Here is a 71,774-nt window from a genome sequence, read left to right as displayed (position 1 = left end):
CTTCCTGATTCAAATTTTCGTGTTAACATTTTTCTATTCTAAAATAAAATACCAGAATTAAAAGAGAAAATATATAACAAATAAAATTCACCAAATATAAAACAAATAAAATTCACTAAACATAAAACAAATTAAATTATTAAGAATAAAAATTAAACCATAAATATTAAATAAATAAAACCTGATATTAGTAATGTTCCTTTAACCTTGTATTTGTTGTTCTTCTTTTTGTGCTAATGTGCTTTCTTTTATAATATTTGATTTTATTTTCAAGATTTGGATGAGAAATAAGAGGTAGAGGTGTAAGCAAGGTTAGCAGAATGAAAATTACGGATGAGATGGAAGTAGACAAAGAGAAAGAACACTAGCACAAGTAGAGAGAGAGAGAGAGAGAGAGAAAGTAATGTTAAATTATTAATGATTAGAATTATTACATTGAAGAACTGCACGTGCAATGTACTAGGTGACTGTTTAGCTTCAAGTAAGAGTCCAGAAATTATGATTTTAATGGTACTGTGCAGAACCAATATAGAATAGTTAAAAAAAAAATTTTTTTTGAGGCACTAGGCATAGGCCTCACTTGCCTTACCTATGGGTCGGGCTTGGATCTAACTTGTTGTGTCCAATAACATTAAAGACAAGTGCAAAGTTATAATAAGCAAAATGTAATATGATTTTGAGATAGATATTGTAAAAATCATACCAAAGCTAAATAATGATCTTATGTAGCAATGAATATATATATATATATATATATATATATATATATATATATATATATATATATATATATATATATATATAGAATTTTCATTCATTTGTGTATTTATATAGAATTGTTAATAAAAATAAAATAGGTATCGTGTTGATAGTGTCCCATAATAAAAATAGAAAAATTGACGAAAATAAGAATTTTGTGTCTCAAATAAAGACAATTGTTAATTAAAATAAAATAGATATTTTGCTGATAATGCCCCGTGAGAAAAATAAAAATTTTGACATTTGAAAATAAGAATTTTGTGTCAAATAAATTGTTAGCTAAAATGAAAAATGTATTTTGTTGATAGTGACCCGTCAATAAAGTAGAAATTTGAAAATAATTTTTTTAATTAATCATTAAATAATTATGTTGTCTGTTGAGTGAATTTTTACGTGTTCCTTTTCGCTCCATTAAGAAAGATTCAAATTATTAATTTATTTATGTTTAGAAAAATAAAAAAGAAAAAAGAAAATTGAGGGGGAAATTAAAATAAAAGTGAAAATATTGGAGAGAGAACATGTGAAGCAAATGTGAGAAAAAGAAAATCCAATGGTCAATACACATGTCACTTGGACATTTGTTTCAATGTTGGAATATTAGCTTTTATGAAAAGATAAAATAACCCTTTTTGCTTTGTAAATTTTAAAAGAGTGAAGGACATTTTTGATAGAATGGTGGCATTTTTTATTAATGGCTAGATAGTAGACTAGATAGTAGATTATAGATGAACATTTTTTCTAGGATTATGTGCATATTTAATTTCCTTACTAACTTTAGTATTTTCCTAGATCTTTGTTATGGCATTAGTTGTCCTCCTTTTTGACCACCATGTCATCACTATTGGTACTCTAAGGAACTTGTCCATTAGATGTTGGTACATGGATCCAACAATTTTAAGGCAGAATGTCATGACTTTATAATGATAGTTGCAAGTGTTCGCCATGAAGGCATTGAACGTGGCTTATAACGAATCTATATTTATCTGGTTGTAACTGGAACACACGTCTATGAATCTTAAAGTCTTAGAATGTGGAGACCTGTTTATCAATTTGTTTATGTTAGTTTTTGTCTTATCTTCTTGTTGACCTCAACCTATCCAGTTTGTCTTGAACTTGAAATGGACATGCATTAAGTCAGGCTTCTTTTATGCAAATTTTTAGGTAGCCTTTTTATATCAATATTTTGATTTTTGAATTGAGCTAGAGACAAAGACTAGTGTTTATGGCATTTCTGGGGTATATAGTAAATGCAAAATGAATGATGAGAACGAGATGAGTGGGCTTGATGACAACCTATAATATATAAGTTTTGTTAGTAGTTTAAAATATTTTTAGTGATATTTTGTGTGGAATTACATGGTTTCAGGATGATTTTTGGCCATAGTTGAGACTTATAATAAGCTAGCAAGAAGAGCATCAAAGAAGCCCATTAAGTAAGTAAAGAAAAAAAACAATCGTGGCACCATTATTTAAATTGTTGATGTGTCCGCAAGTGTACAGATGTAACGAAGTAATATAAAAGATTGTCGAACCACAAAGACCAACAGTCAACCTACCTCTATCTATCGTTACTTTTAAAGTTAAGGCTAATGAATAATTGGTTAAGGGGAAATAAGACTAGAAATAAGACCAAAATAGGATTAAGGAAATATATAAGAAAAGAGAGGCCGAAATGTGTTTCCGCGCACCTCATGGACTCTGTACCTTATTGGCTCAAACTTATGGTAAATTCATATTCAGTAAAAAATATCTGTTTAAAGACTAAACATCACGCTTTCGCGGTCTTGGACAAAGCCACACTCCCTAACCATGAGATTTTTCTCTCGCTCGCCCATTCTAATTAAGGATCGCGTTTTGAAAGCTAATTAAGTCATAATCAATACCTAAAGCGCTTTCACCCTCTTTAGGATCGATGTCTAGTTTTTACTCTGGTTCGACCCACACGCTCTTGCAATGCCGGTTCGAACCTTAATTAATTTCTCATTCTCGTGACGAAATTGTGGTAAGTAACCTCTCACTCTCGTGACAAGGTTACCTAAATTAATTCAAAAAAACAAAAACCAAAACAGAATTTAATAATAATAATTTAAGCCAATACAATTACCGAGTCCCGTCGAAAACGACAGTCCTCACATACTGGACTCTAAACTATTTAGCCGGACATACTTTTAACTGAAAACAGATTAAACATGCATATTATGATAAGAAATAACATGGTGATCAAAGTAAACAAACAAGTAATAATAATAGTAGTGCAAGTAAAATAGAACCTGAGAACAAGAATAGACGAAACAGAAAGCTTTATATTAATTATGGCAAGATTTGATGATCCAAGAGTATACAAATTGAAGGCCTAATACTAATAGTGTGGTAGTTTTTCGATGTAAGAAACTACCACTTTTACATCGGTAATTTCTGCCTAAAATTACGCACAGCGCTTCCGCACACAAACTTGGATGCCTTGAAAGTGTGATTCTAAGCTCTATTTATATGAGGGATTTCGTTTTCTAACTTCCACGGATCATGTGTAAGTAGTGAAGTAAATGGGAGAAACCTTCAAAGTAGTGTTGTTAGTGGGAGATTGTGCACAAAACGGCAACCGCCGTCTACTAATGGCGACCGCCATGTTACTGCTCAAATCGTTGTACAATTTAATAAAATTGAGGCATCATTTGAAACATCATGGCGTGATTGGTATCATTGTGGCACAATTTTGTGTTCAATCACATGATGCTTGGTGGAATAATGAAGAAATCTTGGCGCGGCTGTAAAAATCGTCGCGTGATCTGATTACGTCAGTAACCTAATATAAAGGCAAAAGGTCAAATTTGAGGGTGTGTTCAAAATTTTATAATATTTTTTACTTGAAGAACATATTTCGTCTTTAAGTCATGTATAATTCCTTAATTCTACTGGCTATAATTAATTGTAAATTTGTAATATGAGTAGCTAAATTTCCTTTGATTATAACTTTAGATAAATTTGTTTTAATCTATTTGAATGACGTAATTGTTGAGTACTATTTCATGAATGTGTTTTATATTTGTGTATAAAAAAAATTAACCCCTAAAATATACTTTTCGAAAATAAATCTAAATTATACTTCAAACATATATATATATAATTATAAAATATATAAATCATTGTGAAAAAAAATAGATAAACTTAATTTGTAATGGACATTTCTCTAAGCAAACCAAGAGCCATTTTATAAAAGTACTATAAATACAAACCAAAAACCTAAAACCTTATAAAAAATTAAAAAAAAAATTTGGTTGTTATACAAGATTTTGGCTTTCAGGTTTCATTCATTCATCGTTTCACCTCTTCGGCCGCCGCAACACTTCACCCAGATGAAATGATTTTATACAGAAAATAAAAATTCTCAGACCATTATGAAGATTCATAAAAAAAAATGATGATATCTTCAAAAAGTTGATTATCATATCTTTAAAAAGTTGATTTTTTAACATGAAAAGGGGTGTCGGTTGAGGCGATGAAAGGTTGGTCAGAAGGTTATTGGCAATGGGGTGATTTTGGGCTATTGGAGGCTTTGGTGGCTTTGGTCTTCTGTCCTATTTGTGTAGAATTTTTTGTTTCTACTCATTTCAATTTTGTATTTCATATATTTGATAACTAAAATTTTTTAATCTGGTGTTATTTTACCAGGTGTAATGCAAATATTCAAAATGGTTTGAACTTTTAAACAAAAGGTTTAACGTGGAAAAATAACAATAACATAGAATAAAGTATGTTTATAATAACTTTTTATCAAAGAATATGTTTACATAACAATAACATAGAATGAAGTATGTTTATAATAACTTTTTATCAAAGAATATATTTACATGTTAGTTCAAATTTATCAATATAGTGTAAAAATATCATAGTATAAAATATGTTTACGGTAACTTTTTATCACTTAATATTTTATATGTAATGTTGGTTCAGATTTGACAGTATAATTATTTACGATTTATATTCATACAGTTATAATAATCAATGAAAATTAGTATATATAAGTTTTTTTTTAGTTTTTAATACTGACTACTTATACACCGCCTTTAAACAACAAAATAAAAAAGAATATTTTTAATAAAAGGAATACTATAATTTTGCAACTTACATTTTACTCATTTAATAAAAATTCTTTTCATTTCCTTTAAAAAATAATTTTTATTTTTGTAAAAATCATTTCTAAAATTTGAATTTATATTAAATTTATATTATTTTTATTCAGTATTTTGTTTCTTAGTTTTGTGGATATAAAATCATGGATCTTAAATTATAGGAGTAATTATGTCTTTTTAAATAAAGAATACAAAAAAATTCCAATCCACTGAAATAGAGATTTTGAGAGTATTTTAAATGATTTGATGTTATAATAAATATGACACACCTTAATTACTTATTATAAATATTACTTCAATAAATTTAGTTTAGGCATATTTTATATTTATATTTATGTGCATATTGTAATTTTAAATTCTTTATATGTATTTTATTTTTAAATTAATTGAAAATAAAGATTATATTTAATAGTTTTTAATATACTTGATTCATTCAATTATTATTAGTAAATTAATTTTAATCAATTATATTAATTAGTTACTACTAATTAAAATATATAATTTGCTTGAATATTTCGTGTAAAAATGATCAAATTTATAATAATTTATTTATGTTTTAATTATTATCATAAAGTATCACAACAATAATCTACGGTTTTCATGTTAAAAAATTATCTCATAAAAATGCCAATACCATTATTTTCAATGATTCACCGCATTTAAAATATTAATAGACTTATTATGCAAATTAAATATATTTAATATTTAATTTAAAATATATTAATAAGTATATCATATATATTTGATATAATTGTAAAAAAAAAATCACAAGAAAACATCACAAATATTTGAAGTTAAAGATATAAAGAGACACACTATACAAATATTTATGTTATTATACCTTTTTACAAATATTTTGTTTTCAATTTTAGAATATAATATATTATCTAAAATTACCAATACTATAACATATTAAAACAAAATCAACAATATTAAATTCGATTAGTAATAAATGAAAACATAACTAAAATATTTTAATTATTTAAACATGCTTATATTATATATATATATATATATATATATATATATATATATATATATATATATATATATATATATATATATATATATATATATATATATATATATATTATGTTATTAATTGAAATTTATATAATATCAAGATTGTATGATACTATGAAACACTATTAATTATTTTACACAATTAAATAATGATCACATAAATGTATTTCATTTATGTAAGTAAAATAAAAATATATATATATATCTACGGAAATAATGTAATATTAATTCAAATATAAAAATATGTCTTTTATTTATTAGTTTAAAATGTTTTCACATCAATAGGTGATCTTAGTTTGTTTTTATTAATTTGTAAACTTTGTGATGAAAAATAATGCAATTTTAATAGTGTTCGTCTCAGTTGAAATTAGATTATCATTTCCGTGTAGTTGATACAACTTACATGTATATAAAAATCACACGGAAAAAATGAGTTATTGGTTCAAACATTAAAAAAAAATGAGTTACTTAAAATGCATGTTACTAATATATAACTAAAACAAAAATTGCATTAATTTATTTATGAGAAAATATTTATCATTTATAAGCGAATCAAAAATATTTTTTATTAGAATGAAAATATAGTTTAATGTTTGTTAAAAGATGCGTAATAGAAGATACGTAATAAAGTTTTCTTCAAGCACGAAAATATGTATAGTTTTTTAATTATTTACGTTACTAAAATTTTTAAGAAAAGGTAGGTAAAACAAATTTGCTTTTATTTAAAAAATGTGATTTTTTTTCAAAAATAATTAAAAAAATTGGTTTAATATTTTTGTTTTTCTTATTTACATTTTTATTATATGTTGGAAATAAAATTGCGCGTACCACTCCTGTACCCGTGCGAATGCACGAATATCCAGATTAAAATCCGTGTGAACATATGGATTCAGTATTTTATGTACGTTTGTTTAGAAAAACTAAAAATAAATATATTGTGAATACAAATACGGAAAAAATGAATTGGGCTCTCAAGTCTAATGGATGTGCATTGGGCTCTCAAGCATTAAGCCAAAAATTGTTTGAAAAGGGGATTTATGTGGGGATAAGTCGCTGGCAGGCAAGGGTGTATGGTAGAAAATTCGTGTGGGCTCAAGGAAAATCTGGCCTAAGAAAATTGCAACAAAGTCTAGCACAAAGGGGGTATGACACCTGAGGATAGGGTGCAGGGAGGCAAAGTGGACTGGGCTTTGTTTAAGCCCGTTACCACATTAAAATAAAGTTTGGCAAAAAAAAGACGGTTTCTTTATGGACCCCCCCAACCTTCTTGGAAATTCGCGGCTAAATTCCAACAATGCCTCTATATTTTGGAAGTGCATCTCCAAATACCTAAAAAAGGGTTATTTCAGAGATACATTTCCGAAATACCCTTTTTTTTTAAAAAAAAAAAAGAAGGTGTTTTCGGAGATGCATCTCTAAAATATTGATTTCGGAGATGCATTTCCGAAATAATCTGTGTTTTTCACATAACAACACAGAGCCACCCCTTCTCCTCATTATACCCAAAAACAAATTTTTTGTCAAAGTTCCCCCGATTTCTTCCAACTTCCAACTTGCTCTACAACATCAAAAGGCAACAAAAGCAACTCAAAGGCTCATTCAAAGGAACCTTTAAGCTTGAAAAAATTGTAAGTGTTGAAACTCAAACTCTATAATTGATAGTTTATTTAATGTAGTTAGAAATTAGTAAAATGCAGTAAGTGGTAGTTATTGTAGGTCAATGGAAGAGTTTGATTGTTAAAAAAAGAAACTTGAATGAGTTTAGGGCAAGAAGATGAGTTATGAAAAAAATGGTGGAAACGCATGGGATTTCGGAAGTACATTTTCGAAAACACCTCCATGACCAGTTTCAGAAATGCACTTCCGAAATGAACTCAGATTTTTTTTAAAATTTTCTTGATTATTTCGCCTTCTTACGGATTTCAATTTTTTCAGGAAAATGACAGGAAACCCTGCACGACTTAGACAGGGTATGGAGACTCAGACCGCATTGGCTCGACGCGAGCGGGCCTCACACAGTTGGCATCGACACGGAGACAGCACCGAGTACCCGTCCAACCGGATTAGGCATACTCAGTAGCAGTTGCCTATTTATTTTCTATTCTTGACTTTTTTGTATTCGGGTTGTATTATTTTGATATTTACTTACACTATTTTTTCTATATATAATATAGGGGTGGCAAAACGGGCAGCCCGCCCCGCCCGCCGCCCGCCCCGCCTTATGCCCGTCAAAAAACGAGCGGGGCGGGCATGCCCGTCAAGTAAAATGGGCATCAAAATCATGTCCGCCCCGCCAAGATGGCGGGTTGGCGGGCGGCGGGCTTACCCGCCTATTTTTATTTATATTTTTTTAATAGATTAATATGCTTTTTTTACCTTTTAATTACACTTTTCACTTATTTTTTAAAACATTTTTTTATAAAAGTAATTTTTTAACAAATTTACTCCAAAAAATATTACATATATTTATAAATAAATGTATAAAATAAACCATCAAGAATTGCAATTATTAGAATTAACTAAAAAAAGAGTGAGTTTTGGAGGAGGAGCGGGTTTTGGCGAGCGGCAGGCTTTGGCGGGGCGGGTATGGCGGGCGGCGGGTTTTGGCGGGGCGGGCTTTGGCAAGCAGCGAGCCTAAAATCCCAACCCAACCCGTCAATTTTTGGCGGGTGCGCGGGCGGCCCGGCGGGCCCTTGCCCGTTTTGCCACCCCTAATATAATATTAGTATTTTATTCCATATTGCGTGTTATATTTAGTTTATATCAAGCACTGTTTACTTTAAGTATTGTCGTTTAATTTAAAATACGGGACTAACCATTGTTTAGAAGAAAAAAAGAACTTCCTGCATATTTCGGAGATGCATCTCCGAAAACACCCAAAAATGTGAAAATGGGTGTTTTCGGAGATGCATCTCCGGAAACACCCCTAAATTGTTGTTTTCGGAGATGCGTATCCAAATTTTGGAAAAAATTGAAGAAGAAGAAAAAAAAGACTTCGGAGATGCATCTCCAAAGTTAGGGGTATTTTGAGGTTTTCAGCAGGGGTTCTCCCCCCAGGGGGTCTATAAAGAAATTGTTAAAAAAAAACCTAACAACTCAAAAACGGCCGCCCATTTCTCTTTCATGTCTCTCACGCTCAAACCTTCAACTTTCCTCTATTTTTGACAACGTGTTCTTGCCCAAACAAAAACAATAGAATTGCATCTCTCCTCTATCTATTCTCTTCACTTCTCATCAAACAAGAACAAAGCATTTAATCAAGCATGATTTCATAGCAACCAACATCAATGTAAATCACAACAAAACATTAAATATGTAATGGACAAACATTTACAACAAGCGGTAAAAGGGAAACGAGTTCCAGATATAGTGATATTCTAAAAACAGAGTAATTCGTAAATGGTTACCGAAGGAGAAGATGGTACGATGATGATCATGAAGCGTCGTATGCGATGAATGCAGTTGTGATTTGTGTTACGACCGACTTAAATTTTAAGCTTTAAACTTAAATTACAGAGTCGCCACCTATGTTTTTAGTATATCCTAAGGATAAGGGTAAACATGGAAGAAAAACCTAATATTAACGAGATTGGGTAAGTTGAGAAATTAAGATTGAGGGAAGGTGTTAGGCACCTTAACCCTTCCTTAAGATTTTCTTAGTGTCTCTAAGGTTTGTGAGAGTATTATGGTAAGGGGATAAAACCTTAAACCTATTGAGGTTTGGGGGAAGGAGACTCATTCTGGTTATCCATATGCCTACGTACCTCCTTAATGGAGGATCAGAGTCAACGTAGTTCGTGGGTTTTGTTGGTGTTTTTTATGGGATTAAATGCGTTTACTTATATTCGAATTGTTGTGGTGCTTTAGAAATTTATTGCAATTCATGGTTACCATAGATCGTTGAATTTTTAATTATGTTTTGGATATTTGATCGGTGAATTCTGGGATGAAATAGATATTCACCCATTATTTATCCGTTAAAGGAAAAAATAGAATGAATGTGTACAAACCAATTGATTTAATTAATTTAAGAATAACTAATTTAATAAAATATTTTTTGTTTATTTTAATTATTGATTTTTTGTATGGGTGGTGAGAAAAGTTTTGTCGAGTAATTTACATATACAAGTTTATGTAATTATTTACAAAAAACAATAAATTATATTTTTTATATTTTTCTTTGATAAATTAAATTAAAGCACATATGACTAAGAGAGAAAGAGTTAATAATTCCAAATTAATAAACTGATTAAATCAAATTGATGAGAAAATAAGTCAAATGAGACTTCAAATGAATCGCCTAATTAACACAAGAATAAATTAGTTTTTTTTAACAAAACATTAATTTATTTGATCTAAATGTATATGATGACAATTTAATACCGTTAGCAATGCATACTTACGTGTAGAGCTGTCAAAATGGGCCGAAGTCCATGGGCCGGCCCATCAGGCCCGAAAATAATTAGGGTTTGGGCCTTATTTTTCGAGCCCATTTACATCCGGACCTTTTTAAGCCCGGTCCTAAAAGCCCTAAAAAAATGGATCGGCCCGTATGGGCCATGGGTAGCCCACGAGCCCGAAAAAGATATATTTTTTTAATATAACTAAAAATTATCCATAAAGGTATGTTATAAACAATTTGACTTGATTTCTTCTTGGTTTGCTATATATTTTAATTTTTTTCTTGGTATTATAAAGGTATAAATATCAAACAAAAGTTTATGATTTGACTTAATTTCAAACTAAAAAGTTTCATTCTAATATAATTATGTAGATAGTATAGAAAAGACACTATGATGTATTCTAATTAAAAATAAGGTTGAAATGAGATTTAAAAAGTTATGATGTAATTTTTTAGGGTAGGATATAGTGCAAATCATATATATAACAATTTGATATAAAATAATAACCCACCAATCTAATTATAGTTGTTATAAAATTTTATAATAGTTTGTTGTTATGATTGTTATAAAATTATAATTGTCATGAATATTAATATCTTAAAATTTGTTGGAACAAGTTATTTAATTATGTATGGAAAATTAAATATAATTTATGATGTATTTTGAATAGTTGAAATTAAATTAATATATTATTTAATATTTTAATTGTAACTTATATAGATTATTTAGAAATCGTAATTTTAGATATGAAAATTAATATATATATATATATATATATATATATATATATATATATATATATATATATATATATATATATATATATATATATATATATATATATTATTGCATGCAATTGTATGGCTATTAGAAAAATAAGGAGAAAATTTTATTTATTTTTAAAATAGGCCCGTTTAGGGCCGATATCCATTTAGGGTCGGATAGCCCGCAGCCCAGACAGAGCCGGATTTTGGTAGTAAAAATGGAGTCTATTTAAAAATGAGCTTTTTGGCCCGACCCTGAAAAGTCCGAGGCCCACATGGGGCGGCCCATTTAGGGCTGGGTAGCCCATTTTGAGAGCTCTACTTACGTGAACTAGTGGAGCATCATGTTTTAAAGCATAAATTAATAACAAAATAGAACCACTCAAAAGAAAAAGTCAAAATTAGTGAAGCATAATCAAAATCAAAAGTAATTATATATATATATATATATATATATATATATATATATATATATATATATATATATATGCGGAGGGTTATATTGACTCCAAAAGTAAGTGTTCAACACTTACTCCAAATCATAACCATTGATTATCATTAATCCAACGGTTTTAATTAAAGTTTTATATAAAAAAGGGATAAATATGTTTTTAGTCCCTATAAAATTAGGGAAAATGAGTTTTAGTCCCTATAAAAAAAATATTAACTTTTAGTCCGGATAAAATTACTTTTGCACTCAGTTTTAGTCCCTGTAGAGGGACCAAAAGTGAGTGCAAAAGTAATTTTATAGGGACTAAAAGTCAATATATTTTTTATAGGGACTAAAAGTCAAAATTGAGATATTTATAGGGACCAAAAACATATTTAACCCTATAAAAAAATATTTCCAAAAATAATTAAATTAAATGATCAATTAAAACCGTTGGATTAATGAAAATCAATGGTTATGATTTCTCTCTCCTACATCATTTATTTCAAAATATAGGAGAGAGAAAAAAAAGATTCATTCATAATCTCCACCATTTATTTTAAAATTCAATGGTTCAGATTCATTCTCACATTCTCATATAAATATTGCATTCTCATATGATATATATATATATATATATATATATATATATATATATATATATATATATATATATATATATATATATATATATATATATATATATATATATATATATATATATATATATATATATATATATATATATATATATATATATATAGGACATATCATATGAGAATGTCATATTTATATGAGAACGTGAGAATGAATCTGAACCATTGGATTTTAAAATTAATGCTGGAGATTATGGGTGAATATATTTTTTCTCTCCCCTACATCATTTATTTCAAAGTGTAGGAAAAAGAAAAAAAAAATTCACCCATGATCTCCACCATTTATTTCAATGTATCAAAGTGATGAATTTGAGGACTGGCTATGGTGGATAGTTTATACGTGAATGTGTGGTGAATATACAGTGGGTATTGTTTCTACTGGAAAAAAAAACAACGTGCGAGAAGGGCGATGAGTGTATGAATGAAAATTGGTTTATGTGATTATCTTGGGTTAGAATTAGCAGGTACTTATACACCAAGAATTAGGTCAACTAAAATGAAAGAGAAATAAATGGGATAAAAATAAATAATTTGAAAATTAACTAATTCTAAAAATGTTATTCTAAGTATAGAAAGGAATAATTTTTTTTGATATTTTTGTGATTTGATTAACTAGTGATAAAAAGTGCATAAAATTTTGATTTAGTGGAAAAAAAAGTATTTTTAAAAAATTCTAAAAAGAAAAACGAAAAATTAATTTTAAATAATATAAAAATATAATATTGTGATTTTTTAATATAAATGAAAATAAAGTTAGTAACAAATAAAAAATGAGGAAAAAAATGTCAAAATGTAAGATTCAAACCCGTGGCATTGGACACTAATAAGTCCTTAAATATCCTTTATTGCCATTTGTGCTATTCAATTTATTTGAAATAAGGTTGTACTATAAAACATGTAAAGTGTCAAGCAAAATTTATTTACCCAGGCTATACAAATAATTTAAAGTAACTGTTACATGTTTTAAATAAAAAGTTAGTGTTAAAATGTTAGTAAAATTGAGTAAAAACTTATAAAACCAAAATTAAAAATAATTTAAATGTTAGAATTAGGCGGACAAAGTTTGGGGTATGATAATCTGAATAAAATTTGTCGCTGTATCAGAATTGTTCTTGGAGCTGGGAAAATGCGTTTGATGTTGCATGTTGGTGAAAGTTACGGATCGCGATGATGATGTTGTTATCTTTCACTGCGTTTGAACTGTTGTTGCGAGCAACTTTGAGAGGTCTGAAGCAAAGTTGAATGGTACGCGTCAATTTGTTCAAAGTGCGTTTGTGGCTAGTTCGTATATGAACGTTGCGATGCGGTTCCGTTTGTTGAATGTATATTAATGTTGAGTTTGTGTGGTTTCAACGATGTATCATAGCTGATATGAGTTGTTGCTAATGGAAATTAAATTTGAGATTGGTAGGTAAAGTTGAAGATGTAGGTTCAGATATGTTTGAATGGTTTTGGTAACTTGGTGAAAGTGTTGTGGATTGTAGTATTGGATTTGTAAGGTGAATGGAATGAGGCTGTGATGATAAACACAATTCTGTAGGTTTGTTGGAAGGTTTTCGGTCAATTTTCTTGATGAGTTTTTTGAAGCTTTGGAGGAAGATATGAACAAATTTATGCAACATTTTCTTAAGTTTTTCTTCCTCTCCTTGTTGTGTGCTACAACAGTCCTTTTATAAGAGCATTGAGTTGAATTTTTTTTTGGGGGGGGGGGGGATTGGGAGAGTATTTGAACTCTTCTAGTTAACTGCCTTGTTGCCTTCTTGATGCAGGTTTTTGTTTTGACTATTTTGATGCAATTCTTGGACTGTTTGGTGTAGATTGGAGCAACAAGGTTGGTGGTGTAGCAATGTTTTGTTGTTTTGTCTTTAATAAATTCTAGTAGTACAAATGCATGAGGTGGTGATATTTGTGAATTGAAAACTTAGTAAAACGTGAATGCTCTTGTGTGAGTGGGTCCCCAACTGATTTTCTCATGGATTGGATTTGGCTTTTTGGCTTAAACTTTAAATAATAACAAATGGGCCTTCCATTGAATTGGACCAACTATACATCTATTTTTTTTTATGGGAATAAAGAGCTTCATTACTCAAATAGAAGAAAAGGGTGCAAAAAGAGTAGTCTCCACAAGGGGACATAGTCCTAACAAAGTTCTTGAACCTACAATTTTTGCTAGCTGAGCTAGATCATGAGCAATAAAATTTAACTTCCTAGGAATAAACATAATACTAGAACTCAGAAAGGATTTCGACAAGATACGGCAATCCGCAACTACCACCTCCACGCTAGCATCTTTGGTTATTTCATTCACTCAGTATACAATAGCCTTTGTGTCCGACTAGAAAATCACCTTACGGATTTGTAAACTAGTTGTTATTTCCATACTCCCTCTTAAAGCAAGACATTCAGCCAAACTTGGCCTGGACATGAAAGCTTCTCTCCTCATAGAGACACAATCGAATTGTTGTCGTTGCCAATAATCACACACTCGAAAGTAACCACACCATTGTCTCCAATACCTGCATCAACTTTAATAGTGTGGAATTCAACATTAGAGGCACTAGCATTTTCAGCATTTGCAAGGGAGTTCTCTTTCAGGCCTGCCTGATTATGCAAATTGAATTCCATGATTGCATCATTAGCATCCAACGCCACCCTGATGGGATCACTATTCTTCTGCTGGTAGAGTTTGAGGTTGCGTGCTTCCCAAACTTGATGGAGCAAATAACAAGACACCTGCACAAAAAATATATTGCTGTTGGACAACAATCCTAGCAGCCAGTCATTAAGATCAAAATTCTCATTAACATGTAGACCTGTGACAGATGCGAAAAACACTCGTCTAGTGTAATCACATTGAGAAAACAAGTGTGCAATCGATTCAGCACCAGTGTGACATAAGCTGCAGGTTTCATCAAGCATAATTCCTTTTTCCTTACATTTGATTTGGTTCGCAGAATGTTGTTTGCTAGCCTCCACAAGAAATGTTTGATCCTGGGGTGAATTGGCACGTTCCAGATCTCATTCAACAGCTCCTGAAGAGGTAAATGAGAGGGTCCAAGAACTCTCGCATACTTGTCTTGGACGCACAAGTGATATGCTGTCTTCACGAAATATTCTCTCATTTTTTCACAGTGCCACACTTATTTATCCTCAATGTTCCTCCTAGACAATGGGATCCCCAGGATATTTTTTGCATCCTCTGCCTCAAACGAACGATTCACCAGATCTCTCTTCCACTGCCCTATCTCATTATCAATGAAGTTACTAACTATGACATTTGGATCAGAATTTCGCAGCTGCCCTATCACCTTGAACCCTTCCACAGTAGGGATCCAATTATCCTTCCTTACCAACACCTTTTCTCCATTTCCAATGCACCACCTAGTTCCGCTCAGCACAAGGTCCTTAGCAGAACATATACTTCTCCAAGCATAGCTAGGACTAAATCCTATTTTGCTCTCCTTGATGGAACAATTGGGGTAGTACCTGGTCTTGAATACTCTTTCAAACAGAGACCCTTCCTCATTCATTAGCCTCCAAAAATGCTTTCCCAATCCAATCCAACAGAATTCTTGGATCTAGATATTTTCTCCTATCGCATCCAATGAATCTTCCTATCAGCATCCTTGCTTCCCCACCAGAATTTTGCTACTATACTCTCGATCTCTTGACAAATTGCTTCTGGCATTTTATAGCATCCCAAGATATAATTAGGTATTGCTTGGGCCATTGCTTTTATAAGGACTTTTTTCCCAGCTTTGGATAAGACTTTCTCCTTCCATCCTTTTACTTTCTTTCTTACTCTATCAACCACCAGCTTGAAGATGTCTTTTTTTGACCTGCCAAAGATCATTAGTATACCTAAGTACTTCGTGTGTCTTTGGACTGTATTGACTCCCATCAAACTCTGAATGTTTTCTTTATCTTCTGGCTTGATATTGGTGATGAAAGATGCCTCAGACTTTTCAAAGTTGACAATTTGGCTTGAGGCTAATTGGTACTGGTGTAGGATATCCAAGATTTTCCGAGCTTCAATGGTATTGGCTCTAGCGAAGAGGAGACTGTCATCTGCGAAGAATAGGTGCGAAATGACTGGAGCACTCTTGGCAATTTTGGCTCCATGGATTTGCTTTTCTGTAACTAATTTCTTTAGCAAACCTGAAAAGACATTAGCACACAATATGAACAAGTAAGGGGACAGTGGGTCTCCCTGGAGGAGTCCCCATCCCAGAGTGAAGCTCATGCTTGGTTAGCCGTTAAGAAGGATCTCGTAAGACACCGTGGAGATACATTGCAGAATCAATTTCACAAACTTTTCCAGAAAGCCAATATAAAAGAGAACCTTTGATATGAAACACCGTTCCAATCGATCATACACTTTTGACATATTGAGCTTGAGAGCCATGAATCCTCTTTTATCTTGCCTCTTCTTCTTCATCTAAGGGAAACATTCGAGAGCAACAAGAGCATTGTCAGTGATGAGACGACCCTTGATAAATGCACTATGTTCTTCACCAATGATGTCAGTGAGAAAGGGTTTTATCTTGTTGGCAATTGTCTTGGTGATGATTTTCATGATGACATTGCATAGACTGATTGGCCGGTAGTCCTTTGGGCTCTTGGGGTGTTTGCACTCGGGGATGAGGGCGATGTAAGTGTTGTTAATGGTGGAAGGATCCAGGTTATTGTTCAGAACTTCTAATGCCATACGGGTAACCTCTGGCCCAACGATATTCCAATACTTTTGGAAAAAGAGGCAAGGTAATTCATCCGGCCCAAGTGCTTTGAGAGGGTGCATCTGAAATAATGCTTCCTTAACTTCTTCGCCAGTAAACAATTCCTCACATTGATCTTTATGCTCCTGACTTAGTCTGTCCTTCACCACTCCAAACACTTCCTCCGTATTTGGTGGGTTAGAGGTTCCAAAGAGATCAAAGAAATAGGAGATCAAAATTCGTTCACAATGAAACTCACCTCTCCACCAATGACCATTTTCATCTTGCAGCTTCGTAATTTTATTCGTTCTCCGCCTTTGCTCCGCCTTCCCGTGGAAGAACCTTGTATTCTTATCACCGTGATTAAGCCATATAGCACAACTTTACTGTCACCACATCATCTCCTCTGCGTGCAAAAGTTGGTTTTGTTGCTGGACTAGGGCTCTATTTGCATTAATGGACTCTCTGCTGCTATCCCATATTGCTTCTTCATTGAAAAATTCTTTAATTCTAGTTAGCTCCCTTCTGATGCTGCCTGTCTTGAATTCTTGAAAAAAGCCATCGAGATGCTTCATAGCCTGCAACTTCTCAAAGCCCCCGTGAATAGTTTTACTCCATAGGTGTCACACAAATCCTTTGCATATGGAATCCTTACTCCATGCCTCTTCAAATCTGAACATGTGCTTCTTCTTTCATTTTTTGTCCTTGTCTTCATCTTCTAGCACCATACTCAGAACCGCATGGTCTAAGCCAAATATTGACAAATGGTTTATAGTAATTGGATTAAATCTGTTCAAGAAGTCATAAGATATTAGGAACCTATCCAATCTACATTGGATATTCTCATTCCCTTCTCTGTCATTTGTCCAAGTGAAAGTGTGTCCATTAAAACCTGCGTCTCTTAAATCAGTGGAATCCATGGCTGTTCTGCCAATTTCTATTTGACTAAACGATATGAGATTTCCTCCCTGATTTTCGTGGGCATAGAGAGTATCATTTAGGTCACCGCAAATTAAGATTCTGCTACATCCTCTTCTGACAAAATTCTGAATAAGAGCCCAGGTTCTCCATTTGTGTTGCTCCCCCAGGTAGTCATACACCCCACAGAAAGACCACTCTTGATTATCACACTCAACTTTAATTACCCCCTCAAAATGATTATGGGAGAAAGATTTGGTAGTCAGAATAATCTCATCTTTCCACATAATTAACAGCCCTCCAGCCCTCTCCTTACCACTCCCACTGCAATCCACCCCAAAGCTACAACCAAGTCTGCTTTTGCTTTGGATTTCTTGAGCTTCCACAATTTTCAGACGAGTTTCCATAATAAAAACCACATTAGGGTTTTCCATATTTATGAGCCTCGTCAAGGCTCGAACTGCACGGGGCTCCCCAAACCCCTGCAGTTCCAGCTTAAGATTTTCATTATTGTAGGCGGTGTTGGTCATCCAACACCACCTCTGGGATTTTAGGTGCAGCATTTAACTCCTCTCCTTGGCTTTTGAGTTTTTTTATCTCCCTTGACTCTATCCTCCAATTCTCTCTCAACAATCATTACATCAATTAATTGTCGTTTTCCCATCTCAATTGCCATTTTTTTCTTTGTTTCCTTCGCCCCCACCTTCCTTTTAGTTTGTCTTCTAATCCACTTTTTATGCTTTGTTGGAGAGGTTGCTTGATTGACACCTTTCTCTGCATTTTTGGTTGAAATGCCGACCGCTCCCAAAGACTCTGCTACCGCTTCTACCTCTAGCCTTGTACCTATGTGTTCTTTTTCTTTCTTCAGACCTGTAATGATTCTCAACCCCGAACCATGACCTGTTTTCTCTTGTTCCACCTCTACTTCCTTCGATTTATTCTTATTCTCACATCTGCTCTGGATGAACGAGAAGTTGAAGAAATTCTTGCTGCAAGAATTGGAATCAGAGTCCTTCTTGATATATCTGTTGTTGTTCTATATCTTCAAATCTCTCTTCCCCCAAATCTTCCACCGCTTCACAGTCCTTGATTTGGTGGCCCAGTCTTCCGCAGACAAAACAGAAAGTATGCAAGCGCTTATATTTGAAGTATACTCGAAGGTTCTTGTTCTTGAAACTTATCACAGTCCCTCGTTTGAGAGGATTCTTGAGATCTATTTTTGCTTTGACTCTGAGGAATCGTCCATTCCTAAAGGCTTCCCGATGATCCAATTCCTGAAACTCCCCCATGATATCGCCTATCTTCTTCGCTATTGCTTCAGATCACAGCATCAATGGTAGTTCATAGATACGAACCTAGAAAACCCTATAGTGCATATTAAGATCTGAGGGTTGTCCTTCTCCAAAAACTCTTTCTAAGACTAGGAGGTTCCTGTCGAAGCTCCACGACCTGTTTCGCAGGACATTTTCCAGATCCCTCTTCGTACTAAAATGAAAAAGGAATAAGTTCTTGTTCAACTCTTGTGTTTCTATGGGAACCTTAGTTTCCATGCTCCTATCATGGTAGAAACAAAGGCCCTTGAGTTGAAGCTGTTTTCCGACCACAGTTTCCCTGCAAGGGTTCCTTCGAATATTTCTCCACCATTCTCCTCTTCGACTTCAATTGTGACTCCTTCTTCCTCCTCGTTGGATAATGGGATATCTCTCCATCTCTCCATGATGGTATATTAAGGCCAGAAGAAGGGAAGACTACGTATATTTAAAACTAATTATCGCAGCTCTTTGCGCTTGTGCACTATGATTAACCAGATAGATCTGGGAAGAGAGAGGGTTACGCCGCCGAGAAAAAACCTAATTGAAAGGGAGAAAGAAAAACCCTAAAAGAAGGGGAAAATACACGATAAGTTCTAGTGATAAGTTAAACCTTTTCTCTCTAGGAACACGTGAGGCTTTATGTTAATGATAATGTTCCAACTATACATCTCTAATTGCACCTGTAAACATGAAAATAAAAGAAAAGCACAAAAACAAAAACAATAACAAAAACAATAACAAAAACAATAATAATATGGTAAGAGAAAAAAATGATTTTTAACTTTAATAAAAAATTCAACTTAGAAACTAAATTGAATTTTGAATTAAAATTATAAACCGAAAATATAAAGTTAGTAATGTGAAAATAAAAATACTACTAAACCATACAATCGTGCAAAATGCGCATATATGAACATAACCGTATTTTTTTTACTTTTCTTGAATGAAATGCAATATGCTAATGCCTTAATAAAATGATGAAATTGAACAAAAAACCTATGCCAGTTAGAAAATAAAATCAGGAGGGTAAATTTTGGGTTACAACAAAAGGTAACGGCGAAACAAAAGAAAGGGGTGAGATATCAAAATATATAAATAAGTGTATGATAAATAGTATATTAAGTTGGATTATATAAACATCACCGCTACACAAACAAATTCCAAACAACTCAACTCAATACAACTTCAACAACACAATAATCATTATTATGCAACTCAACAATGCGACTCAAACGATGCATATGCATGTGGTACCATCGGAGCAGAACTTCAATTTAGAAGCCGCTAGTTAATAGTGGTGTCAACAAGACATAAGCCTCCAACTTAATTTGTCAGTCCAGACCAACATATTGAGCATCCGCTCCAACTTAATAATGGGAAGTATGAGACTTGATATGAATGTCATACAAGAACAATAAAATACATAGCAACTTCACAATATATCAACATTGGCCATAGGTCTGCAACCTTATATCCTTGCCAATAATTAGAGGCAATCAACGTGATACAACAACACCTGTGATTTCCATCTGTTCAACAAAATATACCACATACGAACACAACTAAAATGATCTACAAGCATATAATAATTATTCAGACAGTTTTCAACTAAGTCGATTAAATAAGCTCTCCGCTAAAATGACTAAGGTGTTCACTTGTTCTAAGACTCATGCTGATTTTCTGTCAAAATAATACTACATTGATAACAAGTCCAGGCTGCTAATATTATACCTACTACTTTTCTACTACTTGTAAAGCACCTATGTCAAATAAAATTCCAATTTGCTTACTACGGTGTTTCCACTACTGAACCTCTCTGTTATGTACTTATTCTGAAAATGTTACTAAAAATTCTTCTCTGCTACTTACATTTTCTAACAGGTTTTTCTGCCAATTGTCACTGCTACTCAAAACTACGCTCGTGTTTTAGTGAAACTCTGCTAGATACACTACTCCTGCAATTTATATTACTCATATTAATTTGTTTTCGTACAATTCTAATAGTATGAAACTACTGAAATATACTCTACAATTTTGTTTATTCATCCTAAAATTTTTAGTTACTACATATATATTTAAAACTCTGAAACACTACATTACAATGTAATACTAAGAAGAATAAATAGGAAAACAACATTCAGTGGCCCCCTAAAATGCCTAAGGGACGACCGTCCTTCTCTTTTCCTCACAAAGGGAGCTCGTCCCCTCTCTCTCTCTCTTTTCCATCAAGGGCGCCTGCCCTTCTCTCTTTCCTCCACCAAGGGCGCCCACCCCTATACTAGGTGGTCCCCACTTTATTTTTCTTCTTCACTCTTAGGTGCCCGCCCCTTAGTTGGGGTGGCCCCTGCCCCAACTCCAGATTCCTATTCATATAATCATACCTTCCCAGAAAACTACACCAAAACTACACCGGTTAGTTTGTCCTGAAGCTTTTATTCAATCGACCACGTAAACCAATACAACGATAACTTCAGTAATACAATTTATCACAGAAAACAAACAACTTAAATCCTCGCCAACAATCGACAGATAAAGAACAACTAACCGACCCAACAGATTCTCATAGCATCAAAACATTACAAAATCAACATACAATTCATGGCATAAATTCATACAACCCAACCCCACATACGGTCTATCATAATCCCAATTATAGAAATCGAACCCCACCCTTACCTTGGATTGAAGGTTGCTCTAACACCGATAGATCTCCTAGCTTGCCTCTACGATTCCTCTTCTAGAATATCTCAGCAAAATCAACCGTATGCTTCAAACCATTGTGCTTCTCCAAGCCCTTTTTCTCCTAGTTGCTACGTGACTTAATGGTTTGGTTTTGTTTTTTGACTACTGTCTATGCATCCCATATTCTAATAACCTAATAAAATAATGGGTGTACTAATTATATTAATTGGCCTACTATACAATACCCCAAATTTTGCTATTTCTCACGCACAACTTAACCCAACTAAATAAAATAATATTCTCACAAAAACTAATACTATCTCTAATATTAATTCTTCGACTAATCCGACTAATTAATCCGGCTATCCACTTAACAACTCTAATCAATCTATTAATCCCATTTTACACCTCTTATAATAACGTCGATAATTCCCAACTTTGACTACTTTCAACAATTAAATCCTTAATACTTCATTTAAATAATTAATGAATTTTCGTGTGTTACAGGTAACACACCATAACCCGTATAAATGCACGGGTAACTATACCAAAATCCGTGAGAGCGCACGGGTTATTACACTTTTTCGTACAATTAAAAAAAATAAAAGTAAAAATAATGTATTAATCCAAAACACACAAAAAAGTGTTTTTTAAATTATTTATGTATCTAATATTTTTATTTTGAAATTATTTTTAATTTAAGATACAAAATTTTTAAAAATAATATTTGAAAATTATTGATTTAAAAATAGTTTTTTTTAAAAAAATATGTTTTTTTTTATGAGTGAAGACTCATTTTGGTCCCTCACAAATATTACACGAGTCAAATTAGTCTCTCATAAAAAAGTTGATCCAACTTAATCCCTTATAAAATTTAATCGGATCATATTAGTCCTTCTGCTAATAGTTTTCTCAAATAGGTTTTTTTCTAGTTTTAAACCGTGACTGGACTGCCACGTTGGATTTTATTTATTTTTCATTTTTAAATACTAAATTGATTTTTATTTTTAATTTCATTTTTAAACAATTATAAATTAATAATATTAAAAAGCCAAAATTGTTTCTTATAAGGAGTTGAACTCAGACCCACGTGGTTAATCTTAAACAATTCTAAATTTAAAATAAAAAATATAAAATTTGTATCAATATGACTTAGAACCCAAGTCTCTTCAAATTAAATGACAATCAATTTAATACAACATAAATTGATTTGTCTAATTGTTATTGATAGTCACTTTACTAACCGTAGAAATTGATTTGTCTAGTTGTAAATGATAATCACTTTACTAACAATAGAAATTGATTTGCCTTGTTGTAAATAATAGTTGCTTTACTAACAATAGAAATTGATTTTTCTAGTTGTAAATAATAGTCACTTTATGAACGATAGAAATTGATTTGTCTAGTTGTAAAGTGAAAATCATTTAACTTGAAGAGACTTGGATTTGAGACCTCATAGATAAAAATTTATGTATAAAATTTATCAATATTAGTAGAAATCATGAAAATTACTTGTTTAAAAATTACTTGAAATAATTTTGGATTTTTTGATATTATTCATTGATAACTGTTTAAAAATGAAATTAAAAATAAAAATTAATTTAGTATTTAAAAAAAATCTAACGTGTCAGTCCAGTCACAGTTTTGAAGTATGAAAAGAACCAATTTAGAAGTAGAAAAAACCGATTTGAGAAAAATATTAGCAGAAGAGCTAATATGATCCGGTTAAATTTTATAAGGGATTAAGTTGAGTCAATTTTTTTGTGAGGGACTAATTTGACTCATGTAATATTTGTGAGGGACCAAAATGGATCTTAATAATAAACTATTTTGATAAAATAATTTTATTTTTCTTATTTACATTTTAATTATATTTTAAAAACAAAAGCGTACATACCATACCAATTCCCGTGCGAATGCACGTGTATTTATAATATGAGTTGCCCCATTCTTTTGATTATAACTTTAAATGAATTTGTTTTAATCTATTTTAATGACGTAATTGATGAGTTATTCCATGAATGTGTTTTTGATATTTTTGTATAATAAAAATTAACATTTAAAATATACTTTTCCAAAATAAATCTAAAATATACTTCAAAATATATATATATATATATATATATATATATATATATATATATATATATATATATATATATATATATATATATATATATATATATATATATATATATATATAATTATAAAATGTATAAATCATTGTGAAAAAAAAAAATTATAATGGACATTTTTTATGAAGAAACCATGGGCCCTTTTATAAAGAAAGAAAGAAGGATAAGCCCAAACCAGAAAACCTAAATAAAATAAAAAAACTTGGTTATAACTAGGGTTAAGGTATATACAGGGTTTCATTCATTCTTCTCTTCAGCAGCCGCAGCACTTCAACCAACCGGATCAAATGGTATGCATTGTTCATCTTCTCTCCCGTTCTTCCCAGATTCTGAATCTCCTCTTCATTTCCCTAAAATTTATGATGTGTTTTTATGAATTGAACTCAGGCTTCCGAGGCGAAATTGGCTAACCCTATGAGGGATATCAAGGTTCAGAAGCTTGTCCTCAACATCTCTGTTGGTGAGAGTGGAGATCGTCTCACCAGAGCTGCCAAGGTTTTCATTGCTCTTCTCGTTCGATTCCTTTGTTTTTGATTTAAAAATTTCTTTTTTTATTTATAATTTTTGTTTGTGTTGTAGGTGCTAGAGCAACTCAGTGGACAAACCCCAGTGTTCTCCAAAGGTTAGTTTTTTTTTTCCATAATTTATTATCTAGTTGTTTTTTATGCTTGTAATGGGTTTGTGATTCTGTTGTCTGTGATTTCAAAGTTTAACGTTTTTAAATAAAACATGGTTTTTATGTCAAGTCTATTTTAGGGTTAACAATTAGAAGTTCAATTATATTTTGTTTTTTAATGCCACTGTGAAAAGTTTGATAATAGGGTGGTAATGTTAGTGTTTGTTTTGATGTGATTTCTATAATAAGTTTGAACTTGGGACTAAAGTGTTGGCAGGGGTTGTTTTGTGTTTTAGAAGTAACAGATTGGTGTCAACTTTGTAATGCAAATTCTTCTCTTTAACCATCTTAGTATAGCTTTTGCCAATGCATTCAGCAGTCCAGACCTGAAATAGTTATGGGCTTTTACTTTTGATGTACTCATTCGTCTGGCTTCTGTTCCATTAATTCTATTTTCCATGTTAAAAATGGAGCCTGAGTATGAAATCTATTTTACAATGATATCTGTTGTCTCATTTCTATTTTCTCTGTTGGATTTTTTCAGCAAGGTACACTGTCCGATCCTTTGGTATCAGAAGAAATGAGAAGATTGCATGCTATGTAACTGTTAGAGGTGACAAGGCCATGCAACTTTTGGAGAGTGGACTGAAGGTGAAGGAGTATGAACTTTTGAGGAGGAACTTCAGTGACACTGGATGCTTTGGCTTCGGAATTCAGGAGCATATTGATCTTGGAATCAAGTAAGCTTATCAACAACCCTACAGTTTCATGATACCAGTTAACCGTTTGAGGCACTATATTTGATAATTTGGCATAGGTTATGGTAGAAACTGCATTTCTAATTTCAATTATATGCTAGGTTGATTTCTATTGGAACTATTTATACATTTTCTCTGACATTTGGCAATCTATTTCAGATATGATCCATCTACTGGTATTTATGGTATGGACTTCTTTGTTGTTTTGGAGCGTCCTGGTTATCGCGTTGGTCGTCGCCGTAGATGCAAAGCCCGTGTCGGAATCCAACACCGTGTTACCAAGGATGATGCGATGAAATGGTTCCAAGTGAAGTATGAGGGAGTTATCCTTAACAAGTCTCAGCAGATCTGAGTTATTTTGTGTTAGGGTACTGATTTTGCCATCTATAGTTTGTTGTCTTTCTGATACTAGCTTAAATTCTGTTAAAATTTTTGATGGATTGCTATGATATTTTGAATTTTCTGTTATTTCATGATGAAGCACATGAGTTAACTATTTTCCTATTTAAATATGTCTTCCAAGTTTCTGAATGCAGTTACAATAAGTCACAATTTGCTTTATTTTCTTGGCTTCTCGAATGGGAGGTTCTGAACCTTGTTAAAAAATAGTTACAATATGCTTTATTTTCTTGGCTTCTCATCTGGGCATATAGAGAACAGGTAGGAAATAGTCTACATTTAAGACCCCCTGATAAAAAGAACCAACTGAACAACAACCTATAGATAAAGCGTGCTTGGTTAGACGTTGAGTTTTCACCTTTGGTCATAATTGCCGTAATTTTTCACGCCCAGCAAGAAGTTTGTCATTAAAACAAAAGTTATATATTTGTAATAATTTCAATACACAATTTCTAAGATAATTTTTGTTATTTAGTTCTTAACATAAAACACATGTTGGCATTATTCATTTAATAAATTATTATTCTTTTATGTAATGTACACCCGTCTTTTCTATTATTAACCAGTATTCTATATTCATTCCTTTTTTCTAGTCAGTTTTTATTATCTTAATTTTTTTCTTTCTTCATTGGTTGTTTCCATTTAGTTTCTAAACTGTTTTGATATTTGATACTTTACAAATGAAGTATGGGTGGCAAGACGCATCTCTGTTTATAAGCCTAATTCAAAAGAAAAAAACTGAGGAAACTATAACTAATAAAGTCGCAAGGGCATTCTGTTATAACTATGAGCCTAATTCAAAAGAAAAAAAATTGAGGAAACTATAACTGATATACTTTCATTACTAGATGCGCTCCAGTTAGATTCAATGGTGGAGCAGGAGTGGAGTTCTAGTTTGAGCTAATGATGTTGGATGACTCACACTTGGGAGGGAAGTTGTTGGATACGGATGTAAGTGGTTAAAGTCTCGCATCAAATAAAAATAGAGGAAATGATGTTAGAGGAAATGATGTGAGTGGTTAAAGTCTCGCATTAAATATTTAGGTGAATATCTAATGTCAAGGTCTCTTAATCTTGTTCTTTTAACCTAAATTATCTAACAAACATGAATAGGTTAAAAAGGTAAAAAAATAGAGATAGAGATGAGGATATAGAGTGTCTTGTAGTGTTTAAACTTTAAATAACATGGCTTTATAGATTTTGTATGTTTAATGCCACGAAGTATTAGTTTACATGTATGTATCCATATAAGTTTGTTTAAGTAAAAGAAAAGAAACTACAAGCATATGCTTGAGATTCAATATATACATAATTGGAGAAATGAATTAAGCAGTTGGATAAGAAGAATCCATGGCAATGCCACACAAGCCTTCTTTAGCAGCTATACCTCTTTGCATCCTTATGTATCCTTTCTCACCCCACACTGTTCCCCATGAATTCTTAACCAACCAATAATCACTTCCATTTGCACTTCCATACCCAACTGCTGTAACACCATGATCTAACTCAGTTCCACATTCTCCTGTATATATTCCATGCGAATAAAACATGAAACTTGAATCACTCGCATCAATAGAAACTGATATTGGTTGATTAGCCACAGCCTTGAGAAGTGCATCCTCACTATTGACCGGAACTTTCTCGTATCCTTTAATCTTTGCAACAGGAACAATTGTTGCAGTGTTACAACTGCCATCTGCTGCTTTATAAGGATAATTAGACTCACTTGTGATTCCACCATTTTTGATGATAAACTCAAAACCATCTTCCATTAGTCCTCCTTCACATCCTTGGTCTTCTCCCTTTGTGTCACAATCAACTAGCTCTTGTTCTGAGAGAGATACTAGTTTGCCGGTTGTTATTTGGTTGATACCTTCAGTTGCAGCAACAGTGGAAAATGCCCAGCAGCTCCCTTGATATTCATTTTCAAAACAAACATTAATTATTTGAGTCAAATAAAATCATAATAAAGTATTGGTAAAATATTGTTCATTGTTTATCTTATACTTACCACATTGACCTTGGTCCTTGATTGGAGTAACAGCACCTTTTACCCTCCAATCTACAGATGCTGGAATAGAAGTCACATCTTCATATTTAAATGATGTTGAAGTAAGCTCAGTACCAGTAGACCTTCTTTTGTAACCATTACGGGAAGCCTTAAATTCTTCAAGAGTCAAATCAGCAAGGTGGTTAACACTTAGTTTGTAAGGTTTTTTGTTGGCAGCATTGAATGATTCAATGAATTCAACATTGTCCTTGAATATCATGAAACGGTTGTCTTTCTCAGCATCATTTTTATACACTTTGCCATATTCGGTCATCCATTGTTCGTGTCTTTTTTCTAAGGATGATAATGATGAAGATGATTGCAGATTTCGGGATATTACATTAGTAACACCAAGTGCAAGGATGAGGAACAAAACACACATGTATTGATTTTGGTTTTTAGAAACCATTTTTTGTTATCAAAGAAAGCTTTGTTGAGTTGAGGTGATTTTTGAGGGAGGATTGTAAATTGGTATGAATTGAAGGCAATGATATTTGTGGTTTATATAAAGGTAAAAAACTTAAAATTAATCTGAATCTGCATTGTTGCTATCTTACTCAAGATTTCTGCTACGGCATATTTATTATTTTTATATTATTATTTAAAGAACATGGTAGCTTGTGTTCTGTTTTGTCTAAGAGGCACTACAACTCGGTAAAAACTCATTAAACTATATAATTAAAGTAAGCAATATAATATAGTTTATATGTATGGGAAATTCAAGGAAATTTATTTATTGACCTCCTAACCTTTATGGTCACCCCCGGCAAAATTTTCAGAATGCTCCAATATTTCGGAAATTCATCTCCAAAATCATTTTTTTTTTGGAAAAAAGTTGATTTCGGAAGTGCACTTCCGAAAACATAAAAAAAAAAGGTGTTTTCAGAAATGTATCTCCGAAAACACAAAAAAAAAAGGTGTTTTCGGAGATACATTTCTGAAATCACTTTTTTTTGGAGAGGGGGTATTTTCGGAGATGCATAACCGAAATATTTCAATTTTTGGTCTTGGAATGTTTCGAATATGCATTTCCGAAAAAATTCAATAATTATTAAAAAATTAAAATAAAAGAGAATCAATACAATTAATAGTATAATTAATTGTATTAATTAAAAGATATTATTAAATATATATCATTATCATTAAAATATAATAATTATTATTAACATTTTTTTTTAAATTAAAATATTTTGTAGTTATTAATTATAATTAAATTTTTTCAACAATTTTTTATACACTATTACTTTATTTACAAATAAATTATTTGATACTTTATTTTAATTGAATAGAATAAAATTTAATTTTAATAAAATGAAAAAAACAATGAGAATATTTTAAAAAAATTAAAAGAAACTTTTTATTTCATATTTAAAATCAATTTGATAAAAATTATAGTAGTAAATGTAAATAGTACTTTGTTAATTGAATAGAATTAAAATTTAAGTGAATCTCTAGTATAATTATACATATAAATATTAATTTTATTCTTTAATTTAAATAAAATTGAAGAAAATAATGAGAAATTTGTTTAAGAATTAAAAAAAGATTTTTTTCATTAATATCATATAGTAAATTTTTAGTAGTAATATAAAAAGTACGTTAGTTGATCAAATTTTTAGTAGTGTTATTTATAACTAAAAAAATAATTAAATTCATTTTTATAAAAGTAGACTTATGTGTTATTTATTTATTTATTTATTTATTTGACATTATCTAAAATTGATTATTCATGTGAGAGAAAAATAATGTTTTGTTAATATATAAAATTGATTAAATAGATATAAAAGGAATTATTGGTCATATGAAAAAAGAAATATTTTATTAAACTTGATCCCTCATCTATTGATTAACATTCCAAAACTTTTAATATTTTGGGATTTTGATTAATTCAGATATGCATATCCGAATTAATCAAAATTTCAATTTTTTTTTTTTATTTTCGGAGATGCATCTCCGAATTAATCAAAATTTCAATTTTCACTAGGGATCAGACCCATAAGGAGATGGATAAAGAAATTTCTAAATTCAACTAGTAACTAACCCGTGCGTGTGCACGGGTTGTTATATTGGATGCGCATTCATTCATTTTAGATATATAACTGATATTTTGATGTAGAGTTTAAATTTTTTAGTATAAGAAATAAATTCCAGTAAAACAAAGAAGAATATAATGTAAGATATATATATAAAAAAAATATATATGATCTAGAATTTTTAAGAGAAAATACAGAGTTTAACATATTGTAATTAGTGGATCAAATAATTATAAGTGACATGTTTAATTTAATATCATATAAAAAAAGTGTTTAACATGTTTGAAATTTTTATTAAAAATAAATAGGAAATTAAAATGAGAAAAATATATTATGTGGTTGGTTTGGTCAAACGCACGGGATTGAAAATGACCATTAACATTCCCTTATTAAATATATTTACAAAAAAATTATATTTATTAGCAAATTTTAATTAATAAGTATTGTTCTAGAAACCATTATAATAATGCTGTAATATTTAAACCCTCTACATAATATATATTAGTTTATAAACGTAAATGATGTTCCAAATTTAAAGAAAAAGAAGTGGTAATAATTGAATAGACGTTAGACATTACCCTCATTAAAACAACTTTGGAAACCAACACATGATAGCCTGGGAAACGCAATGAAAGAAACATAACAACCGGTGTGTCTCTCAGAATACTCTCTCAGAAAACTCTGTCTTGTTTTTCCTTTCGTAGGGCTACATTGTTGGAGGCGGAAAAAAACGGTTTAATCGAAAGTCATCGGAGCAAGAGTGTGGAACGTAATGGAAGGAATTGCAGTCAACCCATCCGAAGCTACGGTGAAGACCACGACATCAAGGTTAGATTTTTCCCGTTTCATTTAGGGTTTCTTTTTGGGTTGCATGTGGTCGGAGTGGCCATTGATCTGGGTAAAAGGTTATATCCTCGCTTTCCATGCATATATGTTGATGAAACTCCAACGGCGCAGTTGAGATTAGAAAAGTACCACGGTTATCGTGGATGAGATGCAATGATCAAATATCGTCGAGGAACACCTAACGATTTAGTAAAGTAATGTTTTTATTGTGCAGGGGTGTAGTTCGTCCGGCTGAAATCCAACAGATTCCGAAACGAACACGGAGTTATGTGTTGAAACAGATGTTAGAGGAGTGTCGTCGTGTGAAAAAAGAAAGCATGGATGCCATTGAGGAAATAGAGGCAGCGTTGGTGAAACCAGAACCTCTGTCTGAGGAAGATGAACAGGGTGCACTGAGAAAAGATGCTGTGGGTCATGCTGAAATTCCAGAACGCAGCAAAGGGAAACAACAGAAGTCAGGAAAAGGTGTTCAGCATGGAAAAAAAAGCTATCATGCGGCCGTCTACAGGGCATCCTTTCAAACTTCGTCATCCCAAAGGTATTAGTGATTTGGTCCTTAATTGTTATAACCAACTTCTTTAGAATATCAATTTCGTTTGTTTGTATATATACCAAGTGCTTTACTAAGCATTAGCAATTTGAATGGTAATTACGTTTTGCCGTGAATACGTTGTCAAATACATTAGACCGAAAGGTGTAAAAATATAATCGTTGTTAAATTAGTACTTACAAAGATACAAATGATGACATTAATATTGGCTTTGTTTCCTACTGTATTGGCTTAGGAATTCTGGAGCGAAAACAATGTCGGACAGGGTGAAAGGCAAGAGGCAAGTTGTCGGAAACAGTGTGGAGAAATCACCAAAGTTGCAGGAAGACAAAGCCAATGCAAGACCTTCTCGCAGGGGTGTCGGACGTGCTAATTACAGAAGGTAAGCATTATTTGTCAATGAATATCCCGTTGAACATATAATCATGTCACAGACATATATATATATATATATATATATATTGTTCATCATTTATACCTCTACGTTGTTATATAAACCGGTATTTGTTTAACATATGTAGGAGTTCGACTTCTGCACCGGTGTCTGTTAAGGAGGCTAGCTGGACCAGGATTGTGGACAACCCTGAGAAGCTGAGAAAGAATGCTTTGGTAAGTCACATTTTACCGTAGCTATAATCAAAATGTACAATGTTGCGTAGTAAGTGGTAACGTAAAGCTGGTGTTTATTTGTTCTATTTCAGTTTATTCCAAGAGCTGTCATTCGTGAATGCATCTATGGCAAGATTCCCAGAGTAACCTTGATCGATCGCAGCAATGATGTCCCCTACTACTGCCAGATGATCAAGAGGGAGGGCACGGTGGATAGGTATTTATGTGGCATGTGGTCGGATTTTTGCAAAGACCGCAACCTTCAGAAGGGAGACACACTGCGCTTCTCTATCACATATCCTCCGGTGGAATCGATTGTGGTGGCTGTAGAGCGTGGAAAAGCAGATGGAGTTTCGCGTTAAGGGGGTTGTTGGAGATTAATTCGCAGACTATGTTGTATTTATGGTTGCGTTAGTTTTTTAATTTCCGGACATATGTGTTAAGTTGTCCTGGTTTTGGTTGTTTGTTTGCATGGAATTTCTTAGACATGGGGTTTGTTTTTGGCTTCCCGACATTGATATCAGTACTTTTGCTGCATGGATAATTTTAAATTTTGAGAATGTCAGGCCCCACGATTTAGATTTGTACCATTTTTCATTCCATTAGGCCACATGTTGGAGTTTCTTAGCATTGGTGGATTGGAACTGCTGTATGTTATCTACAAATCCAATAAGTGTGAGGCTTTGGCTTTAAAATAGTAATAGTTTGTACCCTTAAATTCATGGCAAAAATAACATATAAACTTGTAAATCTACAATATATAAATTATCAGTAAATAATAACTTACGGTATGTACCACAATGTTTTCACTTAAAAATAAAGAAACAATTTATTGAGGGTTTACATTTAATAACATTATAATTTGTATTGAGCACAACTAATAAGATGAATTTTTTAGAGATATCTATTTTTTATAAGCATATCTGACTCAACAACAATAATGAAAAGTACTTTTTAAGTAAACGGAATAAAATCGGTAAGATGGGTTATTAGTAAATAAAACTATGAAAATAACATAGGTTGATTTAAAAAATGTGTAGGAAAAAAAAATAATAGGATGAGTTTTTAAATTATTTATATACTTTATGTAGTTAAAATTAGTAGGTCCAATAAGTCAAAACTTGGAAAGAAAAAAAAGAGATACAAATAGGGCAAAAAAAAAACCAATAAATATAGTTTATAATAAATATACTTGACATCATAAAGTACTAATCAGTTTGTAATGTATATGATTTAATAGTTGCAACACAATTTGTTTTTTTTAAAAAGGACAAAAAAGAACAAAATCTAATGGGCCCAAGATAAGGACATTAGGCTAAATATAGAACTAAAGGGCCCAAGACAAACACATGCAACAGAAGGTAACATATAGGTTGTTGGCATATGTTCAGTTAGTATTTTCGTCAAACGTTAGGGTTTCTGGACGGTGACGAAGGCTGTGTCGACGGAGCAACGAACCATCTCGCGGTGCAATGACAGGTTCCGGGCCATATGACATCCCCCAACGGTTAGTTGCATGTAGTTATATTGTAGATGATTTCAGTTTTCATCTTAATCGTTTAGTTATACAGAATTTTCTTAAACGTGAACACCTTTGAAGTGTTTAGTTTCGTAAGAGTTCACTGTTCATATTTATCATTTTTTAGGTTTTAATTGTTTGTTGAAATTTCAGAACGATACAGCAACTCGCAAGGGAGAACAACTGGGAAAGAGTGAAGAGGGAGATTCAGATTCGGTGGGTGGTGCAACTGATAACTCAAAGAGATAAATGGAGGAGAGGTTGGGAGAGAGGCAACCGCAGGAAGTGGGTTGGATGCCTCTGGAAACGCGAGAGCGAGTTTCGGCGTGTAATGGCAATTCTTGACAAACGACTTTCTTCCCTAAAATGGAAGGCCGGTTGGCAATCCGCCCATTCTGGAACTGCTGTGGGCATTGCTGCAGGTGAGGGTCTTATTTGTTCTGGCGATAGAAAAAGGAAGTCCATTAGAAAGGCTGAATCTGATGTGATAGTATTATCCTCTGACTCCGAAAGGTAAAAGCGTGACACCATCTGGTTAACTGACTTACTTTGAATTTAGATGATAGTTATTATGGGTATGTGAGAAGCCATATGAATTAATTTAACTGCTGGACATATCAAAGGAAGAAGATGACCTTAAGTAGGTAATACATAAGGATAAAAGCGGTGTGATAATTGTATTAATGTGTTGATAGAAGTTTCTTTTGATTTTCTTCTGGATGTAGGGAAGAACAGGTTGGTAAAGAAATGGAAAAGTCTAAGAAGAGGCAAATGACCAAGAAAGGACATAGCACAACAGTTGAAGAAAGGTAAAAGTTAGAAAAGTATTATAATAATATGCGTAATGTGGAATAATTAGGAAGACGGTTTTAATGTGTTTGTTGTTGTTGTAGGGAAGGGATGGAGGGCACAGGGTGCACAAAGCTGCACAACAGCAGCAAGAAGCAATATGGACCCAGTGGCGGTGTGAAAGATAGGAGATCTATTAGGAAAGGGAAAGAAGTAATGGTAGAGGATGAAGAGGACGACGTTTCTATTTCATCTCATGTGGAAAGGTATATATAAAAATTTCTGTTGGTTATAAAGAAGGTAATCCAAATCAAAAGTGAGACCCTAAATGTTAAAATTGTTTTTTATAATTTAGACAAGGCATTAAAACATAGATTTTGACAACCTGCTATGTTATAGTAATAGAATTTAGTTGATTATTATTATCTAAATGTTTGATAATGCTACAATTACATTCAGCCAAGAGAATGAGGCAGTTGTAATGGAAAAGGAACAAAGCTGGAACCAGGAGGTCACCAAGCCAGCAACAATGGGGACTCAGGTTCTTGTAAGTTCCTAAGTTAAAGTCTACATGTGTCTGACATGATTTTTAAAGTTATTCTAAGATTTTGATTTAGGAAAATTTAATTCGAGCAATGCATTTTAAATTGTAGCAAATTCCTGCCGTGGTAATCACTGCTTGTAAGTTGGTCGGCAAGAACAGCATCATGTTGTATGACACAGAGATACAGAAGCGCTATAAATGTGTCCTGAAGAAGAGAGACGGGAAAAATGAGATGTTTCTGTGCAGGGGTTGGTATGAGTTTGCCAAGAGCCGAGACTTGAAGAAAGGTGATGTTTTGTGTTTCACCATAAGGTACCCTCCTGTGGAAGAAATTCTGGTATCTGTTTGCCGTCGGAATAAGTGAAGATCCTGATGCCTTGAAGTTGTGTTTGTTTTGGGCTACTGTGTACTAAGTGGTTTTATTAAGAGTTTATAAATTAATGTTGTTGTAATATACTTCTGGACAACCAAACATGGGATGTGTTTGTTATGGCATATGGTAATTTAAGTACATTTTGTTGTATTTTGTTTAGGTTACATTGGATTCCTGTGAGATTTTAGTCTATATATATATATATATCTATGACATGGGTTATTAAAGTAATTGTTTTAGTTTTAATAAAAAAATTGGATGCATTGTAGTAGTTGTTATTAAAAGGCTGATGATTTTTTGGTAAATTAAAAGATGAAATGAATATTTTAATGGATAAGTATAATAGAAAGAATAACTTGTAAATAAGTTATGTAGATTAGTTGATATGACGAATTAAATGACATGTTAAAAGTTTATAGAAAAAATAACCTTGTGTTTAATAGAATAGATAAGGGTGTAACCCTTATTGTTTTATAATCAGGATGTTTTGAATGCCTTGGTTCAGGCATATGGTATAATGCTGTTATTTATCAGACAATGATTATAGTGTCTGGTTGTTAGGAACAAAGGACCTGTTATTTTGTTAATTTGTTTTGGTGATTTTATATTAAGTTTATATATTTGTAGTATTTTGCTTTGTCACGAAAATTGTAATGCATTTGCTTCAAAACTTGATATTGCCTGTGTATTGTACAACATTTGGATCAGTGTAGTTTGTATTAATTTATATTAAAAGAGTTAGAAGTTTGTAGTCAGTTTTGTATGGATAAACAAATGTTAAAGTTCCTCAGGCCATTAAAAAATGGTTTTGTGTATAGCTGATAATATAGTTAATGACATTGGTACATGAATAAATAATAATAAATTTGGTTAAAACAGTGCGTAAAAGGCAAAAGAAAAATAGAATTGTTCTTTTGTTAAGAGAAGAAATAAGTAGTTAATGTTGCAACCCATACAAAGTATAGACCAATAATGGTCAGTATTGGAGTTTAGACAATAGAGATAAAAACTTAATTCATGAAAAATTAGATTATTTGCATCGTTCCAACTTAACAATTGGGAAAAACATATTATTACAATAATGGCCTCAAGAATAACGTGGGCTTTAGGTCATTCATATTGATCCATTGTTCCCAAAGTAAGTATCAACAATTTAAAAAAAAAAAAGGTGTTCATGATGTTACCCATACAAATTATAGTACGTTAATGGTTAGTGTTGATATAAAATCCAATGGCGATAATAAGTTATACCATATAAAATAACAGTATTGCATTGTTCCCAAAGATGTCTTGTAAAAATAATTATTACAATATTGGGCCGTAGAATAAGCCGGGCTTTAGGCTTGGTGTATCGACCCATTGTCTGCAGAGTAAGTATGATGAAGAAATAAATAACGCAAATTAGGGCAAAAACATTGTATTCGGCTGCGGGTGTTGTTGAACGCGAGAAGTTTGGAGTCTTTCATATTAACTGTTCACCAATCAGTTGAAAAATGGCCAACAATGGTTACGGGAACCCATTTCACGGTCAAAGACCAGAAAGGTGAGTAATTTGTTGGGTTATGTTTAGTTTACTGGATAAAGACTGTTTTCTCATATTTATTGGTTTTGCATTAACAAAACTGGTAGCATTAATTACTTGTTCTCACCTATAAAATAACTATGTAGGTCACTTCAATCAATTGAGGCGGAGGCGAGATGGAGAAGAATGAAGATTGACAAAGAGATGGAATTGTTCGTCCAGAACAGGCAGGTTGAAGGCGAAAAGGATAAGGGTTCGAAACAGGGTACCAGGGTTGTCGGTTGTTCCGGTACCAAAAGGAGAAATGAAGCTGGTAACTCAACCGAGAACCAGAATATTCTGAAAAAAGGATGTGAGTTGATTGGCTGTGTAGTTGATGCCGAGGATGCTAAGGTTAGTGCGATTCAACAGGGTGAGTTCCCAAACGAACATCAGGTTTCGAAGAAAATGAAAAGTGTTATAGGTAGTGGGTGTGATTTTTCAAAAGAAGTTAGGGTTTCGAAGAAAATGAAAACTGTGATAGGTAGTGGGTCAGCATGTATTTCCATATCCTCAGACAGTGATAGGTATTGGTTAACATAAATTTCATTAATCTCATAAATTAAAAATGTTATAGTATGGAAATAAAAGCTGCTTATTTAACTTATTTTTATTAACAGCTCAGAAGACGAAGATGAGAGGAAAGACAAAGTAGTTGGCAGGACCACAACATACCATGTATGGAAATTGAAAGTAAATTGTGGGGAAACAGTTACAAAACATATGCTGGTGAGTAGTTCATTTTAGAATAATATGAGACATTATTACTAACAATGATTGGGCCATGAAATGTTTGACTTACAGCAATGTTGTATTCTGAAGGAAATCCCTCAGGAAGTTGTTGGTATCGATTTATTGAAGGACGGTCAAGTGCTACAGATTCACGATGTTGATACAGGAAAACACTATGCTTGTGAAGTCCACCTTACAGAGAAGAAGAATAAGGTTGTGAGGTTCATAGGACGGGGTTGGTATGAGTTTGCCAAGGAGAGGGAACTTAAAAAAGGAGACAAGCTGGTTTTTGCTGTTCGCAGTGCTCGTGCATCGAGAATAGTGGTTACCGTTGTGAATCGTTGAAGGTTGAGATCGATTACCATTGACTACCATCTTAATATGTATTTTTGGTGTGAGAAATTAAAGAAGGTTGTGACTTACATAGGTTCTCACTGATCTTTTTTTGTCAATTTAATAGAAGTATTTATGAACTTCAGTCTGTATTAATTATGGTATATTTAATGTCGGTGGCTGTTTTGTAAGTTACATTGAATGACATTGTACTGCAAGGTTGTGTGTAATAACTTTTTCTACCCTTTTGTAGTTGAATATTGAAATCAGATAGGAATTTAGTTAAATTGGTAAGTTATGGCATGTTTGTACACGTACGTTAATGAGTTTCCATGCATTAGTTGCATGGTGTGGCGTTGGTTAACGGCATTATATATATTAAGCAGGAACGAAACTTTTGTTGGGTTATAGATGGTGTGTTACTGTCGTTAAGCACCACAATTCGTCTGTATCCACTAAGATAGTTTAAAAAGCTAAGTAACGTAATAGAAAAATTAGTATGCGATTATAATAATGTTAAGCGCAAATGTTAATATTCTAACATGGAATTAAAGCAAATATGATTAGCCAATGGTTTTTATATACATGACATTTTTTATTTGGAGACCTGATATCAAATCTAAACGTAATAGTGTCACCAACTTTGAACATATTTGTTTGACAAAATTCTTCCCAGTCAGGTCCTAACTTTGTCGGGTACGTAGTGTTTATGTATGCCAGATTCAGGATTGTCCTCGTAACTTAGCTATTGTGAAGGAGTATTCCAAGTCACTGTGAGTAAGTTTTCCCATCAAAGCCATATGAAATTATGTTGTGGTTGTTCTTGGGGTAGAAAATGAGAATTGGATGTATTTGATTTATGCTCACAACTTGAGGGACCATATATAAAGGGAAAACCACAGGATACCAAAGTTGAAAAGTCACCCCATGTCACACCTAAGAAGATTATGTACACATCAAAGAATGTATTATTTTCATTTCTCACATGGGTGGCGCCAGAAACAATGCAAGTGGTTGGGAAAATGCTGTACACATGTGAGGAATATATTCCATTGCATAGAAAATGACAAAATAAAAAATTGAGCGAATCTTTGGATAAGAATTGACATAAAGTTTAATCCAGCATGTGATGGTCACCGTATGCTGGTCCATAAGTAGAACACAATACTGAAGTTCTATATTGCAAGCATATATTTTCACAAGTTTCATTTGCATCGTACCTCCAGTAAGCTTTCAATTTGCACCCAGCAACTTCCTCATTGAAATGGATCTTTGTGGTGATCTCCGTCACTCTGAGCTGGTAGCTATTTTCGATATAGCAAAGATTTCATGCCAGGTTAATTTATTAAATTTGTATTGTGTTCATGGTATTTATAGTTTGTCATGGCTTACATAATTCCAGTCAGCTTCAATAAATAATGACCGTTCATGATTTCAGCCCTATCCAGAGATCCAACCATCCTTTGTTGAAAATCACAAAGATGAGCTCTCCAAGTGTTGGACAGTGATGAACAACCAAGGTGTACACCATGACATAATATATAACCAAAGAGAGAATCATCCACTCGTTATTAGCGGATGGCCCTGCATGGAATCGTACTACAACCTACCTTCTGATGTGGTAGTGAGAATTGGATATTATGGCAACAATAATTTTGGTATTTTATCATTCAAGGAGGCGGTGACAAATGAAGATTTACCACGTTTTCATAGTAGATGCCTGTTTAGTCGGGACATTTGGTTTTTTGAAATGGATGTCTTTCCAGGCAGTGTAGACCGTGCTAAATTAGTTGAGTGATCATTCTCCAAGTAGTTCAAATTTGTGCATCCGTAACATGTTACGAAAAAATTAACATTTACTTGTTTTGTAGAAAATACATGAGGATTTCGCATCGTTTCTCGGGGACTATGGATATGGCACTCTTTTGCTGTGCGGTGACAATGGAAAGACTAAGACCATGTCTCCGTTAAATCTTGCAGACCCCCGACGCACCAAGTTAGGATATGGATGGGACGACTTCTGCAAGTCAAACAACTTTAAAGTTGGAGACCGAATTCGATTTAGGTTAGACGTTACTTCTGTTGCCAAAATATGCTATGTGTATTCACTGCCACAAGTTTAAGAAAGTAAACCAAAAACCTTCGTTTTCGAAGTTCCAATGGTTAGACTATATTTAAGAGGTTTTATATAAATATGTTTAGTTAAAATGGTTTTTGCATAGTTTACTACATGAAGTGATAATGTAAACCAAGAAGCTATTGCACACAGAACTGTTAGAACTGAAGATATCTGTTTCCCAATGGTATAGAAAATGAACTCTAGGCATATTAGAATACAGAAACCAATATCAATGCAGTGTCAACAGTCGCGAGGAGCATTAGGCAGGTTGGATGTTTACATGGGCCTTCTCTGCAGAGTTCAAAGCCTGCACGTGAACCTTTAAGTAATCAACAGCATGGAAATCATTTTTGCATAAGCAGAACGATGGCATCAGAGTTGATGTGATGAAAGCATATACCTTAGTTAAGAACCATCTATATGTTATTGAAAACCTCTTTATACACGACGTTTGTAGTGGTTGACTTAGACTGGTCGTTTTGATCATATATTAATATTTTGATTCCTTGCTTAGTTGTGACCCTTGACAGTGCAACATAGATTTGTCCATGAGTGAATACGTCCCTTGGCAAATAAAGTCCGACCGTATCCAGTGATTGTCCCTGCGATTTATTGATCGTCATTGCATACGAAACAACTATTGGAAACTGACGCCGTTTAAGTTTGAAGGGCCAAGGAGACTGTGAGGGAGACATGTCCATTCTTGGGATGTAAACCAAATTACCACAATTCTTTCCAGCCATGATTTTTGCCTCTATGACATGGTTGGCCATCTTAGTTACCATTACCCTTGTTCCGTTACACAGACCCTCCGACTGATCTATGTTACGCATAAGCATAACAGGCGTTCCCACCTTCAGGCTAATGTGGTGGTTAGGCAAACCCGAAGTAGTTAGTGAACTGAGAAACTCTGGTGTGAGGATATCGACTACATTGGTGTCATGAATTTCCGACCTGTCGACAGTGTTTGAGCTGTAGTATTCCTTGATGTCACCTATATACAATAAATGTGATTAACAGTGAGTGTAATTATATAAACATGGATTTAGAAGGTTTGGAATTTAAGTGAAACCTGGCATTAAATCAAGCACGTGACGATTGATTTGATCGACAACTTCTAATGTGGAAGCAAGTATCGCCCGACTTTTGAGGTAGACATTAGATTGGTAATTCTGTATGAAATCGGGGTAAGTACTGTTGACGATGGCTACGATTGGATCGGTGTAATCTGTTATCAAAAGTTCATGTGGCAGTTCAATGTCGGCAAATCCATCATTTGGCTCAGAAATTTTTCCTTCACCAATCTGCAACAACCAATTTGAGAAGTCAGCTATCTCTTTCTTTTCATGTTCATTTGGGCCAGATTGTAGTCGCATGTTCTGTGTCAAAGTCAAAACTTCAACCGACCGCCATATGTAAGAAGCATTTATCGCAGAGTGTACAATATCAGAACGACTTCCCCTAGGAACAACGGGCAAAATCTGTCTAAAATCACCACCGAATACGACCACCTTTCCACCAAATATTTCCTTTGAATTACCGTAAGTGCGCATCACATCCTTCAAAGTTCGATCCAGTGCTTCAAAAGCATGCTTGTGTGCCATGGGAGCTTCGTCCCATATAATAAGCTTAGTCTGTCTTAGAAGTTCTGCAACCTCATCATCGTACTCGATTTTGCAGGTAGAGTTATCCATTGTTGGGACAGGTATCTTGAATTTCGAATGTGCAGTTCTACCACCAGGCAATAATAGAGACGCTATTCCACTCGTCGCAACAGTTAAACATATATCATGTTTGGACCTCAATGCACTTGCAAGAGTTCTCCACATGTATGTTTTGCCAGTTCCACCGTAACCATGTAGAAAGAACACACCACCCTTTTGAGCGTGGACAACAGTCATTATTTTTTCAAATATTTTAGCTTGCTCATCTACGAAACAGTTAGCCACATATCACAATGAGAACTGAATAACATAGTAGGCAAGTAAACTTTCTTTTGAAAACAACAAACCTGTTAGAGCACTTGAAAGGTTGCTGAATTCGGTTCGCATTGCAGACACGTCATAACTTCGTTCATCGTATATTAGTCTGTTCCCTAACTGCTGTAGAACGTAACCGTCAGGATATGGAATTGGTTTAAAGTCGTGGAGTGTTCTTCGATTTGCTTGCAGCAGCTTTTCAATCTGAGTTAATGTCAAATTCATCAACTGTTCTTCAGTCAGCACCAAATCTGTCCCGGATGCGGGTATAAAAAGAAAACACGATAACATTAAATTGGTCAAATGAATCATTTATCCGAATTCGTTATCACATGTTCATTCACAAACACACAAATAGTGGAGAATATGAGATGGTCACTAAATAGAACACAAATTTATATTACTGTTACAAACATGGGCACAACCTGTATTGTTTACTATCTGCCTTTGTTCATGAAGCAGACCATCAGCCAACAGTGTCCATGTTTCATTCCAAACATGACCAGGCCTATTAACAGCTCCGGACAAAAGCATCACCACGAAAAGCTTGCGGAGAAAATGACCCGAACCCCATTCACTTGCTTCCCTTATCGCCCCTATGTATTCCCGGTCATCTTCAAGGAATCCCATTGCAAAGCATGCGTCCCTAAAAGTATCATATTGTATGTCGCCAACTTTGCGAATGTCTTCATAAGTAGAAGGTCCCTTAACCACAGTCAACATAAGCCGTAGGTAGAATAACTCTCCAGTTGTCGGGGGTACCCATATCAAACGACCAATGCTGAAGCCCTTTTTACGCGGTTTCCAAGTTCTGGTTTTTTTCTCATAGACAAATTTAGAGACAAATTGGCCATATGTGAGCTCGCGCGCTTCTTCGTACTTGCTGTTAGCAACCAACCAAGCCGTGAACATTGACTCTGTTACGCTTGCCTTTTCCAGTATATCCTCCATTCTTGCGTGATCGTGGTAGTAAACCGCTTTTTCACCTACTAAATGATAATACATTCGTTCCACCGCTGGCCTCCTTCCATGGATTTTGTAAGAGTAGATCCTCCAACATGCCTCACACGGGGAGACATACCTACAATCCAGATATTGTTTGATCTCATCAATTGGTTCTTTGTCGGCAGCAGAGGCTGAGTTTGTTGTTATTGTTGCTGTGATTCTATCGAAACCCTTGTGGATATATTTGAATAGATATTTGATGGATGTACTTTGGTTGCACCACTCCATGTTAATATGTGCATGGTATTTCAAAAGGAATCTTACGTTGTAAGGTACAACATGTCGGTTGTCCAAAGAGACGCCGTTTTTTTGAATGACATGAGAATTAGAACGTCTTCTATAGAGGGGATAGCCATCTGCATCAACAACTGTGTCTTCTTGGAACTTCTTGGGAAAGAATTTAGTGCATTTTCGATTTTTCATACACTGTGATGTCATACGGGATGGACCACACGGGCCGTGCATCATGTGGGCCGACACCAGTTTGTACAAAGTTGGTTCCAACACGGGGTCCGGTATCTCAGCACAGATAATTTTATCAATGTCAGTTGGTGTTGGGTATTTGTTCTGATTGTGCAAAAAGACTAATATGTGAGCATGTGGCAATCCCCTTTTTTGAAATTCAATAGTGTACATGACTGTAAGACAATAACACATGTTAAACAAAATACACTGTTATAAAGTAAGATGCTGCATTTTCACATTAACAGTATTCAGAAAAGAAAGAAAACTTACATGCAATAACCTTCCCGAGAACGTGGCGCTTTGTTATATCATCCATTAGTTCATCAAATTTTATTTTGAACACTTTAGTAATAAGGTCAGGTCTATCATGTGGCTTTAAGTTGGTTCCGGAAAGGGCACGTTGTATTTCCGGCCAAGCAGGATTGCAAGTAAACGTCACAAACAAATCAGGGAAGCCTAACTTACTTGAAATGGCCATACCATCGAAATAGAGTTGGTCCATGTAACGCTTGCTCCCAACAAATGTAGATGGCAGAACAACTCGCTTTCCTCGCTTTGGTGCCGTATTTGCCTCAGCTCCGTTGCATCGATCATTCAAGTTGTTATACTTTCCAACTCGTAACTTGGATTGGTTGGTCCTTAACCAATTGAGACGCTCAGACTCCATCATTGCAAACCCATCCACTAAAAACTGTTGAAAAAGTCGTCGTGAATGAAGTAATGTTTTTGCCTCGTGGTGGCGATCCTGTAGCCGGAAAGCTAGCCAATCCATGATTGATTGACGATTTTTCCTCGTAACCTCATGCTCATGTTCATAGTTGTGTAGTATATTTTTCCTGTATCCATCCTCTCCATAAACAAAGATGAGAGGGTATTGGTATGCTAAGTAAGCAGGATGAAATTCGGTAATTTGTTGCAAATGGCCATTGCGGGCGTGGATGATGATGTCTCGCGTTGTATCAGGATCAATATCTCCAACAATAAGAGCAGCAACTTCTGATGTCGTTGGTGTGTTGTAGACACGGCCATCCTGGGGACGATCACTGATTAATCGTATCTTCAAGTCTAAGTAAGGGTTGCCCCTCAAAAGATCCCTCGCCATTCGAAATACCTTTGCATGTGGATTGCAGTCGTCCAACATATCCTTCAACTTACCAACAACATCCCTATTCACCACATCACTGTCACTGTAAATTATTTCGAAGACGTTAGCATTGAGTTTGCATAAGAATTACTATGGTAATATATTAACTGTTGAATGAGTACAATTACCTGAAACACTTGATCCTGTTATCTATTTCATTGTCAGTGTCAAAAATATAAAGCTGAGCATACTGAGGTGTCTGACCATTTGCCGGTATCAACGTCCCTATTCGGTGACATGTTTGACCATGCAGGCGCAATGTAGGCGGCCCTCTCCCATCAGCAACGGTTTTGTCGAATTTCATTCCCGGAGACGTGAAGGAAAACATGGCGTTGTAAATACGTAGGTTGCTTTGGTAGTTTTTGCTCTCTGAACTGGTACCGCTATGTAGAAGGTGTTGCAGCAGGGGCGGGGGAGTTGTTAGTAACGGTAGTACAACTTTTCCGCTCCTACAACACTTTGGGAATTTAGGAACAGTTGTATGTCGTGATTTTTCCTTCCGCTCCTGATACCACATAGAGGCATGACAAAATTGACATTCCCAGACTCGATCTCCTATGTCAGAGTATTCTGCATTAATTGAGAAATGTAGATTACAAACTAATATACAACATTTATAATGGATTAAAACGTTTAGAAAGTAAGCATACGTTCCAGATGGGCATCCACGCACGGTTCATTATCGACTCCGTCGTAATCATCATCCGAATTTTCACCCAAGTTGTTATCATCTTCGGAGCTAGAGTTTGCCTCATCTGTTGCATGAGTTGCAGTGTTAGCATTTTGTGTAACAGCGTTTACACGTGCATTAGACATAGATGGCACGTCAGTGTTACGATCTTGAAGAACTGCTTCGTTAAAGTCTGCAAGTAGATTAGTGGTAGCATGAAGATTAAGCCTGGCCCTTTTTAGGGGTGCTCCACCTCGTAGATGCCTATTGGAAGGGGCTGTGTTAGTCAGTGTAGATCGGTTTTCGGGTAGAGGCCGTGGATTACATGAAGTTGGTGTCACATTGGTGGAAGGATTATCCTTTCCGCCCAACGGAATATTTTCTTTGTTTGGGTGATGTAGGCCATTCCTCCTGTTAGACAATATGATCCTCCTCCTCTTCCTTGCCATTGCATGAGCAGTGGAATACTGCAAGGATTGGCAATGAGTAGAAATAGGTGTTCCATTTGAGGGCAGGTTTCCACCCATGGAACAACTACCATGTGTAGAATAGGATTCGTGTTGGATGGAGGATGTCAAAGGATTTTGCATGGCAGAAGGTGTACGCGGGAGATTATGACGACGTGAGGCTCTCCGCTGAGCCAAAATAAATCTTCTCAGACGTCTGGCAATAGCAGCCTTCGCAAGTGGATTTGAAGTAGTTTGTTGGTCCATGGGTTGATCAATACGTTTGTCAGTTTTGTATTTGAAACAGAGTTTAGTGTAGAATGAGTTTGTAATTCTAAACTGTATTTACTATGACACCACGCTGCACTATCCTACATGACACTGCATTTTGGGTGCAAATGAATTACCAACAAAAAAGAGAGGGTAATTTGAATTTTTTCGTTTTCCCGCACAATGGGTAAGCAGATTTGAACTTAAACTTGTTGGTTTGAAAGTAATATTATTATAATGCCTATATGTGGCTGTCCATCCAATGGGATCATGTATGGCATGTAGAGTGATGGAAAAAGTTGGCAGCACAGATGATTGGACAGCTGAAAGAATGGAGGCTACTCACAGTACTACAAAAGGAAGGTTTGAAGAAAAAGTTTGCTGACACAAAGTTTTGCACGTGATGCTGGGCTGGCACATTATAAATTATTTACAATTCGGTACTTCACAAAGAAAACTGGAAATTGGGAAAACAGTAATCTAAAAAGGTTTAAAGTGAGATAAAAAGGTTTAGTTGTTAGACAGATTTTAGAAAAAAATGGTTTGGTTGTTGCACAGGTTTCAGGAAAAAGCTCTATTTGGAGGGTGAGTTGAGGTGGTGTGAGAGAGATAACAGTCTAATTTAAATTGATTCTCAAATTTTTATAGGAAAAAACATGTTGAAGTAAAATATAATAACTCATATATTTAAAACAATATTTTTGGAAGCTCATCTTCATACACCATTTTAGACTTTCATTGACTTCTTTTTACCATAATCTACAATATAGAGGGTAAATGGCATAAGCAATAGTAATATTGCACGAAACTGAAATATATATATGTAACATACATAGAAATTAACATACATAGAAATTCAACTGACATATTGTGTGAGCTTAACATACATAGAAATTAATATATATATTAAACTTAGATCAAAACATAAGTGCATAATCCTATCCAAGTAGGTCTCGCAAATAGCAGACAATACAAAACATATTTGTTCAAAACATATTAAATAGTACATGCCAATACATATTAAATAGTACATGCCAATACAAAAAGACTTTTTCGAAACATTGCTCTTCAACTATTTGTTCTTCTCCAACTTAATGATCTTTTTAAGTTTTGTCGATGAAAGTTCCCCATCGCACACGGTCGTCGATTCGCTTGAGCCATCATGGTTTTGCCTTTTTGCAGTGGGTGTTTGCGGATCGGGGTTATGCTTGGATGTTATTTCTAAATCCTGCAATCACTCAAAACAAAGAAACAATAAAAAACTATGCAAATCATTTTGCGAATCTTTTGAATTCATGAATTGCGTGTTAGATATCTGATACCGTAACAATGTCACAATCATCGGCAGCAGCAGTGTTAGCTTCATCGACGCTCTCTTTTATCTGCAAAACATTAACAAACATGCTCTTATCATAATCATTTAAAACAATAATACAGTAACTCATTAAATCGATACTGAAGCACAATATCTGTGGTCATCCGTTGACCTGAGGTGGAAGCTTTGTCGCAGAGGGTTCAGAACTGGTGTGGTTGGCCTAATAGAGAAAAATTCAATAAGTATTACAGGAGGATTATGTAAAAACAACAGAAGTTGAAGTTATGATCAAGTGTTACCTGTGTAGGCTGCCATTGCGCACCGAATTGTTTAACAAACGGCTTGTCAGCTACAAACATGATAACAGAGCAGCTGTCCCAACTGGGCTGCCATCTAACCCGTAAAGCCAAATCCAAGCCCGTCATGGCATCAAGCTTGAGGGGAAATTCCAAAGGATCTGTGATACCAGCCTGCTTGAAGAAAACGTTTTCGTTAAGGAGAATACAGCAACATAGTCGGAAAGATGAAGAAACCTTGTAATGTCTAACATGAACAACCTGTATCATTGTGTCCCGCATTTGGGCAGCAGAGACACCTAAGATCTGAGTGCATTCTCTGTCCCAAAAAATAAGCTTGCAAGACGTTTCAAGGTGGACCCCTTCAACTTCAATCTTATACCTGTGGTTGGATAAGAAATACATGGTAAAAAACCATAAAATCAGCAACTGTTTGTATCGTTCAAATAAAAAGCATATGAAAACATTCATACTTATAGATTTCTGTTTCAGTCAAATGGCGATTATCACATTCGTACGGAGGTTTATCACCGCGAGCCGATTTCGTGCATGCATGGCAACACCGGTAGTACCATCCATAGGAAGAAGCGATAATTTTTCGTGTCTTTGCAACCGTAGCACAGAAAGTGTCCTGCACCAAAACGAAAACATGGACCAATAAAAATCACATGGTTTGTCTTCCCGCTTAAAGTTACAACATATCACAATCAGTAAGCAAACCTCGCGCAGTTGTTTAATCCGACTCAATGGCAGAGCAACAGCCTTACTAAGCAACTTTTGAGTGTCACTCTGTCTAACGTTATCAGAACCCGAGCTGCGGGAGTATTGCTGAGAATGCGAGCTGAGCTGGCTTGAAACGGTACGCAATGATTCTTTTGAGAAACTGCATGTTCACCAACAGCTAATATAAGTAAAAAAACTTGACAAATAATGTTATGGGACACCATGACCGACATGGAAGTTACCTATTTAGGAATTCTTTAACTGAACACAAATCAGGATTGATCAGGAGTTTGGTAACATGGAATGTATTGGTAACCGATAGGGGGTATTGGCCTACATACAAAACGATGTGTGTTAACAGTGTGGCAAAAGGTTGTTGATAAAAAATTAACAGCAATACATTATACCCTGTTCTTTAACTTTTGCATAGAGAAGCAAAACCACAGTTGGTCCAGATGTCGAAGCATTTTCCTCGCTAAACTTGAAAAACTGCTTGGCATAGTCCTCCCAAAGGGTGCAGTTCATTGTGTTGTTGCTGGAAAAATGACAACATATATAGTTAGAAAGCGTAAATTAGAAATGTCAAAATAGCAGGAAAAAGTGGTTTATACGCACGCTGCATCCCTCAGTACGAAATTCACTTGCAGTTTTTTCCCACCACTCCCGGTTTGTTGATATCCAATAGCATCAACAACGCCGATAACATCTAAGGAGACAATGAAAACAGTAATCAAACGACAATGAACAACATCATAAAAGGGAAATTATAAACAACAGTGGGAGTAGACTTACCGATCAACATGTCCTTTTTAAAGTTGCCGGTGATAATATCAGGGAAACTGGTGAAGGTGCGTTGTATGGGGGGTATGTCGTGTTTGTCGACATCAGTCACAGAAGTTCCTCCAGTGAACTTCACCAAGAACTTGTGGGTGCTTGGTTTAAAAACCAAGTTATTTGGCTGCACTGCAAAGTTAGATACAGTGTATGTGTGGTTCACTTCAAACTTGTCATTGTAAGCGGCCATGCACGTCGTTGGAACAACTACGTGAATATCAGAACCCTGCCAAATACAGAAGACACAAAAAATCTTAAACACCAACTACGAAAGAACCAAAACATCTTAAACACATGCATCAAAAACAGTGATGCATTTGAAAACCAAGGCAAAAGCAGAAGCAGGACCGTGCGAGTTTAAATGATAGGTACAAACAAAAGGAGCCCCATTAGAAAGATATTGTTCAAAGCCCAAAAAGATCAGACATCAAACAACATTTTTAAGAACATAAAAAAACATATTAGGTTTACAGTAAGGAACGGAACGTTGGTTAAAGGAAAAATCATCAACACTTCCATCAAACCATAAGAACAGCAACACAACAAAAGACAAACCTAAAAGACTCTACACAAATGTTCAGTTACCTCTTTGTCTTGAAAGATCATTTCACAATGCTCCTTGTTGTTGGATACAACCTTCCATTTGTGGACAACTCTCACCGCCACCTTCCAAAGTTCTTTCGTGTCGTTGATGTCCACCACTTTCTCCATCGGTCGAGCCATCGTAAAAAAAGGAGAAAACACGGCAACAGGAGGGAGGTAGATGTAAGATGAAGATAGCAGAGAGAAATGAGGAGGGAGAGAGGGAGGAAAATGGAAGAAGAAGATATTGAGAAATGACAGAGTCAGATAGAAAAGAGATGGAAAAGAGTAAGCCGCGGTGATAAGACATGTTAAGTAAAGTAAACAGTGAATTTAGTTTTCCAATAAAGAAAATAGCTTCCAATAGGTTATTGGTCTGTCAGTAGTGCAAGAAAGAAAAAATGAGAAAAATAGAAGCAACAAAGGTGGTTGGGAAAGCATGTGAGGAGAGGAGGAAGAATGCAGATCAAAGAAGGTGGCCACGTGGAGGAGCAGCAAAGCAGAAGGGCAAATTGGTACTTTCCAGCACATCCAACTTTCTTATATTGTAGATGTTTTGATTTGCTCACTCTGACGTTGCATGGTGATTGAATTTTCTTGCACGGAATTTCGTGGCATGATGTGACTGAAATAAACGTAGATGACATTTTTGTATTCTCGGATTGGAATATGACTACAATTTAGTTTTTGAAAACAGTTTTCTCTTATTAAAAATCGAAAAATTAAAAATTTTTTTTAGAATGTTTTATAAAATTGTTTTCGAAAACTATTTTCAATTTAGTTGTTTTTATAAGATAAAAACTAGAGTAGCTAAAAGATGTTTTTCGTTTCAATTTTGTTTTTTCTTCAAAATTCCAATTTCTGAAACACATGGAAAACTAACCAAGTATTATTAATGGAAAAATTGTAATATTGTATTTGGCGGAGCCAGAAATTTTAGGGAGTTTGGACAAATATTTTACACCATGTTTTTTTTAAACTAATTTTACATCCTGTTTCTACTAATTTTGTCATTGATTTTGTCTAAAATTTTGTCCTTGATTTTGTCCAAAAATTTCACACCCTATTTTTACTAATTTGTCCTTAATTTTATTTAAAAATTACTAATTTTGTCCCTGATGCTGTCTAAAAATCGACTATTAAGTGAGGAGTATACAACGAAAGGAGGGGTTGAGCCCGGGCACGCGCCCGGGCTCGCTGGGCTGTAGATCTGCCCATGTATACTTGTGTTATAACAATCATCAATATAGAAGGATCCAGTATCATCCATATCATCAATATAGTCTCAATCAACATATCCAACAATTGAAGGATTACTCTATTCACGGTTAAATATGACCCCATAATTCAAAATACCCTTTAAGTATATGAAAATCCACTTGATTGCTTTTCGATGATATTTTCCTAATTTTGAGATAAACATACAAACTTGACTTACAATTTGTGTTAGTTTTGTGATTTGTTGATTGACAAAATTTTTGATAAAACATGTATCACAACATTGTGTTGAACAAAATGTCGTTGCATGTTGACTAGACATCGTAGTAGACTGGGTTTTACTTCTTGGAAGATTTGGTTTATTTAATGAGAGATTCTCTACTATTTTATCTCTCTACTATTTTATTTGACATATTATCGCAATATAAGAAGGATTATTTTTAGAACAACTGTTTCTTTCCAGCTGTGCACTTGTTTCATAAAATAGGATGTTGAGACATTTTAGGAAACATGTGATGTTTGTTCCTTATTTTAAGCAGAAGATTATGCAGAAGATTTCCAACTTCTGTTTTGGATATACGTTTCATTTGAATGAAAAGCTTGATGCTTATGGAAGACTATTTAAAAGAACAACTTAAACCTAATGTATCAACTAAGCCATGCGTATTGAAGAGTCTTTTAGGGTTTTAGTTTGTTCATTGTTTATTGTGAGCCACTCTATTATCACCTTGATATTAGATTTGGACTGAGTTTGAATTGTAATTTGTCAATCACTCATAAGATTTTAAGCAAGAGTGAATTATGTGTCTTGAAAATGTGTCTTCTATCATTTGTCTGTCATCGTTGTTTATCACATGTTGTGTGATTGAAGGGAAGTGAAAGGGGTCTCATATCTAGGAGTGTCTTAGATAAAAATAACACAGGTAGTGATTAGGTGAGAAGATTGTAAACCAGATGTTGTTTACTTAGGCTTCAAACTAATAATATTTTAGTGAATTTATTCCTTTGTTTGGATGCCTCAAGAGCAGGTGATGTTCCACTGAACTGGGTTAACAATCATCTGTGTTATTTACTTTCAGCAGTTTATCTTACTTGCATAACTATTCTTGTTGTTGTGACTGATCTAATATCAATGTCGTGACATCTAGTTTGACATCTAATATCGATGTACCAGAATTTCAACTTGTGCCATAAAACTGATAATAAAGGAGCATTGACAATGATAATTTCGTAAATAAAACACCAAATGGAGTAAGCATTTCTTCATTTAAAACTCCGAAGGGCGTTGTTACAAGGGGAGCTACCAAAGTTGAAAACACAAAATACAAAAGATAAGACCATGGAAAGGAAAAACCTAAAGATTGGATAGAGTGGACATAAATGGTCCGCCCTCTTCTTGAACTAGTCACTCATTGTTGATAGAAGAAGCCTTCGGAGAAGGGATTTTCTCTTACTCGTTACAGGGGGACCATTTTTGAGTAGGGGGACAGTCTCTTGACCGGGAACGTCTTCCTCATCCACAAGTTGACATCTTTTATGATTTTTAACAAGTCCATCTTGCTTAGGTCTAGGTCAGGATATAAGGATGTCATCTACGTCTTCTCCATCTCAAAGAACATATTAGTAGCCTCGACCACCTTATTCTTGCAAACAAATAGAACTCCCTCTAGTTTCTTCTCGAGGAGAACCTCCTCCTTGAGAGAATCAATTTTGAAGCTTTGAGCTCCATTTTTATTTGGGCGAGATCTTCGCCAAGCTTCCAAGTGTCTTCATCTTTCTTTTTTCGAGTTTCCTTCGGAGAACGTTGTGTCAATAATTCTTGGCTTGATGCCTTTCTCATTATTATTTCTCGTATATATAGAGGTTACAAGGATATATCGGTAATTACACTAAATAATTATATTTAATGAGAACAATCAATTTCTGATTTGTTTCCCTTATTCTAGGAACAAACCCTTATTCTAGGAATAAACTAATTTTTATTCACACCCCCTCAAATTGATGCTGCTTGTCAATGAGCATCAATTTGCTAACAAGAAACTGATGACATGGACGCCGAACAACCTTGGTAAGAATATCTGCAATCTGCAACTTAGTACTGACATCAGGAAGTGATTTTATTCGGCCAGCATAAGCGTCATAGATTGAGTGATAATCAACTTCAATATGTTTGGTGTGTTCATGAAAAACAAGATTCACAATAATTTGGATGGTACTTCTATTGTCAGCATAAAGTTAGGTTGGCGCTAAATGAGGAAATCCAAGTTCAGCCAAAAGACCATGAAGCCAAACTATTTCAAAACAAGCAGCAGACATGGCACGATACTCAGATTCAATAGAAGATTTAGAGACTCTCGTCTGTTTCTTACTTTTCTATGAGATCAATGAAAAGCCAATAAACATGCACCAACCAGTGACATATCAATGAGTATCAGGACACCCTGCCCTATCAGAATCACTATAAGCACTCAATTTAGGAGCAACTTTAGTAGAAAAGAATAAACCACGATTATAGCTTCCCTTCAAGTAACGAATTATACGGCAAACAACTGCCAAGTGAAAATGGCGAGGAGAGTGCACGATTTGACTTACTTGTTGAACAACAAATGATATGTCAGGGGTAGTAATAGTCAAGTAATTAAGGCTACCCACGAGTTGACGATACAAGAAGGGATCATGCAATAGATCACCATCATCACAATGATATTTAACATTAACCTCAAGAGGAGTATATACTGGATTAGCCGATTGGAGACCAACCATAGAAATTAAATCTGTGGCATACTTGTTTTGATAGAGGAATATACCCTTGGATGTAGAGTAAACCTCAAGACCAAGAAAATAATGAAAATGACCAAGATCTTTCATATGAAACGATGCTTGTAACTACTGTTTAAGGCTTTGAATCGAAGCATTATCAGAACCAATAATAATCATATCATCAACATACAGAAGAAGTAGGACAATTCCAGTAGACGTTCGATGAATAAATAGAGAAGAATCATATTGAATATGAGTAAAGGAGAATCCAAGTAGAGTGGAGCATAATTTTTCATACCATGCTCTAGGTACTTGTTTCAAACCGTATAAGGAACGTTTGAGCTTGCACACACCCTTACATGACGAGAATAAGCCTTGAGGAGGAGTTATATAGATATCTTCTGTCAAGCCACCATGAAGAAAGGTATTTTTCACATCCATTTGATGAAGATACCGTCCATTAGAAGCGGCTATAGAGAGTACCGTTTGAACATATGTCATTTTGGCAACCGGTGCAAATGTCTCATCATAATCAATTCCATATTCCTGCTTATTTCCTATGGAAATCAATCGAGCCTTGAAACGGTTGAGAGACCCATGAGAATTCAGTTTCATAGAATACACCTATTTGCAACCTATGGGTTTTATATCATGGGGACAAGGGATAATATCCCATGTAAATTTCTCTTGAAGGGCCCGAAGTTCCTCATTCATTGCTTTTATCCAACGCAAGTCTTTAACAGCCTGTGTATAACAAGTAGGAATAAATATGCTAGAAAGTGAGGCAGTCAGAGAAGTATGTGAGGAATCATACATGTCTGGTGAATATCTATCTGGTGCTTTAGATATTCAACCAAAACGTCGTGGTTCAACCGGTTCAGGATATGGTGGTGGGTTAGGAGCACTGGGAATCTGTTTTCTATGTTGTCGGGCATATGTCATTTCTGGTTTGTAACGTTCTTTAGATTGAGGCATAATAGAAAAATTAGGAAGAATAGCAATATCATTTGTGGCAGGAGAAAGAGAATGAACATATATTGATCATAAAAAAATGTAACATTCTGAGAAACTCGAAAACGGTAATTAGAAACATCATAACACACAAAACCTTTATGAGAGTTGATAAATGAATATTGAATAGATTGTGCTCCAAGCTTATTTCATTAAAACAGAGGTAAGTGAACAAAACACGCACATCCAAAAGTATGTAAATCACTATAATTAGGCTTAATTTTAAAAAGGCGAAAGAAGGGAGAATCAAAATCAATCACCGTAGAAGGAAGACGATTGATCAAGAATACAGTTGTGGAAAGAGCCTCTATCAAAAATTGGGATGGCACAAAAGCTTGAATAAGTAAGGTGCGCGTTACATCAAGCAAATGACGATTCTTTCGCTCTGCCATCCCGTTTTGTTGGGGGGGGGGGGGGTATCGGGACAAGACCGTTGAGACAAAATCCCTTTTTTTTGTAGGTATCCCTGAAATTCATGAGACATATACTCACCTTCCGAGTCAGATCAAAATTTTTTAACACTTGCTTGAAATTGATTTTCAACATATGTCAAAAACTTCTGAAACATAGAAAACACTTCAGACTTAGATCTGAGAAAATATATCCAAGTAAAGCGACTATAATCAACAATAAGTGTGACAAAATATTTATAGTGAGCATGAGATGCTGCAAGAGACATTCCCCACACATCACTATGAATCATCTCAAAACAAGTAAAAACACGATGAGCACCTGACGGAAAAGAAGTGTTTTACTTTTGGCCAATTTGCAAACGAAACATAAAATAGAAGTAGCACAATCATGTTTATTTCCCAACAAACCAATTTTAAATAAATGAGACAAAACAGTGGAATTTGGATGGCCCAATTTTCTATGCCAATCCTCATAAGAGTTCAATGCAGTATTATACGCAAAAGATAAATGACTAGAACTAAACTAGAGCAGAAACAATCTTCCCACTTTAAGCCCATTCGCGATCACCTTCCCCGTCACCTGCTCCTGCACAAGACAACTAGCACGAGAAAAATTAATATTACAATTGTTATCCATCAATTGACCAACCGACAATACGTTGGAAGCAAGTCTGGGTGATACAAGCATGTCACGAAAGTTGGAGTTTAGGTTACCAACATTATTGATAGAAAGTTTATTACCATCATCAATTTGAATTTGTTGATTACCATTATAGGAATGTAAATTTTGCAAGTATTCAGAGGAACCCGTCATGTGATTGGATGCACTAGAATCAAGAAACCATGGTTAAGAAGCATTAAAAGACTTACCCTAAATTGCCAAGGCTGAAAGAGCAGAAAGTACCATTTGTTGAATCATTTCAGGTTGTAGAACACCACCACTAGATGCACCAGTACTGAGAGGACCAACTGCAGAGTTGATAGTGGCATGAAATGCTTGAGCTGGACGTTGTGCTGATCGGGGAGGACGTGTGGGAAAATCAGAGATGATATGACTCTGTTGTTTGCAATAGTTGCAAAACTTCTTACTGCAGCTGCGGGCAACATGTCCAAATCGTTTGCAAGAAAAACATTGGACTTGTCGCATATCACGACCCTTTCCTGTACTTTGAGCAACATATACAATTGCCACAGGTTCGAAACTGACACCATCACGAGACATAGTTCCTTGAGTAAGTAGACGTTGTTCCTCCCTTAGAAGTTCACCGACACAATTATCTAAAGAAGGAGCAGGACTCCTATTGAGCAAAGCACCTCTGACAACCTCAAATTCTGGACGGAGTCTCATGAGAAATTGATATCGCCTACTGGTGTTGTAGACCTCTTGAACAACCGCGAGAGAGGTTTTGGGAACATTAGCATGTATAATAGCAGAATGTTCTGTCCAGAGATTCAAAAAACTAGAATAGTATTCTTGAATAGACAAATCACCTTGTTTATATTTGGCTATGTCTAGCTTCAACTGAAAAACGTTTTGCTGAATTGTACTGGTTATAAATGCGCTTAAGATAATTCCATATTTCTCGAGCAGTTAAAAATGAGCGCAAATTATTTATCATCTGAGGATCAATACTGTTGAGAATCCAAGTGATGATTTGAGCATCTTGAGTTTTCCATGCATCTAAAGTAGTTTTATCTATCAGAGCCTTAGAAACATCATCTAAGTGACTCTATAATCCCTTTCCTTTAACATAAATCTTGAACTGAAATTCCCATGCAGAATAATTTCTGCCGGTAAAGAGAACACAAAAATTATCCCTTTCTTTTTCGGAAGCCATATGAATTTTTATGTAACAAAATTCAACCTCACTAATTAATAAATTATTATAATAATAACAATCCACCTTCAGCAACAACAACCAAACCAAGGTACCCAAGAAATATCCACGAACAATGCACTTTACAATCTACAAACAGTGCAATAACAACCAAACCAAGAGAACCAAGATTATTCAAGATAACACACGAACGATACAATCCACAAGCCACAAACAGTGCAACCACGATTTGGAAGGAGAAGATAATCACTATCCAGAATCTCAAGCCAAGAACATCCAAGAACAAAAAAAAAAATTCAAAATTGCAACCGAGAAAACAAACCAAACACGACACAGAATCACGATTCGTGAAGGAATCGCAAAACAAACTGAATCCCTAACCCCTGAATCAGAATGGCATCTGCACAAAATAAATTCCGCGGTGATCGATCTTGACCAAACACAATGAACAACAAAACTGGAGCGATCAGAAGAAAAAAACGACCAGAACAAAAAAATCACAGGTTTGATCGACGAGGCTGATACCATGTCAATAATTCTTGGCTTGATGCCTTTCTCATTATTATTTCTCGTATATGTAGAGGTTACAAGGATATACCAGTAATTACACTAAATAATTACATTTAATGAGAACAAATCAATTTCTGGTTTGTTTCCCTTATTCTAGAAACAAACTCTTATTCTACGAACAAACTAATTCTTGTTCACACGTGTGCCTCATCACACTCGCACTTCTTAAAAGTGAATTTTAGGGATTCTTGTATCTTACAAAATCCTAATTTTAAAGGGAGATTTTCTCAACGAAATATAACTTAAATCTATAAATATATTAATAGAAATATACATATGTACTTTAATGTTTAAATAACACAATTATATATATTTTGTGCATGTGTATATTTAATTTTGTCAAAATACAAATTTACATGTATATGCTTCCATACGTGTTCAAGTAAAAAATACAAGCTTGAGATTCAATATTACATAACTAGTCAGAGACCCGTGCTGTCGCACGGGTGCATTATTTATGATGTAATATTTTATGAACGATGCGAAAAATGTGAAGTAAAGAAGTTTGACCAAATTACATATATAAAATGGAAATTAATAATTAAAAAAATTTACTAATCAAATATTAGTAGTATGAAAATTAAGTTCTAAGTTAAAATAATAATACAAATATAGGTTTAAGATAGGACAATAACACAATAGCAAAATTGGGGCCAAATATTGAATTGTCCAAAAAATCCTGCAAGGCTTACAATTAAAAATATATATCGTGTTGATAGTGTCCCGTAATAAAAATAAAAATTTTGACATTTAAAAATAAGAATTTTGTGTTTCAAATACAAACAATTGTTAATTAAAATAAAGTAGATATTTTGATGATAATGCTCCGTGAAAAAAATTAACATTTAAAAATAAGAGTTTTGTGTCTCAAATAAAAACAATTGTTAATTAAAATAAAAAAATTATTTTGTTGACAGTGACCCGACAATAAAATATAGTCATGATTGGCCATCACGATTTTCCTAAGTTGGTCTCTTCACAACCTTGTTGTGGTTTTCAAACATTAGCCTATAGTTCTTATGCACGGAGTAGATTGATAGGAACACAAAAAAGAAGACTGCTAATGGTACCTTTTATCCGGTAAAATAAGCAAAAGAGACACTATTATATCGATTATTCTGAGCATTGGAAAAGTCTCTGTTCTGAAGCAGGAAAGAATACTAATTAACCATACATACATCTAGTTTCCAATGAAAATATTTAATGAATTGTTTCCGAAGCTAAGACCGAATCCATCCGAAGCTATTACTTTTACCAAAACTGTTGCATAAATTAACTCTTTGTGATGATGACATTGTGATCCTTCTCCCTTACTTTTATAAATATTATTTAATGAATTATTTGACTTTACATTTGGATGTCAATTAGTTCAAAATACTACTTTTATTCACTAATATCCACCGTACACACTAAACATAACTCTCTTTTATCCAATTTTTTAACTTAATTGTTCTCCTTCCTTTATATTTTAAAACTCTTCTGCATCTTCATATACAACATAATCCTTACCACTAATTCTTCAAATATGCATGTAACAAATTCAAGAAAACTATGAATTTAAAATCATTCTTCTTCTATTTTAATGTCTCAGACACTTATGCATACTTATAAATGTCTCTTCATCCAAACCAACTCAACACCTTTGTCCGAATCTATGCTGCACAATCTCACACTTGGATGTACAAAGGGAATTGTTTTGTGCTTTTCTTCTTTTGCAACTCGAGGCTACCGACCCGCCAAAACCTAAAAGAAGGCTTGTGATAAAAGATTCAGAAATATCAAATGTGATTCTGTATCCAGATGTGTAAATGGTTGCATATTTATTAGCATGAATTTCTGAGTCCATAATGGTGTTAACAATGTTTTATCAGGTTTATAATATGAGTTTGTTTATCCTAAGATCAAGGTAGCATAACCAAGATGTGGTTGATAACTTGGAAGCAATCTTTGATTCTGTACATTTGATACTACAGCCTTCTAATCAGCATGTGGATTTGCTAGAGAAGACTCTAAAATTCAACCTGAAAACTTAGAATAAACCTAATCAATATATGCAACAGCTACATAACTTTTAAAATGCAGATGCAAAATCTCAATCTCAATTAAAAATCAAATTCAAAATGCAAAATTATAATGTCAATTCTCCAATATCAGTTCCATGGTGCTAAGGGTGAGGGTGATATAGAAATCAGATCCATGTATAAACTACATAATCTACAAAAAATTATATATCAAAAGCATCAATATGAAACTCTCCTGTGCAAAGACTAAGCCAATATAAAAACTTTGCATTATTATATTGTTCTTAAAATTTTACATCTGATACTTTATATATTCACTATGAATGTCTGATTTTGCACTCCCTCTCCCTTGATTCTGCATTGGTGAAACCACTACTGACAAGCTAATTTCACATCTTTTTTGTTGAAAAATATTGTCCAATATTATTTAGAATTCACAGCATCCATATCTAAAATATTAATCAATATTCAAGCTTTAGCTATTACAATAATGATGCATTCAGTGCTTATCAATGTTATGATTTATAGCTAGTGTGAAGTAGTTTAGTCATATATGATTCTGTTTTGAATCAATTTAGTCAAAATCTTGCCCAAATGTTAAGACTGAAGCTAAAAGATAATGAAGTAAATTATAGAAGAATTTCAGCAAATTTCAACAGATTACAGCTCAACAAATTACCTTCAGATACCTTCACTTGAGCAACAAATGAAATAGATATGGGCAGCCAGATCAATTGAAGATATGGGCAGCCACTTATAAGTGTTAATTCTGCAGTAAGAAAATGAAGTCAATATTAGATATATTAAATTAGCAACCAAACTTATAAAAGCATTACCTCAAATATTAATCAGTTCAAAATAATCAAATTACTTAAATTATTGTACCACATGTTCTTCATATATACATTGAAAAGCTTATGTTCGTTTGATTGAAATCCAAAAACTGAAATAAACTACTCTGTGTCTAAAATTACCTGAAAATCATCTCTAGCTCACCAATGCAATCAAAAATATTGTGTATTAGTTGTCCAAGTACCATAGTAAGGTCATTGCTAAATGGTTCAAAAGTCACAAAACATTAAGTTCCAACTATGAACAGAGTGAGAAATAGTGAAAGAGAGATTGAAATGAAATATGAGTTTCTAAGATACCATATAATCGGAGACGAAAACACATAAATTCATCTCAACAGTCACTCACCATATGCGTATCTGTGGAAAACACATAAATTCATCTCTTAAACGTTATAAAACAATACAACTTCACAAAATTAATTTTGTATTTTGATGAAATAAATTTAGGTTAAAATATGAATGCATACCCGTAATATTTTCCTGAAGCCATTTGGAATTCTTCAGGCTATAAACGCCTCGAGTCATAATGCAACAAAGCCGCCATAGCTCCAGCAAATAACAACACCAAAGCTAGTTTGGATGTAGCAAAACAGCAAAGATCCGATAATGAATCCAGTCCCGACTATTAGTATATAAATTTCCACCACCAAGATCTATCTGATAAAAAGAAACACTGAATATTTAATAAGATTAGACTCAGATCCATGAAAAATGTCATTTCGGCAGCAAACATTGTCATTTCGGCAGATTCCAACACCCTTAACTACAATCCCTTACACTGAAAAGAAATATAGTTAATTGCAAAAGAGAACTTATGCATACCTGTTCACCCAAAAACTGACTTTCCACAAAGTCTGCCATCTGCTGTTCACCCTAAACCCACCATTCTTTGAGGCAACCTGTTGTAAAAATATACATAAATTCAAAATGTCAAATATCACTAATAAGCAATCAATAACTTCAAATATTTAAATACTAAATACTTCGATACAAATCTGGAAGGCAACCGTTTTTTTCCAATCGAACTCCGCCATAAGATCCACGCCTTGCTGTTGTAACTTTGTTGCAGTCCCAGGTAGTTCGTGTCAAAATCATCGAAAAGCATTATACAAAAATCAAAATAAAAAAACTAAAAAATACATATCCTATGCAAAATATTGGAATTAATCCAATACATATCACTGGTCTTTAAAACCAAGAACAACAACACAAATAAACAACTGCAAGAATCATGATTTACGAATCTGAATGAATGAGTGAATGAGTCCAAATTTTACTTACTTGGTTGTAATGTAGATAGTGTCACGTGATTCCCGAGAAAGATTGGCGAGGGCTATGTCGATGCCGGTTGGACGTGCATCAGATCTTCACCGTTCTCTGTCGATTGCTGGATCTTTGATTATCGATCATAATCCAAATGCCATTTGTTGTTATCTTTTTCGGTTCTTTCTTTGCTTGAACTTTGGTGACTCGGCGGCGGCATATTAGGGTTTCATAAAATTTCATAAAAAGAGGTAAGTGGAAGAGAAGACGAGAGAGAGAGAAGGAAAGTGAGGAAGAAGAATAGAGAGGGATGGTTTTGAACGAAAGTGGCCAATGACAAAGTGACAGGTGTTGGTTTATTTGACATAATGCACCACTTGTCATGTTTTTATTAGTCCAAATTAAAAGTGTTTGGTTAATTTGTTAATTACGTAAATGTCCAAGTTGTAGTGTAGAATTTTTTTAGTGAAAGGGCAAAAAAGGAAGATTGATCAATTGTTTAGTATTAGCTTTATTAGCTTTATAGTTGATTGGACAGATTAAGCAGTTGGATAAGAAGAATCCATTGCAATGCCACACAAGCCTTCCTTAGCAGCTATACCTCTTTGCATCCTTATGTATCCTTTCTCACCCCACACTGTTCCCCATGAATTCTTAACCAACCAATAATCACTTCCATTTGCACTTCCATACCCAACTGCTGTAACACCATGATCTAACTCAGTTCCACATTCTCCTGTATATATTCCATGCGAATAAAACATGAAACTTGAATCACTCGCATCAATAGAAACTGATATTGGTTGATTAGCCACAGCCTTGAGAAGTGCATCCTCACTATTGACCGGAACTTTCTCGTATCCTTTAATCTTTGCAACAGGAACAATTGTTGCAGTGTTACAACTGCCATCTGCTGCTTTATAAGGATAATTAGACTCACTTGTGATTCCACCATTTTTGATGATAAACTCAAAACCATCTTCCATTAGTCCTCCTTCACATCCTTGGTCTTCTCCCTTTGTGTCACAATCAACTAGCTCTTGTTCTGAGAGAGATACTAATTTGCCTGTTGTTATTTGGTTGATACCTTCTGTTGCAGCAATAGTTGAGAATGCCCAGCAGCTCCCTTGATTCATTTTCAAAACAAACATTAATTATTTGAATCAAATAAAATCATAATAAAGTATTAGTAAAATATTGTTCATTGTGTATCTTATACTTACCACATTGACCTTGGTCCTTGATTGGAGTAACAGCTCCTTTTACCCTCCAATCTACGGATGCTGGAATAGAAGTCACATCTGCATACTTAAATGATGTTGAAGTTAACTCAGTAGCACTAGACTTCTTTTTGTAACCATTACGGGAAGCCTTAAATTCCTCAAGGGTCAAATCAGCTAGGTGATTGACGCTTAGTTTGTAAGGTTTGTTGTTGGCAGCATTGAATGATTCAATGAATTCAACATTGTCCTTGAATATCATGAAACGGTTGTCTTTCTCAGCATCATCTTTATATACTTTGCCATATTCTGTCATCCATTGCTCGTGTCTTTCTACTAAGGATGATGATGATTGTTGCAGCTTTCGGGACATTACATTGGTGATAGTGAGAGCAAGGATGAGGAACAGAACACACATGTATTGCTTTTGATTGTTAGAAATCATTTTTTGTTATCCAAGAAAGCCTTTCTACTAAGGATGATGATGATGTTGATTGTTGAGGTGTGTATGTGTTTGTGTTGGAGAAAGAAATGTAAATTGGTATGAATTGAAGGAAATGATATTGGTGGTTTATATAAAGATCAAAAACTTTATACTGTTAGAGCATCTTCAATGGTACAACTTACATTTGAGTTCTTTATGGGACCCACTAAGCCACATCATATTAAAAGAATTTATTTAATTTTAACTTTAATAAAAATTTGATATGGGTCCCACAACTTTACCTCATAACTTGATTTGATTGGGTACTAGAATGTTTTAATTGTTGCATTGCAATGCAACTCTATTATGACATGGCAAATTTTTTAAATATTTAATTATTAAATTAATGGTACATGTGGAGAACCCAATAGAAGAAACTACCATTGGAGATGGTCTTATGAATGTGCATGCTTGCTTTCTTATTCAAGATTCCTGCTTCGGCATATTGCATTTTATTTTATTTTATATATTATATTTAGCTTAGCTTGTGTTTTGTCTAAAGTTTACAAAACAGAATACGGAACAACGTTAAATTATGGGCTGTAATGAATTAAGAAGGGGAAATTTCTTTCTAGACCCCTTATAGAGAGAACCTCTAACGAAAATTCCATAATATCTCTACTTCGAAGATGCATCTCCGAAGTTTTTTTTTATTTTAATTTTTTTAGAATTCGGATATGTATCTTCGAAAATATCAATTGGGGGGGGGGGGGGTTGATTTCGGAAATGCATCTCCGAAATATGCAGAAACCTATTTTTTTTGTTTGTTTCGGGTTTACAATATTTAGTCCCGTATTCTATTTTAAACGACAATAACAACAATGTTTAATATGTAAACAGTGCTTCATATAAATTAAATATAACACGCAAATTGGAATACAATACTATATATATATATATTGTATGGAGATGTCAAAATAATAAAACCCGAATACAAAAAAGTCAAGGCTAAAACATAAATAGGCAATAGCTACTGGGTATGCCTAATCCTAACGCCTTGGGACCTTCTCTGCCTGGTATATGCCGCCGCACCACCCGCGTCACCGACCATCCTCTCCACGTCTGCAACCGCCTCTGGACCGCCATGCGCGATGATACCTCTGTAACACCCGTATATTTTAATTTTTAATTTAATTGGAAATTGAATTAATGATTAGAATTATTTTGGTTTTATGAAAATAAGTTGGAAAAGAATGGTTTATGGGTGTGATGTTAGTAAGAAGGAGGTGTTAAGTTAGTAAAGTCCTTTACTAATTAAAATGTTATTTTTAGAAAAAAATTGGAAAAAGAGGATAGAACGTAAAAAGAAGAACTGAGGATTTGGGAACTCGAAGAACGTGAAAGAGGAACAGTAGAGGGAGAGACCAATCAAGAACTTTTGGCTAAGGTAAGGGGGACTCTCCGGTTAGCATCTCTTATCGTATTTTTGGATGATAATAATGATTAGAGATATTATTTAGGTCAATTGGATTGTATGTTAGGTTGGGGTTGAGGATGAATTTGAATAGATTATATGATTGATGATTATCTATACTGAATCCTGTGCATAATTGTGTGTCAATTGATGTTATGGTATGAATATGGTGATTGTTTGATGTTTGTTGTGTTCATCCATGAAACTGAATCTATGAATGCAAATCCCTAACTAATTGAGTAGAAATTCGGATTGTAATGAGTAAAATTGATATAGGGTGATAGACTTTTGAAGATAGATGAATCATGTATGTTAAAGAGTGCAGAATTTCTGTTTTAGATCCAAAATCGCAGGCTGTAATGGTGTAAAACGCGAGGAAGACGAACTGGTACGAGTTGCAGGTTTTTGGAAGTCTCTGGCCATTTGCGTATTGTACGCGTATGGTACGCGTATGAGGGGCTTCCCAGGGGCCGTACCGTATGGTACACGCCCTGTTCCGTTTGAAATACGCCCTTCTGCCCGTACGCGTATGATGAAGATGTGATATGCGTATGGCCCTGTGATACGCGTATGGCGTGTGTTTGTGTGGAAACCAGCCTCTGCTGATATGCGTATGGTACGCGTATGACCAGCGTGAGTGCAGAATTTTGTTGTTTTGTGATTTTTGAATGTTTGACGATGCGTAACTTTTAAACCGTTGACCTGTTTTGAGTGCTGTTTTGAATATGATGAACCTGATGAAATAAACTTTGTGTTGATTGATGATATGATTGTATTGAAATGATGTTAATATATAAACATGCTTTAATGATGATGATGATGATGGTTTGAGTATTAGATGATGTTACTCATGGACTTGACGATGATATAAGTATGTTTCATATATGTTTTCATTCATTCATAATCATTTGTTGAGGGCTGTATCCATGATGATGTGTTGGATCAGTGAAGGACATAATTCCCATTGTGTGGAATTTGTGTTGGCAGGGCCGTATCTTGACGATGTTGGATCGGTCGGTGGGTTATTCCAATTGATGATGTTTGGTGCCACATGCATAGTGTCAGTTCATTCATATGCATGATTTTCATAACATGATTGAATGTGTTTCAGTGTTATGAATTGATGATGTGTTGGTTCTGTGTTGTTGAATTTGTCTGAATATAATACAATTGGGTGAATAATATAACTATGATGTGTTATTATTTATGATGCAATAATATTTGTTAATTGCGATGAGACTCACCCTTACATGTTGTTATTTTTAGATTGAGGATAACGGCTTTTCGACTTGGTGAGGATTAGCTTATGAGTCAGCGCGTTTAGTTTAGTGTCAGGTGTCATGCTCTGATATTGTAACACCGGGGAACGCGATGTTTTGAGTTTATGTTCATGACTCTATTTGTTTTATTTTGAGTTTTGTGGGATATAGTTTTCAAAGATGTTGAACTTATCCGTATGACTGATTTTCCGCTGTGTTAACATGAGTTATTATGTCTTATGATGAATTTCCTCAGTGAATGCATGACAATGACATATGATGTTTGTTTTTAAATTTGAATTGTGGCACCCTTGTTCCATGTACTTTGATATATTTATTTAATTGCCGCGGAGTTTAGAAGGGTGTTACAACCTCGGTCCAATGCTTCCCTCCCAAGCATCTCTATCCGTTGGCATATCGGTAGGAGATCAGTGGCATGTTCATCTCGAGTATCCCTGGTCTTCCTCCTTCTCCCCGTGCGGAGGCTCAACATCAGGTATCACCTCCTCTTCCTCCCCGTGCGGAGGCTCAACATCAGGTATCACCTCCTCCTACTCTTCCCCGTGCTTGCGCTCGACATCAAGTATCACCTCCTGATGGGAAGGAGACACCCGAGCCAGTCTACTCCTCGATCCAGATGAGGAACCAGGCTCATCCATCTGGACGGGTACTCGTACTCGACCCCGTCCCTGTGTCACTGCCAGCTGTGACGCCCGCTCGCATCTGACGTTGTCTGGGTCCTCTGCCTTGTCTAAGTCGTGCGAGTTGCCTGCCATATTCCTGAACAAAATTGAAATCCATAAGAATGTGAAACAATCAAGAAAATAAAAAAAACTTTCTGGGTTAATTTCGGAAGTACATTTCCGAAAGGGTTAATACCTATTTTCACCCCTATCATATGGGGTTGGTTCGAAAAATCTCCCTGTCAAAAAAAAAGTTGCAAGAATTTCTCTAACATTTGAAGATTCTCTCGTTTTAAACCTTGTAAAATTTTTAGTTTTGAAACCAACCTTGCCACTTGAAGGACTCTATCATTTTGAACCCTGTAATTTTTTTTTTTTACTAAAACCAACCTTTCCCGTTATATTCCAGAGGGTTTAAAATGACATAATCTACAAGATTATTAGGTTCAAAATGACCGAATCTTCAAATGGCAAGGTTGGTTTTAAAAACAAATATTTTACAAGGTTTAAAATGAGAGAATCTTCAAATGTTGGCGGAATTCTTGCAACTTTTTTTTTCGCAGGGGGATTATTCAAACCAACCCCATATGGCAGGGGTGAAAATATGTATTAACACTTTCCGAAATTGGTCAATGAGGTGTTTTCGGAAATGCACTTCCGAAACCCCCCTGCGGACACCATTTTTGCAGAACTTCCAATCCTTGCCCAAAGTTCTTCAAAAATAAATTTTTACTACCTAAACAACCTCAGTGACATAATAACTAAACCTATAGCATTTCAATAATTTCTAACAACCCTACTATGCATTTCAATCCTATAGTTGAAGGATGTAAAACTTACAAATTGGAAGCATTGAGAGTTAGCCTTTGAGTGGTCTTTGAAGGTTGTAAAACAACTTTGGAGAGTGAAGTTCGTGTAGTAGGAACTAGAAATGGAAAGACTTTTGAAAGTTTTTGAGTTTTAGGGTAAAATGGAAATAGGGGGAGACTGTTTTGTTTAAACAGCAAAACACGCATTTTTTCCGGAAATGCATCTCCGAAATGTTGTTTTCGAAAATGCATTTCTGAAATAGTTTTTTTTTAACTTAAAAAAAGGTGATTTCGAAGATACATCTCCGAAGTCACTCTTTTTTTTAACTTCAGAGATGCATTCCCAAAATAAAGGGGCATTGTGGGAATTTCACCGCGGGTGACCAAGAAAGATAGGAAGTCTATAAAGAAATTTCCTTAAGGAGGGTTCTTCTTGATTAGAATTTTATCCATAAATGATGGGCTTAACATTGCATGGGGTTTGAACTAGAGCTGGGCATCGGTTCGGGCCAGTTCGATTTCGGGTCCAAAATCCAATTCCGTTCTTAATTTCGGGTGAAAAACACAGATCCAACTTCTGACCGGTTCATTTTCGGTTTTTTCCGGTTCGATTTAAACCGGATTTGGTTAGTAAAATCAATTTTTTTCTGGAAAGTTGGTCAATTAGAAAAATTGAGCCCAGTTTGAAAATCACAATTTTTTTTTATATTTTTGTTGAATTTCTAACTAGACCTTATGGATCTCTCACGCACCTGCAAATTGGCAAAATTGCCCTTCTGCTTCTGTAGATATACCTCCGAAAACAACTTTTTTTTTTTATAAAAAAAATTGGTTTTTTCGTAGATGCATATATGAATGCGTTAAAATATTAGTTTCCCAATTAATTGGAAAAATCCCAAATTAATTAAGTTCATGAAATCTTCTGTATCTACATCTACGAAAGGGTTTGAAAATAGAGTGTTCCGTAGATGTACCTACAAAACATTTTGTTATATTTTCAAATAAACTACATTTCACTCCTATACTCCAATTTTTTAAACACAAATGGAACATCAAATTATAGTAAATCAAAGTAATTGGAAAACCTCAATTGCACTATTTTGATTTATTATAATTTGATGTTCTATTTTTGTTATAAAATTGAGTTTTGGAGTGAAATGTAATTGATTTAAAATATAATTGAATATTCCGTAGGTACATCTACGGAATGCTCTATTTTCAAACCCTTCCGTGGATGTAGATACAGAAGATTTCACGAACTTGAGATTTTCTCAATTAATTGAGAAAATACCAAATTTCACTATGTTTAAACGCATCCGTAGATGCATCTACGAAAAAAAACTAATTTTTTTAAAAAAATAATTTCGGAGGTACATCTACTAAAACAGGGTCATAAATAGAATTTCGTCAGGCGGCTAAGAGATTCATGGGGTGTATTTAAAAATCCTCTTTTTGTTTGAGTCTGTTTGACCAAAAAAGCCCATAACACTATTTTTTGTTATTGGCACATAAATATTTCATCCCAAAAATACAACGAGCTTTTTCTTTTATTTATAAAAATTGTGAGTAACTAGTTTATTTTAAAGAATTAAATTATTCAAAGAAATTTAATCCTTTAAAATTAAACTTACATTTTTTACTAAATTATCTAAGGGGTGGCAATTGAAACTATTAAATCAAAATTCATCCAATCTATTAACTAAAATATCCATCCAATCTATCCACCACATACAAAATAAATTAATGGATTGGATTAAATCTATTCATTTATATACATGGATGAATTCAATCCATCCAACACATTTTGATGATTCAATGAGTTATTTTCTTTTATATTTTAAATCTATTAAATTATTTTTTAAAAAACTAATAAAAATAGTTAAAAAAAACCGATCTTTTTTCCAAAATACAAAAAAAAAAAGAGTTTTTTTGAAATATCTAAGGGTGACAATTGAATCAATTAAATCAAAATCCATCATATCTATCCACCACATACAAAATAAATTAATGGATTGGATTAAATTCATCTATTTATATACATCGATGGATTGAATCCATCTAACACATTTTGATGATCCAATAGATTATTTTCTTTTATATTTTAAATCTATTAAATTGTTTTTTTTAAAAAATAATAAAAATAGTTTTAAAAAAACACATTTTTTTCGAAAATACAAAAAAATGAGTTTTTTGAAAAAATGAAAAATCAATTTTCAAAAATACAAAAAAACGTTTATTATTTTTCAAAAAATGAAAAAACCGAGTTTCTTTAAAAAATGAAATATCGAGTTTTTTCAAAAAAAAAAAATGAAAAATTGGATTTTTTTGGAAAAACAAAAATTGAGTTTTCTTCGAAATTTTTTTTAAAAAATTAGGAATATTTAATTTTATTTGTGAAAATTATTTTTTTTGTATGAAATTTTAAAAATATTTTAGAATATTTAAATTTTGTTGTTGTGAAATTTAATTTTTTGAAAGAAATTTAAATAATAATTAAGTATATTAAAAAAATTGTGAGATTTTTTTTATAAAGTTAAAAAAATAATTAAGAATATTTAAATTTTTTTATTGTGAAATTTAGTTTTTAATATAAAATTTACAAAATATTTTTAGAATATTTAAATTATATTTTTATAAAATTTAAAAAATAATTCAAATTTTTTACTTATTTTTTTAATGGATGAATATCCATCTATTAAAAATGTGTTAATGAGTTGGGTGAATTTTATCTTTTAATGAATTTGATTGAGTTTTTATTAAGAGAATTTAGTCGATGTGTAATGGATTAGTGAATTGGTTTGATCCATCTATTAACCATCCAATTGATATCCATCAAATTCATCCATTTTGCCACCCCTAAAATTTTCTAAATACAAAAATAAAAATGAAATAATTCCTTTACTTAAAATTTCAAAATAACATAAATAAAAAATTCAATAAAATATAATATAACATTACAATAATACAGTCAATACAAATAATAAATTATCTTCAATGCCTAAATTCATAAATTTCTTCAATATATTTAAATTATTTCAGATCATGTAACATCAAAGATAGTTAGATTAGAGATTGCAAGTTGAATATTAACGGCAAAATTTCTCTGAAATTACTAAATAGAATCAATAATAACAAATATATTAATGATAAATTAATACATAACAAAATTTAAAATTAATAAATAAAAATTAGGTCATGCTAACGAGTGTCCCAGAAACACTCTTGAGTATTTCATATAAATAAATTATTTATTTCAATTTCTAATGTATTTAATACAAGTAATTTTAATAAATTTCTTAAATAAATTATTTATTTCAATTTCTAATACATTTAATACAAATAATTTCAGTAAAACAAACTTTGTTATTCCTTAAAAAAGTCAGCTATTTCTATTTCTATTTTAAAATATTAAATATAAATATTGCTTACCTTTTTAAACTCAAATGCCCCTAGAATACTTGTTAGCATTTCTCTTATTTATTTATAAGCAATTGGTGTGTGAGTTTCTTATGCTATTAAAATAAAAATATTACTACTTAAATCAATGGCAATGCATGTCCAATTACACAAGCAAATATCAAATGAAATGAATTATAGTAGTAAAACTAGGTACTAGTAACAGATTATAGATTCAAACTAGAGAAAATACAAATGTCATTTTGCTTCTATTACTACTTAAATCAATGGCAATGCATGTCCAATTACACAAGCAAATATCAAATGAAATGAATTATAGTAGTAAAACTAGGTACTAGTAACAGATTATATATTCAAACTAGAGAAAATACAAATGTCATTTTGCTTCATCCAAACATGTCATGTCATACAACAACCTTCCGTGTAAGGAAATTCAATCCCCATGCAATATTAAGCCCATAATTTATGGATAAAATAAAACTCTAATCAAAGAATCTTAATTCATTGCTCTTTGCTGCCCATAATTTAGCATTGTTCCATATTCTGTTTTCTAACTTAGATAAGCAAACTTAAGTTTAATATTTTAATAATTTTTCACCAAGTTGCAAAGTCGTTTAGTTCAGACAAAAGACAAGCTAACCGTTTAGTAAAAAAAAAATAAAAATAAAAGAATCAATGTAATATGCCGTGACAGGAATTTTGAATAAGAAAGCAAACCATTGCAGATTCAGATTAACTTAAAGATTTTTATCTCTATATAAACCATCACTTCCATTTTATTTCAACTCATTCCAATTTACATTTCTTTCTCCAACACACCTCAAAAACGCTTTCTTTGAGATAACATAAAATGGTTTCCAGCACCCAAAAACAATACGTATTTGTTTTGTTCTTTATCCTTGCACTTAGTGGTATTACTAGTGTATTGTCCCGAAAGCTGCAAAAATCAACATCCTTAGTAGAAAGGCACGAGCAATGGATGACAGAATATGGCAAAGTATATAAAGACGATGCTGAGAAAGATCAACGTTTCATGATATTCAAAGACAATG

At 33.7% G+C, this 71,774-nt stretch overlaps 6 protein-coding genes, 1 long non-coding RNA gene and 1 pseudogene across 12 annotated transcripts; 3 read left to right on the top strand and 5 right to left on the bottom strand.

Annotated features, from left to right (window-relative positions):
* Positions 1-24,089: 24,089 nt before the first annotated feature.
* LOC131602389 (large ribosomal subunit protein uL5-like) lies at positions 24,090-25,770 on the top strand. Its single transcript, XM_058874478.1, has 5 exons — positions 24,090-24,218; positions 24,316-24,423; positions 24,508-24,550; positions 25,089-25,284; positions 25,462-25,770. The coding sequence occupies exons 1-5, from the start codon at positions 24,216-24,218 to the stop codon at positions 25,652-25,654; spliced, it is 543 nt and encodes a 180-aa protein (XP_058730461.1). The 5' UTR covers positions 24,090-24,215; the 3' UTR covers positions 25,655-25,770.
* Positions 25,771-26,875: 1,105 nt separating this feature from the next.
* LOC131602388 (senescence-specific cysteine protease SAG39-like) lies at positions 26,876-28,268 on the bottom strand. Its single transcript, XM_058874477.1, has 2 exons — positions 27,713-28,268; positions 26,876-27,613 (listed from the first exon to the last, which is right to left on the bottom strand). Exons 1-2 carry the CDS (start codon positions 28,158-28,160, stop codon positions 27,027-27,029), a joined length of 1,035 nt encoding a protein of 344 aa, XP_058730460.1. The 5' UTR covers positions 28,161-28,268; the 3' UTR covers positions 26,876-27,026.
* Positions 28,269-30,475: 2,207 nt separating this feature from the next.
* Positions 30,476-32,159, top strand: LOC131605370 (uncharacterized). Its single transcript, XM_058877734.1, has 5 exons — positions 30,476-30,612; positions 30,845-31,168; positions 31,416-31,562; positions 31,702-31,789; positions 31,882-32,159. Exons 1-5 carry the CDS (start codon positions 30,557-30,559, stop codon positions 32,149-32,151), a joined length of 885 nt encoding a protein of 294 aa, XP_058733717.1. The 5' UTR covers positions 30,476-30,556; the 3' UTR covers positions 32,152-32,159.
* Positions 32,160-40,175: 8,016 nt separating this feature from the next.
* LOC131605368 (uncharacterized) lies at positions 40,176-45,735 on the bottom strand. The gene is made up of 7 exons (XM_058877733.1): positions 45,003-45,735; positions 44,481-44,922; positions 43,479-44,395; positions 42,164-43,381; positions 41,783-41,989; positions 40,832-41,689; positions 40,176-40,753 (listed from the first exon to the last, which is right to left on the bottom strand). Exons 1-7 carry the CDS (start codon positions 45,733-45,735, stop codon positions 40,176-40,178), a joined length of 4,953 nt encoding a protein of 1,650 aa, XP_058733716.1.
* Positions 45,736-46,810: 1,075 nt separating this feature from the next.
* Positions 46,811-49,629, bottom strand: LOC131605367 (uncharacterized). Its single transcript, XM_058877732.1, has 11 exons — positions 49,492-49,629; positions 48,865-49,132; positions 48,718-48,778; positions 48,473-48,607; positions 48,070-48,232; positions 47,823-47,980; positions 47,611-47,731; positions 47,353-47,523; positions 47,226-47,273; positions 47,061-47,120; positions 46,811-46,966 (listed from the first exon to the last, which is right to left on the bottom strand). The coding sequence occupies exons 1-11, from the start codon at positions 49,627-49,629 to the stop codon at positions 46,811-46,813; spliced, it is 1,479 nt and encodes a 492-aa protein (XP_058733715.1).
* A 9,174-nt stretch (positions 49,630-58,803) lies between these two features.
* Positions 58,804-61,764, bottom strand: LOC131602386 (uncharacterized). 6 transcript variants are annotated; one of them, XR_009284067.1, is made up of 7 exons: positions 61,181-61,762; positions 60,996-61,072; positions 60,641-60,830; positions 60,471-60,530; positions 60,294-60,371; positions 59,999-60,088; positions 58,804-59,319 (listed from the first exon to the last, which is right to left on the bottom strand). It is a non-coding gene; the product is annotated as an uncharacterized LOC131602386 (long non-coding RNA). The 6 variants fall into 6 exon arrangements; XR_009284072.1 differs by having other exon boundaries at positions 60,294-60,530; positions 60,641-60,846; positions 60,996-61,231; positions 61,455-61,764; XR_009284070.1 differs by having other exon boundaries at positions 60,294-60,530; positions 60,641-60,846; positions 61,157-61,763.
* A 211-nt stretch (positions 61,765-61,975) lies between these two features.
* Positions 61,976-63,118, bottom strand: LOC131607271 (senescence-specific cysteine protease SAG39-like). The gene is made up of 2 exons (XM_058879285.1): positions 62,660-63,118; positions 61,976-62,562 (listed from the first exon to the last, which is right to left on the bottom strand). Exons 1-2 carry the CDS (start codon positions 63,099-63,101, stop codon positions 61,976-61,978), a joined length of 1,029 nt encoding a protein of 342 aa, XP_058735268.1. The 5' UTR covers positions 63,102-63,118.
* Positions 63,119-71,522: 8,404 nt separating this feature from the next.
* Positions 71,523-71,774, top strand: part of LOC131607270 (senescence-specific cysteine protease SAG39-like) — a 1,274-nt pseudogene continuing 1,022 nt past the window's right edge.

This window comes from Vicia villosa, linkage group LG5 (assembly GCF_029867415.1).
Source record: "Vicia villosa cultivar HV-30 ecotype Madison, WI linkage group LG5, Vvil1.0, whole genome shotgun sequence".
Lineage (NCBI taxonomy): Eukaryota > Viridiplantae > Streptophyta > Magnoliopsida > Fabales > Fabaceae > Vicia > Vicia villosa.
This window is presented reverse-complemented; position numbering and strand designations above follow the sequence as displayed.

Excerpts from the sequence above, each read along its gene's own strand:
- LOC131607271 (XM_058879285.1), bottom strand. The coding sequence starts at position 63,101 with ATGATTTCTAACAATCAAAAGCAATACATGTGTGTTCTGTTCCTCATC. Across the intron at positions 62,563-62,659 it reads CAAGGACCAAGGTCAATGTG|GGAGCTGCTGGGCATTCTCA; the intron begins GTAAGTATAAGA and ends AAATGAATCAAG.
- LOC131605370 (XM_058877734.1), top strand. The coding sequence starts at position 30,557 with ATGGAAGGAATTGCAGTCAACCCATCCGAAGCTACGGTGAAGACCACG. Across the intron at positions 31,563-31,701 it reads GGACGTGCTAATTACAGAAG|GAGTTCGACTTCTGCACCGG; the intron begins GTAAGCATTATT and ends TAACATATGTAG. Across the intron at positions 31,790-31,881 it reads AGCTGAGAAAGAATGCTTTG|TTTATTCCAAGAGCTGTCAT; the intron begins GTAAGTCACATT and ends GTTCTATTTCAG.
- LOC131602389 (XM_058874478.1), top strand. Across the intron at positions 24,424-24,507 it reads GTCTCACCAGAGCTGCCAAG|GTGCTAGAGCAACTCAGTGG; the intron begins GTTTTCATTGCT and ends TTTGTGTTGTAG. Across the intron at positions 24,551-25,088 it reads AACCCCAGTGTTCTCCAAAG|CAAGGTACACTGTCCGATCC; the intron begins GTTAGTTTTTTT and ends GGATTTTTTCAG.
- LOC131602388 (XM_058874477.1), bottom strand. The coding sequence starts at position 28,160 with ATGGTTTCTAAAAACCAAAATCAATACATGTGTGTTTTGTTCCTCATC. Across the intron at positions 27,614-27,712 it reads CAAGGACCAAGGTCAATGTG|GGAGCTGCTGGGCATTTTCC; the intron begins GTAAGTATAAGA and ends ATGAATATCAAG.
- LOC131605367 (XM_058877732.1), bottom strand. The coding sequence starts at position 49,629 with ATGGCTCGACCGATGGAGAAAGTGGTGGACATCAACGACACGAAAGAA. Across the intron at positions 47,981-48,069 it reads GGATTAAACAACTGCGCGAG|GACACTTTCTGTGCTACGGT; the intron begins GTTTGCTTACTG and ends GTTTTGGTGCAG. Across the intron at positions 47,274-47,352 it reads CGCAATGGCAGCCTACACAG|GCCAACCACACCAGTTCTGA; the intron begins GTAACACTTGAT and ends TTTCTCTATTAG.
- LOC131605368 (XM_058877733.1), bottom strand. The coding sequence starts at position 45,735 with ATGGACCAACAAACTACTTCAAATCCACTTGCGAAGGCTGCTATTGCC. Across the intron at positions 44,923-45,002 it reads CGTGGATGCCCATCTGGAAC|AATACTCTGACATAGGAGAT; the intron begins GTATGCTTACTT and ends CAATTAATGCAG. Across the intron at positions 41,690-41,782 it reads CGAATTCAGCAACCTTTCAA|ATGAGCAAGCTAAAATATTT; the intron begins GTGCTCTAACAG and ends ACTGTTTCGTAG.